The 72,089-nt window shown below is 42.3% G+C and overlaps 2 protein-coding genes and 1 long non-coding RNA gene across 5 annotated transcripts in view; 1 reads left to right on the forward strand and 2 right to left on the reverse strand.

Moving 5' to 3' along the window:
- LOC101164823 (collagen alpha-3(IX) chain-like) overlaps positions 1-6,041 on the reverse strand; it is a 32,868-nt gene extending 26,827 nt beyond the window's left edge. Inside the window, exons 1-2 of the mRNA XM_023960205.1 lie at positions 5,865-6,041; positions 1,167-1,252 (exon numbers count right to left, since the gene is read on the reverse strand). Of these exons, the coding sequence (XP_023815973.1) occupies positions 1,167-1,252; positions 5,865-5,893 (115 nt within the window). The 5' untranslated portion in view covers positions 5,894-6,041. The remainder of the gene's footprint in view (positions 1-1,166; positions 1,253-5,864) is intronic.
- Positions 6,042-10,658: 4,617 nt separating this feature from the next.
- Positions 10,659-12,217, reverse strand: LOC110015989. Its single transcript, XR_002291246.1, has 2 exons — positions 11,450-12,217; positions 10,659-11,215 (listed from the first exon to the last, which is right to left on the reverse strand). It is a non-coding gene; the product is annotated as an uncharacterized LOC110015989 (long non-coding RNA).
- A 158-nt stretch (positions 12,218-12,375) lies between these two features.
- Positions 12,376-56,843, forward strand: fam135b (family with sequence similarity 135 member B). 3 transcript variants are annotated; one of them, XM_011481302.2, is made up of 20 exons: positions 12,376-12,627; positions 18,490-18,586; positions 22,335-22,414; positions 27,985-28,124; positions 35,324-35,394; positions 36,900-37,073; positions 37,601-37,727; positions 44,699-44,858; positions 45,047-45,096; positions 45,316-45,471; positions 47,728-47,801; positions 47,872-48,026; positions 48,112-49,747; positions 52,643-52,809; positions 52,892-52,983; positions 53,069-53,166; positions 53,684-53,835; positions 53,917-54,027; positions 54,222-54,335; positions 54,854-56,843. In XM_011481302.2, the coding sequence occupies exons 1-20, from the start codon at positions 12,501-12,503 to the stop codon at positions 55,057-55,059; spliced, it is 3,987 nt and encodes a 1,328-aa protein (XP_011479604.1). In that variant the 5' UTR covers positions 12,376-12,500; the 3' UTR covers positions 55,060-56,843. The 3 variants fall into 3 exon arrangements, with proteins under 3 accessions (XP_011479604.1, XP_020563024.1, XP_020563023.1); XM_020707365.1 differs by having other exon boundaries at positions 47,881-48,026; XM_020707364.1 differs by having other exon boundaries at positions 45,322-45,471.
- The last annotated feature ends 15,246 nt before the right edge of the window (positions 56,844-72,089 follow it).

Here is a 72,089-nt window from a genome sequence, read left to right on the forward strand (position 1 = left end):
ACTTGCAAGCAAAAACACAAATGATTTTTTTCTCAGCTAGAAATAAATTCAGACATCAAGGTGTTGAATGAAATCAAACTGGAACTTCCAGTCCTTGTCCAGTTTAAAGTGTAGTATTCCTTCCTTCCTTCCTTCCTTCCTTCCTTCCTTCCTTCCTTCCTTCCTTCCTTCCTTCCTTCCTTCCTTCCTTCCTTCCTTCCTTCCTTCCTTCCTTCCTTCCTTCCTTCCTTCCTTCCTTCCTTCCTTCCTTCCTTCCTTCCTTCCTTCAACATTATACAGCAGTGTTTTCTTGTTTTCATGGGAGAAATGCAGACATGTTGCCAAGGTGGACTCTTTGGGGGCCCCCACATGGAGCGAAAGGCGGAGCCTTATAGATTAAGGCGTCTTAGGAAAATGAGCTGCGAAAACAACTAATATTTCATTAAAAAATCATTCTTTAGTGTTCCAAAGGTAATATATCATCATAAACTGTATATGGATACAGTTTTCTCTGAAAGGCTTAAGAAAAGCCTGATATAGCAATGAAACTTTGGAAGAAGAGGTCACTATACTTGTGCTATACTTTGGTCTGACAGAAGTTATAAAACCTTTCATGAAAACAGCGAGAAATGACGACGACCAGAGGGACTCCCCACTAAAACAACCAGAGTCAGCTCATTTGCAGTTGACAGTGTGAACAGAAGTCATCTGGAAGCTATTTCCATGTCCTTCACAAACTGCTAAATGAGATGTGGTGAGACGGTATTTCTAATAATTCATTTACCACCACGAAACAATTACATGAGTGCAAATGCAAGTCTGAGGTGGTAAAGTTGCTGACTGTTGTGGTGTTTTCCTCAGTCATTAGTGCAGGGGGGACGTCAAACACTCAGCTGCAGAGCTTGGCAGTAAAAAGGTGGACCAGCACACTATTTGCATAAACCTCTCTGTGTGCACTTGTGTTAGATTGATTGTCCCTTCAAGCAGGAGCAGAGGTGGATTTGTTGTGATTTTTATGGGGGGGGGGGATTAATCCAATTTAATCCTGTGACACAGGACAACACTTCTGTGCTATTTTTGGCTTTTGCGTTGCAAAAAGCGAATGACCTAGCAACTGTCTGTGTGGGTGTAAACATGGATTCTCCTCATGTTTGCATGACAAACACTTTCAGAGTGAAATGACTTACGACCGAGCGCTGGGCTGAGCAGAAGGCAGAGAAGAGCCACATGCATGGAGAGGGGTGCCAACAATGACTGCTGGTTCAACTGCTTTCTGTTGAGCAGGAGAAGAAGAAATCAGGATTCAGTCAAGCATCCCATTTTGTGTGACAGTTTCTCTTTTGACCAGATCAATAAGACGCAGAAGAGATGGAACAGTGAGACAGGCGACTTGATGTTCAACCAGGCCGAAAAGAAAAGCTAAAAAAGAATTCAAAATAAACTATCAAACTTTTTGCTTTTTATTCCATAAATAAATTTGAAAAAAGGTGCCGGTAACATGAAATAACATCACATATAAACTCTGTAAACAAACGTTGCATTGAAAGTACTGCTATAGGTTCAGAAGTACTCGCTGGTTCCAAAGAGCTGAAACCCCATAGACTTCTATAGAGAAATAAACATCTATTACTCAGACAAACTATTAGTCAGAAGAACCATTCCTGCTCCGATACCTTCTATTAACATGCTATTGATGATCCTCTTTTTATCAATTTTTTTGTTGTAGCTCACATTATTAAAGTTATAAAATGACCAATCAGATGCCTCAATAAAAGTAGGTGGACTAGCATCGAATGTTCAAAGCATTTGATTGATAGATTTTCCTCAGCCTCCTTTTAGTGAAAGGGGTGTGGCCTTCTAACATGTTCATTTCTGATTGGAGAGAGTGGTTGTCATAGAAATGCAGACTACGACTGACACAGACTGATCACAACTTAATGAGGACATCTTGCTCCAACATGGCGACAGACATAATCCCAAAAGTGGCAAATTAACTGACTTCAGTTGGTTGGAACCGGGAGTAGGTCATGTTCTATCGGTGACGTCACGTTCACTCAGTCCAGTTCTCCGTTTATAGTCAATGATTACTTCACACACCCATGCTAGCTTAATGCTAGTGGTAAAACACTGCACTGGAATTAAAGACTAAAATGTTATACAGACGAACTGAAAAAAAACCAAAAAAAAAACAAGATGGCCTGGAGGCTGAGAAATGAACAACCATTGGTAACAAACAGCAGGTTTGTTAAAGCTTGTGTTTGCTAACAGGGTGGCTAACAGGGAGGGAGGTAAATCACAAATTAGACTAAAAGTGGTTCTAAATACATTTAGTGTATTCTTAATAAAAACTAAAACACTAACTTACTTTTTTAAAATTTACTTTTGTATACAAAACGCATCAGATTCTTCAGTTTTTACAGTAAAAAAGCTACAATTAAGCAGTTTAGCATGCTAATTTGTATGGAAGCGATTCTGTAGCATAATTGAATGAAGCTGCATTTTGTGACTCAAAATTAAAATGAAGTAGCAATCCGCCAAAATGCTTTTTCATTGTCTTCTTCAACACGCCTTATTCTGTCACTTAATTCGAATGATAAAGAAAATGGTATTTGACATTTCATTTTCAACAAGGTCTCTAGTAAATGTGTAGCAAAATTCATTTAGAAATGTCTATTTGACAATTAAAATGGATTAATAGAAATGCTTTTTAATTTTCAAAATGTAACTGCATCAAATGACTAAAAATTCAAATGAAAAATCAGTACTTGAAAATGCTTTTGCATTTGTGAGAATTACATCATCCTTCATTTTGTTCCGGACACCACTGGAAACACAAATTCATATGATGGCTTCTCAGATCGTAGCCTTCGGCGATCGGGAGCTTCGGGTCGCGGGGCTTTGCGCTCCGCTATACGAAGGCAGCTGCCGGTCTGAAGAAAAAAAACTTGTCCGCGGTGCGACCGAAGGAGGACCGCAGAAGGCGGAAATGCTGCTACGTAGTCCTGAGAAGCTGTGTACAATCACCAGAAGTTCACAACCAACACAAAGCCGTCTTCTCTGCCGCTAACACAAAGCTCTACTGCTCCTAGCATGTCTGTGTCTCTTATTAGCCGGACATGTGAAGTTAGCACTGATGTCATCGCCCCGCCTCCCCTCTGGAAATGCTTATTCGAATTGAATAATGCGACAATGTTTGCAGGGTGGATGTGAAAATGAAAATGCAATCCCCTCTTTGCATTTTTGTTTTAATTATGACAAAGAATAAGCGGTTTTTAGGTAGAAATGAAAAAGCATTTCGAAGTATTGCTTTTTCATTTTAATTTTAAATCATTTAATGCAGTTACATTTTGAAAATGAAAAACATTTCTGTTAATCCATTTTAATTGTCAAATTAGACATTTCTAAATGGATCTTTATACACATTTACCAGAGAACTTTTTGAAAATGAAATGTCAAATATCATTTTCATTATCATTTTAATTAAGTGACACAATAAGCAGTGTTGAAGCAGAAAATGAAAAAGCATTTTGGCGGATTGCTTTTTGATTTTAATTTTGAGTCATTTGATGCAGCTCCATTTTGAAAATGAAAAAGCATTTCTGGTTTTGACTTTTATTCTTAATTATGCTGCATAATCGCTTCCATAAATTTGCTCATTGTCACACACGTAAATTGTCGACAAAATTGTCGACAAAAACAAGCAGAGAAAAGTTAAATGGGTTAAAGAGTTAGCATTGATATTTGAAACATTTTTAAACTTCCACAAGAAGTGAAAAGAAATGTGAAAGTAGCTCCTCACTTCCTCACACACTTAAGCTCCACTAGGATGACGTTTTAAAATAGTCAGACAAAACCAACAGTTGGGTTTGGGTTTGAGTTCTTTGAACTTCCCAGGAGTTTTGCTGAGGAGGCGATGGATTAGGACTTTTTCTTAAAAGTAATTTTTCTTGAAGATTTTTGTTTCCTTATTTTTTTCCCAGTACGTTCTGGTACATTCTGACCGGACACCCTCTGGTCCTTTGAGTTCCTTCATGTTGGTCTTGAGTTTTGGCTTTCACCCCCGCTTCACGATCAACACGAGTGATGGTGGTTTTAAGGAATCGCCCCGTCCGTTTGGAGAGCTGCTGTTAAAGAGTTGGTGGTACTGGAGACCCAGATCACCTCTCTAGTGGAACTTTCTGATTATCTATGAAAGCCCATGAGTGTGCGTGTGTGTGCGTGTGTGCACATGCGTCTGTGCACGAATGTGCTTTGGCAGTGATTGATGATGAGGTGTGTTCAGAGGAAGAGCTGGTCTCTCTCGTTGTAGCTTTCACATTAACCCTTGTGCTATCCTAGGCACTTTACCATTGGGAGTTGGGTCATCTAGACCCACTAGACAGTGCTCTGAACCTTTTTTCTTCAATGATTTGTGATCTTCACTGGTGTCCATGGATTACATGAAATCTTTCCACCTTTATCCACCTTTGTCATGGTAGGAAGAACACGTCAATGGAAGGGGGGGGTCATCTAAGATAGCACAAGGGTTAAAGCAGCATCTTCAAAGCTGCAGTGAGACCTCCGTCTGCCGCAGATGTCAGTTTATCTGAAGCGCAGTTCTTGGAGGTCAAAGTGCTGAAGGATTTCATGACAAATCAGAGTTATGTTGATTGATTTCATGGAGAATATCAAAGGGGAATTAAGTAGAAGCTGCACTTTAATCCTATTTAAGTGTAAACATGTTGTCTCTGAAGCTAGAAGTCTATATAAAACTAGACCATTAGGCTAAATCTGTTAGCTCTGTAGTATATTATGGCTGATTGCCAAAGGAAACACTGAATTAAGCTTAAGAAACCTGTTTTTAACTAGATCCAACATTCTTGGAAAACAGCAGAAAAACTGAACATCTAAACCTTCAAATACTACAAACAGAGAACGGGAGAAAAAGTCATTTTACATTTTCAAAGAAACAAATTTCACTTGAGCAATACATTTTTGCTATTCAGGACTTGAATGATTCTACTGTGACTTTTTTCTACTGTGACGCTCTTTTCTTTATATCTCTTACCCCTTGTGCTATCTTTGATGACCCCACCCTTCCATTGACGTGTTCTCCCTACCATGACAAAGGTGGATAAAGGTGGAAAGATTTCATGTAATCCATGGACACCAGTGAAGATCACAAATCATTGAAGAAAAAAGGTTCAGAGCACTGTCTAGTGGGTCTAGATGACCCAACTCCCAATGGTAAAGTGCCTAGGATGGCACAAGGGTTAAGGGTGTACCTCACCTCTTGGCCCCCCAGGATCAAGTGAAATGTATGGAGCATTGGTAATAACGCCACAAGAAGACAGTTTCTCTAGAGAAGAACATAAAGGACAGATGCTGGTTTTCCTGGAGGTTCTAAAAAGATCATCAGGCCCGTGTTTAAAGCAGAACAGAGTCAAAGGGGAAGAACCTTTTTCTCACAGAGGATGGACTCATAGATCTAAACTAGTCGAGACAGAGTCAAACACTGATCTTCTCGTAAATAAATTGTTGGGCTCACGGGGGCTTTCCACCATTTACTGCCCACATCCTGAGCCATCCTGGTGGTACTTCAGTAACCCCGTGATCACCCTGAAGTAAAGCGCTGCTGATTATGATGCGGACAGCTGTGCACTGCTGTCATTTTTAACGGGTTCTTTGCATAAAAGAAGAGGCATGAGGGATGTTCTGTTGGACTTGATGACTGATGGACAGATTTCTAAGCTTTACTTCAACCTAAATCCACACCTAAAGTCACAGGTTTAAAGGAAAATACGATACATTGATAATCTTTCTGCAATAAACCCTTATTAATAGTCAATTAGCAGCTTTGAGGTGGCTCTTGATGGTTTGCTGAAGTTCTAGGGGTCTTTATTTACCTCTTCCGTCCCGAGCCGAGGGAAGCCATGTCTCTCTTCACTCTGGGATGGAGACACGCAGGTCTTGGAAAGGAGGCTTTCAGCAGCCAGATGTAGGAGCAAAAGGATGTAAATTCCCTCCCTGAAGTCAGTCGCACCTGCGCATGTTGAGGACTGACTGAGAGACGAGGTGCAGGGGGGCTCAAGCATTTTCGGAGGACACATAAAAGTTTGTAGAGTGGATTCTCATTGGCTGAAAGCTCCTGAGAAGGTGGCGTCTACTTTTTTTATTACCAACACTTAAAATGATGCAGAAACCCACGAGCCTTTATGTGAACACCACCAACTGCTTCCTCCTTTACAGCCCTCATAATGACATGAGCCGCCTGTGTGTAATTCTCTTAATAATTATCGTCCCGATAGGAAAGAAGAATCCAATGAGTGATTAAATGTGGATTTCCACCTGAAGAATGCATGCTAGCTAGTCGTGTTGACATGAGGGAAACCCTGTGATTACCTGAAAGGCCCGAGGCAGAGCAGACGTGCTGTTTATGTATCCTCCAGGTTATGTAACTCATCTGCACTGTAGAAGATCTGAGGAGCAGAACCTGACAGCTTAAAGATTTCCTTCAGGAAAAGTTCGCTGACATTCACAGCAGCTTTGTTTATTCCTCAGCTTCTTTGATTCCCTGACACTTACCAAAGTTACACTTTCTTCGGGATGTGTTTGCAAAACCTCTGCTCCCAAAGTGTCTTGTTCTGCAATCCTGACAGTCAAACATTTCTGTTCATCACCTCCAAAACAGAGACTTGATTTTGTGTCAGGAACATACACACCGCAAAGATCTTTATATAAAAACAAAAAAAGCTGGTAGTCGCTGAAGCCTTGAAATAAAGATTTATTTGCCTTCTTGCACTTTTTTCTGCTCCACTTCAATTATTTAGATTGTAAAAAGTAATCATGCTGAACAAAAATCATCTGACAGATAAAACATTAAAAATAACATCTAACCATGAGGTATTTGCCAAACTAAGCTTTCAACAACTTTTTTTGGGAGATCCCATCCAGACCGGATCACCGTCAGACCTGTTGGCCCAAAATATCACTAATTACTTTTGAATTCAATTACATTTGAATCTTAATTTTCTTCATATTTGTCCACCATCATGAGAAAAATGATCCTACCATGGATGTAATCCCACTATCTGTCAGAGCAGACATCATCATCAACTAAGGGAGTAACAACAGCGATGCTCTCCGATGATGAAGCTACAGCTTCTCCTCGAACCGCGTGCAGAAAGACAGAACTTTGAGATCTTTGGTTTGTCTTCAGTCTGTTTCATGTCATGTTTATCAGAAGCCTCTGAAGTAACCACGCTCTCATTTATTCCCAGCACTTCAGCTGCTTTCTGCATCTCTTCTCAAAACAGTCACTTCTCAGATGAGGAGGAGGAGGAGGAAGAAGAAGGGAGGATTATGTAAACAATCAATATGAAAGTCTGTGTACTGCTAGCTCTGGAAGCTGCTCCTTCCAGTTGTCAGAGCTGGTTTCTCCTGAGCTGGTTTGAACGCCTCTTCTGGGTGTCTGACTCACCATCTGGCTGCTGCAGAACTTCTGCTCTGAGCTTCTCATGCTGCTTCTAAAACCAAAGTCAATTGCTGTTCGTCTCTGGTGGCATTCTGCCATAAGCTCCAAGCTCTCTTGATTAAGAGCAGAGCACTATCGATTTTTTTCTCCTGTCTTGCGGGCGGTTGCCAGATTCATACAGAGTCTAAGAAAAAGCTGGCAGCGTTTTCATGGATGCCGAGCAAGGACACTCACTTTCTCACAATGTCAGCAGGAACTGCTGCCTTTGAAGGCTCGGCTTTTGTTTGGAAGATGTCGGTGAAAGTAAATCTGCTCCATCTTCTCCCACTGCGGCAGCCTTAACTTTCCTCTTTTGTCCTACAACAAATGTTCCTGTGTTTGTCTCTTTTTGGTCCCCTCAGACTCCAAACTGTGACAGCGGTTGGTCACATTTATGGGTCAGCTGGAGGTTTTTGCAACTCGAAGGGAGTTTGTTTCTCTTTAGGGTCCCATTTTATTTGTTCGGTACAGAGATTAAACCAAAAACTCTTCTGTTTAATCTGTTTGTCACTAATATGTCATTGTTAAATCATAGTTCACAGTCAGACAGTTCTGATCATCGGTTTGACAGCTCTTGCTGTCGTCTCAAGAGCAGCTGGAGCAATAATATATGATTTAACAGAATGTGTGTCTGATATAGGATGAAGAGGACAAACATGAGACACTAAGCAGAGACAGAAAAAAGAATCAAACATTTAAAATTCCTAAAAATGTGGTCTGGTCAGAGGGGTTTGAATTTAACTCTCCATGACTCCAATAGTTAAGTCCCACTCACATCATCTTTTGATCTGAACGTAAAGGCGTTCCCAGAGGTCTTTTGATTATGGTTATGCTGTTTTTAGACAAAATCGGAAAAAAAACCCCGGAGTTCATCAGAAATTCACCTATGAGTTATAGGCAGGCCGCTCCCTGTTGCCGAGAGCTCTCTGTTTACATGCTTTCCCACTAGCTTACAGGCCCTCACACACTAACATTAGCAGTGCTCCCCTCTCCCTCTTATTTTCTATGTCATAAATACGATCCTGGTCAAAGGGCATTTTTTCGTCTGCTCCTGATACACAACAATTCAATTATAAAAAAAAATACTCAGAAATGCAATTTTAAGATGAATTTTCTTTGTATATGTCCTCCATCATGAAAAAATGCCACAAGAACATGCTAGAAACACCAAAAACACCATTGTCACTGGAGTAGGTGCTTAACATTTTAGAAAAACTAAAAGATCAGTGAGAGAAATGGGTGGATTTTTCGAAGCAAACCCAAAGAAATGATACAATTAGCAGACTGAGCATTTCAGCAGAGTTTTGTGTTTTCTAAAGCATTGTTGTATTGTTTGCTTTTTAATATTTTTATGACTAAAAGAAATAGGTCCTTAAATCCTTTTAGGTTCACTGTTGAAAATGTCTTTATTTAATTTTATTCATCTTTTGGTTTGCCTTAGAAGATTTAACTGTACAAAAATATAAAACTTTAAGAAACTAGCAACCACTTTTAGCAAGTAAACCCATGTCAGTTCAGGTCAAGTAACCCAACAGAAGTACACTTACTGACTGTCTGGTGTCAGGGTGCCTCCGGCTGCTACCCCTCCCCTCCCTGCTCCTTCATTGGAACCAGCTGACCTGCATCATCTCATCACCTGGCAGACCTTCATAAGGAGATCCATCCCAGCATACTACGCCAGTCCGTTATACTCACTCGAGTATAACCTCATATATACCTGTAGAGGGGGGCAGTGACCTCTGAGACCAAACTGTGGCTGACTGGAGACGGCACCCAAAAGCTGTGTCATGCCAACAGGAGTTTAGGAACAACACTGTTTTGGTTTCAGCAAAAGATGGTGACTAATTTGATCAACTTCCAATATACAGTCATGGCCAAAAGTTTTGAGACTGACATAAATTTTGGAAATTGGAAAAGTTGCTGCTTTAGTTTTTATAATAGAAATTTCCATTTACTCCAGCAGGTTATGAAGAGTGATCAGATGAATTGCATAATCCTTCTTTGCCATGAAAATGAGCTTAATCCCAAAAAAACCTTTCCACTGCATTTCATTATTGTCAGTAAAGGACCTGCTGAGATCATTTCAGTCATCGTCTTAGCTCGTGGAGAGAATGCTGACGAGCACAGGATCATTCTGTCAGGCTGATGGGGTTAGAATGGCAGACTTGAAAGGAGGGTGATGCTTGAAATCATTGTTCTTCCATTGGTAATTATGGTGACCTGCAAAGAAACGCGTGCAGCCATAATTGCGTTGCATAAAAATGGCTTCACAGGCGAGGATATTGTGGCAACTAAGATTGCATCTAAATCAGCATTTTGAAGGATCATCAAGAAGGACAGAGTCTGAATTCTTGTTAAGAAGGCTTCAGGACGTCCAAGAAAGTCCTGAAGCACCAGGATGGTCTCCTGAAGACGATGGGATGGGCGTGCCACCAGTGCAGAGCTGCTCAGGAACGGCAGCAGGCATTTGAGAATTTGTGGTCAATCCTTAAGAGGCGTGTGGACAAACAAAAACCCGCTAATTCTGACAAACTCCAAGAAGTGATTCTGAAAGAATGGGTTGCTATCAGTCAGGATTTGGCCCAGAAGTGGATTGAGAACATGTCCAGTCGGACTGCAGAGGTCCTGAAAAAGAAGGGCCAACACTGCAAATACTGACTTTGTATAAATGTCATTGTTCATAGAAGCCTTTGAAACAAATGAAGTACTTGTAATTATATTTTAGTACATCACAGAAACTGAAACAAAGATCTAAAAGCAGTTTAGCAGCAAACTTTGTGAAAACTAAGATTTGTGTCGTTCTCAAAACCTTTTGGGACTGTAGTGTCCCAAACTGATGAGGCAATAGGAGCTGCAGTCCAGTAAGATCACAGCTTTGAACTTCTCATTGTTCTCTCAGTCTTTCACAGTCTGGAGAAAAATCATGAAGCATCATGAAGTTAGTGTTTTTGTTTCTGTGCACACCCTTTAGTTCAGGGGTGCCCAAACTTTTTTCCTCAAAGGGCCAAAATCTAAATGTGACTGTGGACTGTAGGCCAAATACAATACGTCATTATATAAAAGCAGAAAATAAAGAATTTGGTTTAATGTGTTTATTGTGATTCTGTATTCATCAAGGTAACACACAAGAAGAAACATTCTTTCAAATCATTAAACATGACAGCAAGGCCTTACTGGCAATTTTCAACTAAAAAACAAAACAAACTTTTTTCCAATGAAAACAGCAAACTGCGATCCTTAATCAGAGACATGGAGCTGGTCTTTTGACTTCATCAGTGACTGAATGTTGGGCTGCAGCTTACTCACTGATAGTGTTAGTATGTCTTGCAAGTGTGAGTCTGTGAGGGTCCCCCTGAGTTTGATCTTGTTCAGGTTCATGAGACTAAATGTTTGCTCACAAATGGAGGTGCTGCCAAACAGAGATAGCATTACTTGTGCATTTTTTCTCATCTGTGGGTATCTTTGTACTGACACATGTGGATAAAAATCCCTCAGGGGTAGTGATACAATTTTTCTTTTTAGCTCTGTGTCACATTGAAACTCAATCAACTCCATCTGCTAATGCTCTGGAACTGAGTCGGGGCTCACGCTGAAGGGCTGAGAAAAATGTCCATGTCATCTTCTTAAAGTCCACAAAGCGCAAATCAAACTCCTTGTTTAAGTTGCTGAGAAGTTCTCCATATTCTGGCAACCTGTCCACCTCCACATTCACTTCTGTCAGGCTGGGGAAGTGTGCAAAGTTTCCTAAAGAGACAAAGTCAAATAAGAATGTCCATTAGTATCATTTGCACTACTATGAGGCACATAAGCTACAGGACACAAAAGACAACAAGAGAGCAATGAAAGCAGACACACAAAGACAATCAATGACGTTTTCTGTCAAACAGGCGTAAGCACCACGGACAGCGACACATCACATCGACGGACACACATGGAGCAGCACGTGTTACAATCACAAATACATTTTTATTGACTTACCTGCTGAAAGATGCCGGCAGAGTAGTTGCAGCTTCGTTTGGAAAGCCTTGATGTGGTCAAACAGCGCCGTTATGATCTGTTCTTTGCCTTGAAGTTTAACATTCAGATTGTTGAGCAGGTCGGTCACGTGATGTCCATCATAAAGGCCACGTCAAAAATCCATCTTTTATCGGAGAGGATTTGTGTGTCCCTGCTCGCACTCGAAAGAAACTCCGCGATAAGTTGATGATGGTAAAGAATTTCTTTTTATTGCGCATCAACTTCATCCAAAAAGGTTCTGAACTGGCGGTGTGAGAGTGCCTTTAAGCGGATGCCGTTAATTATTTTGACGAAATCGCGACAACGTCTGCCAGTCCGATTGTCTTTGCACACAGCTGTTCCAGGATACAGTGGTATTGCGCTACCTTTCCCCCACACTCCGAAACCTTTTGGGAAACGAGAGCAGTGAGGCCAGCTTTCTTCCCAATCATGGCAGGTGCACCATCGGTTGTTATTCCAACCATTTTGTCGCAACTCAAGTGATATTTGTCCATTCAATGCTTTGATAAGCATTAAAACGTGACAAAAAACGAAAACATTGTTTTTAAATAAAATGATTGACAGTAACAATATAAACGAAAGTGGGGGGAAATAAAAAATAAAAATATAAAGGGGGCAAATACTTTTTTGTTTCTTTTTTGTTTTCTTTTGTTCTTTTTCAGTGTTTAAGATTTAAACTCTGCTGCAATAATGTCACAATCTTTAGGACAAAAAGCACCTTTTCCGTTCCTCACGTCCTCTGCATGTCACGTGACCCCCGGTGGATTCTTTTGTTTTAATGGCTTTGTTTACATAATGGACAAGCTTTGTGTTCAGGGCTTGTGACGTCACCTCGACCAGCAGGACACAAAGCGCGCGCGGTGGTTGATCCCGAGACTGTGCACGACACGTGGACGAGCACGCGGGCTGATAATGCGACGAGACGCAGCCGCACTTTGTCATATTGAAATCCGGAGTGAGAGACCTTCAGGATGAACGAAGGGAGGGGAGAGAGAGAGACTGCAGGGTCTGGATGAGTAACCATGGCAACAGCAGCAGCAGGACCAGCGGCGGTGGAAACGCTCCTCCGTCAGACAGCGGTCCTCTGAGTCCGGACTGCCGCCGAGCCACGAGCGGATCCTCCCTGCATCTCTGCCAAGGTGAGACTGTTTTCTGTCGTCCGTCCGTGTCACGCGGCTCCCCCCGCGCGCGGGGATGGCGGTGTTGCGTGTGAAGGGAAAGGGAAGCGGCTCGCGAGGCTGTTGAGGATGGATCAGACCGGAAACACAGTCTGGTTTAGACTTCTGTCAACATCTGTGGGTTCTAAACACCTCGCTGGAGGACTTCTTAGTACCGGGAAAAAGGACCTTTCAAAGTAAAAGCAGCAGGAAAGTGTGGACGTGCTTGATGAACTACAGCAGAAGTGAGAGGAAAGAGCTGCAGCAGGAGTTTGTGTATGTGTTAGCCCAGCTAACAGTCAGCAGCAGGAAAACGGAGCAGCAGCAGCAGATTATCCAGGCTGCTGTGCTGCAGGTCAGACACGCGTGACCCGCCAATGGGAACATGTCCTCACATAGCAGCCAAACCACAATCCCGCCTTCTCAGAGCAGCAACTAATTCATTTTTAAATCTCCATATTCATGCCCTGCTGTTGCAAGGACGCTTGTGCACGCGCCCATGCCCTTTCTCAGGAGTAACTTAGCTGTGAGTCAGAGTTGTGAACACAAACAGTGAGTGTTTGTGATCCAAAGAGCACTGCAGGCCTCGGGGAATGATCCTGCTCTGGCCTTTTCCATAAAAACCCCTTTGATTATGGAATATTATGCTGCAGAGATTAGATAGATGCTACTGGCGTTCCTCACAGAATCCCTGCTCAGTGCTCTCATTTGTTCTGTGGGTTTGCACAGAGCTTCAGCCGTCTCTGCTGTGTTAGGCAGGTTTTTCTTTAAATCCATACCTGGACCCGGGTCTGCAGTCTCCTCTCCTTATGTTTTTTTTGGTCTTCTGCACATTACAGCGTTCGGCTCTGTTAGGAAGATGCTAACTAAAGTTGAATTGCTCCTGCTTTGTCTCTCAGTGTCACCCACACTTGAGCACATTCTATACTCTCCTTCTTCTAAAAATACGTTGCTCTCCATCCTCCAGATGGAGGCAGGAGATGTCACTCAGCGTTCCCCGCTGAGCTGACACAGCAGCTGGCCTGTGGGGGGTTGGCAGCTTCAGGGCAGCAGAGGGTTTTGGCCCTGAGGTGGCTGACTTAGCAAGGCTGCAACCTACGGACCTCCAAGAAGCTCCGCATGTGTGTCTGGCATGAAATAGTCATTATAGCGAGGACGCCCGTTTTGTACTGATTAGTGTTTGATGCGAGAGGAAAAATCTGAAAAGGAAGAATTAAAAATGCACCAGCAGCAGACAGGAAGCATTAGCAGGGCTACAGGTTATGCAGTCGCGGCTTTGAGGCAGACGCCAGAGTTCAAACGGGGAGGACAAAGCACCAAATGCCCAAAGACACTGGGGCAAAGGTGCTCCTCCCCTTTCCATACGGTGGGCGTCTTTGAGCTGACTTCAAAACATGGAAGAAAACCACATTTGCCAAGAATACCATATTCTCAAGCAAACACTGATGTCTCCAATCACTCAATGATGAAAAAAGTTTTCTTTTCAGAGAAACTGTAGCGATCGATTAAAGTAAAAGCTGCTCTCAGAGATGTTCTGATCTGTAATCCTTCAGCTCAGGGTAGCTCCAGGTGGCAGAACTTCCTGCTATTGCTTTTACTTCCTTCTGGCCTCACCTCCATTGAAAAGTCAACGCCTTGATCTGTTTACCTCAGACACCACAACCCTCATCATACAGAAATAAAACACTTTGGTGAGAGCATTACAGATGTAAACAGGCTCTGATTGGTCAGAATTCCTCTGCTTCCTTGCATACTAGGAGGGCGCGGGGGGGGCACTCAGGCTTTAGGATGACATTGTCAATAAAACCATGAAGTCAAAACAGAAAAACGCTGGTCAGAAATGTTAACACATCTGAAGAAAGACAGAAAACAAGAGAGATTAATGGAAACCGGTTCAGCCATCACGGGTGTCCGGGACACAGGTGACCCGCACAAAATGTCAAGATCATGGAGCAGTCAGTGAACCCGTAGAGAGAAAATCTTTATGCACAGTTTTTCCACAGGCATGCTGCAGGCGACAGGTCGTAGCAAACACTTAAAGAACACATCTAAGGGTGAAGGGGAGATGCAGGCATGTTGGACCGTTTTTCCTGCAGACTGTACATGGAGCTTGGTAGTGATGTTGACGTGATAAATGTGCCCTCCTTGCTGCAGCCAGCACAGTCAGTAAGGAGCCACCTTATGAACCACTAGAGCACAGGTGTCAAGCTCCAGGCCTCAAGAGCCGCTGTCCACACATTTTCTAACCGACCTGCCATTGAAGCTCCTTATTGGCTAAACACACCTGATCCAGGTAATCAACAGCTGATGAGGCAGGATTTCTGAAAAACTAGCAGGAGGTCGGCCCTCGAGGAGTTTGACACCCCTGGACCAGAGTGTGGCGTAAGGACACGGTGTGACAACATCATAAGTGCATGCAACGTCCAATATTCTTACAAATACTACATGATATTCTTAAAACACGCATGACAATGGTATGTGCCGTTTTTATGATGCCCCTCAAGTGACATCTCTTATTTTCAGCCGCTCCTCTCCACAACCGTCCACGACAACCCAAAACCCTGCAGCTCCCCTACCGGTCACCCCTGTATTTGTGAATGTGACTAAGGGTTTAATCAATTGAAAATAAGGAAGAGTCGTGGAGTTTTGGCTTGCAATTTGACTAAATCTTCTAGTAAAAGTTACGGGTACTTAACGATGCTACAGTACTTTTTCATTTCTCAGAAGTCTTTGTTTCCATTAATGTGATCTTTGGACCAGACAAACAAAAACAGGAGATGCTGGTGGACACTGCTGCTCCAATTCTCTTTCATTCATTTATCTTCTCATGATTCTGAGGAGACCTGCAAAAAACACTCATCATTAGACCCGCTGAAGCGTGTGAGCATGTTTCCCAGCATGCTTTGCAGCTGTCAGCAGCAGGTGCTGTCGCTCCCTAATTTGATCATCTCATCAATGAATTTTCAGCATCGCAGCTCTCACTATCCTCGTGTTCTCTGCTGTTAGTGTGGAGAAAAAAGCAGTGATGTGGATCGTAGTGCTGTGAGCTTCAACCTTCTGGAAGTACACGCTGTTCATTTTCCTCCTCACAGCCTCTCTAGGAGGTAGGGGGGTGGGGGCTTATCTCCTGAATCTCAGAAATTGCAGGTCACAGATAAGCAGCATCCATCAGGCTAACCTGGACTAAACCGAAAATATGAGTCAACACTGAAAGAAACGTGCATCTTCATTTCTGACCCATACTGGACTGAGTCACCAAAACCTGCTAGCTCTTTGTCTAGCGTCTGACTGCAGCACAACAATGCTGATCCCAACAGATGTGGATGTCATCTGTCAACCAAACATGTCAGAGTTAGTGAGAAGTTAGACAAACTAACAGGAAGTCAAAGGAAAGCACAGAAATGGAATTGGGTCCAGGTTTTAGCCTGAGACATTCCCGCGGTTTTCCTACTGCTGCTTTCCACGCTTCCATCTGTGGATCAGTGATGTGCAGAGTAACGAAGGAGTCCAGGAAGAAAAACATTTGGAGGCAAAGAGGGGCTGTTTAAACTGACCCCTTCGAGCTTTCATGTTTCATGCCAACATGTCAAAAGTCTGAAAGTTACCGGAGGATGTTTGAACATTGACTCTCCCCCTGAGATGCTACACAAGCTGTGTGGACAGGATCAAAGCAGAGCTCATGGATATGAAGATAGAAAAATGATCCTCTGCAGGTTTTGTTGGGTGATGAGTGCCCCTCCCCCCCACTGAGATTGCTAAGGGGCGGGATAACACATTCAAACCTCCAGTCAACGGGTGTTTTCCTCACAGAAGTGATGTGAGTGTTGATGTGAGACACTGTTGTGTTACAGTTTTTCTCCATTGGTTTGGCTCATTTCTTGAAACAGGAATTACATTCTGAAAACTCTAAGATTATTTGGTAAAACAGTCTTACAGTTTAGCACAACACAATAGCTCATTTGCAAAATCTAATATATCTCCCAAAACTGTTCTTCATGCTTCAAAACTAAATTCTTTTCCCATGTAAAGAGTCAGTGCCACCAAAATGGCAAAGATCCTTCTCAATAGCTTTGGTTCATTTCTTGATCAGACCGGACGTTGTCAACACTCTTGGTGCTTTTGTCAAAATAATGTGGATGATTCGGCATCATGGTTCACCTGAAAAGCTCATATCTCTCCCAAAACAATTCACTCCCGTGTCAAAAATAAATTTCCTTCTCATTTGAACAGTCAGTGCCTCCAAAATACTTTGTCCTTTTGGCATTGTGTAAGCACTGCAAGTCAGAATGATTAGATGTTTTTTCACTATAGCAGAGGACCATTGAAATATCCCTCATGTCCACCTTTCAGTCTTAGCTCAGTCCTTTATTGACAATGGTAACTGTACTGTTTTTGTATAGCTAACAGAATACAATTTTGTATAAAACTGAAAAAAAGAAAAAGGATTTTAGGGTGAGAGTAGCCTCTTAGGTTTACAGTAACAGCACACATTGCACTCATACTGCCAAGGAAATTCTAACCATTATTATTCACACACAGAAAGTAACTTTCATACATCAGAGTAAAAAGAAAATGTATACAGCATAATGTACTTTATAAAATAAACAAACAAAAACAATGAAAATGGTATGCAGCCTACAGTGCTGTAAATAATGCTTGAGTTACATAACTAACAGTTCTTCACTGGTCGCTGTCCTCACCCTCCCTCTCCTGGCCATCGTCCTCACCCTGCTGGTCATCCACACGCTGCTGTCTGTCTGGCCACTTGATTCTTGTCACACTTAATCAATTGCAAAGATGTACTAAGACATTTGCAATGTGATAAAATCAATAAGAAATTCCATTCTGTTTTGAAAAATTGCCAAGTGGTTTGGAGGTTTGTCCATGTTGTTTTGAGAATGTAATTTCTGTTTCAGGAAATGAGCCAAACCAATGGAGGAAAAACTGTAAGACAGGAAGGTTATTGTACCTTGAAGAGATCCTTCCTCATTTCTGGCCCTCAGGTTTCCTGCAGCATCCCAGGATGATTCATGCCAGATGAAGCAGGAAACGCCTTTGTGTTCTTCTTAGAATCTATTACAAAAACACAGTGAAGAAGCTAACCCACCTCGTTCTTCCGGCTGTGTCATGATCCTGACATTAGGATTCACTCAAACCAAGCAATCCTGCTGGGAAACAAAAAGCATCTACGCTCAGAAACAATGGTTCAAAGAATCAGCATGTCTGAATCTGTGGAAAAGGAAAGTGGGCGGGGCTGTGACTGGTCAACGCTGGTGTTGGACACTTGTCTTCAGATAGTTTTTACCTGTAAACACGTTGAAGCGTGGGAATCGTTCTCTTTCTGTTGATTTGATACAACATAAATAGGAGCAGTGTCCCACGCCGCACACACGCCGGGATTCAGTTTCAAAGCGTTCAGGAGTCATTTGAGATGCTTTCCTGTGGACAGGTCTCTGTTTCATCTCCTATCAGTGCACATCTCTGTAATAATTCTGCAGTCTGATAGTTTTGGATGTTAAACAGTTAAGAATATATAAGGTTAGATCTTGTAGTTAATGAACAAGCACTCATAGAATAACTGTTTAGTCTCTTTTCAAAGTGTGACGCTGTCATTGTCATGGTGATTTTCTCAGAGAAAAGAAAAAAACATTGAAATCGATAATGCAACTCCAGTATAAGCAGATCTAGAGCAGTAACCATAACCAGGAAGTGCAGATCAGGACTGCAGCATGCTCCTTTGCACGCCTCAATGGGTCATTCACACCGCCTGTCACATGATAGTGGCAGCTGGTTTCAAACAAGAATTTGTCCATTTCTGTAACAGAACATGCTCTGTTTCTGCAGGTGATGAGCGGGATCGGATCATGTCTGAAGTACAGGGAACGCTGGAGTTTTCTCTGGAGCTACACAAGTTTCACAATGTGGATCTCTTCCAGAGGGGGTGAGCAGCTCACGCTTCCACTCACAGGCATGCAGAACGTAGAACTGACTCCATGGAACATGATGAGGAGGAACAAGCCAAAAACTAGTTCATAAACGCTGTGATCTTTAAATCAGATAAAGATGTTAACCGTTGGATAAATGTGGATTAAAATGGTTATACTTTCAGCGGCAGTTACACTTTCAGTAGCTGTTACCCTTTTAGCAGCTGTTACACTTTCAGCAGTGGTTACACTTTCGGTAACAGTTACACTTTCAGCAGCGGTTATACTTTCTGTAACAGTTACACTTTCAGCAGTGGTTACACTCTCTGTAACAGTTACACTTTCAGCAGCGGTTATACTTTCTGTAACAGTTACACTTTCAGCAGTGGTTACACTTTCGGTAACAGTTACACTTTCAGCAGCGGTTACACTTTCGGTAACAGTTACACTTTCAGCAGCGGTTATACTTTCTGTAACAGTTACACTTTCAGCAGTGGTTACACTCTCTGTAACAGTTACACTTTCAGCAGCGGTTATACTTTCTGTAACAGTTACACTTTCAGCAGTGGTTACACTTTCGGTAACAGTTACACTTTCAGCAGCGGTTACACTTTCTGTAACAGCTACACTTTCAGCAGTGGTTACACTCTCTGTAACAGTTACACTTTCAGCAGTGGTTACACTTTCGGTAACAGTTACACTTTCAGCAGCGGTTATACTTTCTGTAACAGTTACACTTTCAGCAGTGGTTACACTCTATAACAGTCACACTTTCAGCAGTGGTTACACTTTCAGCGGCGGTTATACTTTCTGTAACAGTTACACTTTCAGCAGTGGTTACACTCTATAACAGTCACACTTTCAGCAGTGGTTACACTTTAGGTAACAGTTACACTTTCAGCAGCGGTTAAACTTTCAGCGGCGGTTATACTTTCAGCAGTGATTACACTTTTAGCAGTGGTTACACTTTCAGCAGTAGTTGCGCTTTCAGTGGTAGTTATATTTTCAGCAGTAGTTACGCTTTCAGTGGTAATTATATTTTCAGCAGTAGTTACACTTTCAGCAGCTGTTACCCTTTCAGCAGCTGTTACACTTTCAGCAGCTGTTACCCTTTCAGCAGCTGTTACACTTTCAGCAGCGGTTACACCAAAGCCTCAAAAGCTCTAAGGATCTCCATCCCTGCTCCTCCATAGCTACTGTGTCACCTGCTGTCCAGCTGATCCTGCCTCTTTTACTGCTTATCACCTGGATCAGGTGACTGACAGAACACCTGATCCAGGTAACTACTATGTCAGAGGGAAGTGGACAGAAGCAGGGCAGGAGTTCTGGAGTACCAAGAAAAGCAGCATATGCTCGCTGCTATCTCTGCTTCTCCGTCCAGATTGGAGCCGGCGCCTTACCTAACCAAGAATGAAAGTGGAATGGCTAGGATTTTAGGGCACCAGCTGTTACTACCGACTCAGCTGAGCCATGCACGCGTCTGCTGCTCACTAGGTTTAACGTCTGCCCTGGATCAGAGGAAAGCCGAAACCCCTCCCCCGCAGTCTGAGGACACATGAAGGTCATTTGCAGCATGCCACTCCATTTAAAAAGGAAACCAATTCCTGAATTCAAATCACTGTCTCAGCGTCTACCCTCAAAGTTGTTGTGGAATCCACACCTTGGCCACAAACAGAACCGACCTTCTCTGAGCATATTTTAGAGAGATGATAGAGACGGCATCAGAAAGCTCCTCAAATAAACTTACATTTTAGGTTAAGTAATAAACATCAGCAGCTTCCACCTGGAAGTCCACCTTGAACCACAGCCTGTGTGGGAACTGTAATCCCGCCTCAGTTTCCCCTGAGGTCTGCCCTGTTCATTCAGAACCTCTTCAGCTCAGATTCACGCCCATCGAAGCTCTGAGCGACTGAAACACTTCAAAGGTTCAGTTCTGTTCTGTTAAAATAGTGTTTCCTCTCATTTGTTCATCTTTGAAATATTACAAAGATTTCTACATTTTATTAGTCTGTATTTTTAAAATACATCATTTTACTTTGTTTGCAAATGTTTGATGCTGTTTTAAAGGTTTACTAGTAGTTGTTTTTAAGAGTAATGTCGCCCAAAGAGGTTTAGACCTAAAGTCTTGCAAGTCTCGTTAAATGAATGTAAAAAAATAACATTTGTAAACATATTCACTCTTCAGCTAAAGTGCAGTAAACTGTTAAACATTAAGACAAACTGATATTATTCAGATAAAACGACCAGATTTTTTTTTTTTTTTTTGTTGGTCTGAAAAATGTTCTGACAGAAAAGGGACCGAGCTAATCCTGCCGTGACGTGTCTGCAGGAAGATTAAAGCTCTCATCTGGATCCAGTCAAATGCCAGCTTTAGTAAGAGGGAAAAAAAAAAGCTTTTTCTCTCCCTACCTAAAACCAGATCACAAAATGTAATGAAGTCCTGGTAGGATGTGTTTGTCCGCTACAGTGGGGCTAAAAGTATTTAGTCAGCCACCAAGTGGGCAAGTTCTCCCACGTACAAAAGATGAGAGAGAATTGTAATTTTCATACCTCAACTATGAGAGACAACATGAGAAGATCTAGTAAATGACCTGCAGAGAGCTGGAACCAAAGTAACAAAGGCTACCATCAGTAACACACAACGCCACCAGGGACTCAAACCCTGCAGGGCCAGACATGTCCCCCTGCTAAAGCCAGTACATGTGCTGGACCGTCTAAAGTTTGCTAGAGAGCATTTGGAGGATCCAGAAGAGGATTGGGAGAATGTCCTGTGATCAGATGAAACCAAAATAGAAAGTTTTTGGTAAGAACTTTACTGGTCGTGTTTGGAGCAGAAAAATGCTGAGTTGCATCCAAAGAACACCAGACCTACTGTGAAGCATGGGGGTGGAAACATCATGATTTGGGGCTGTTTTTCAGGAAAGGGACCAGGACGACTGATCGGTGTAAAAAGAATGAATGGGGTCATGTATGGTCAGATTTTGAGTCAAAACCTCCTTCCATCAGCAAAGGGCATTGAAGGTGAAACGTAGCTGGGTCTTTCAGCATGACAACGAACCCAAACACACGTTGCCCGGGTAACGAAGGAGTGGCTTCATATGAAGCATTTCAAGGTCCTGGAATGACCTAGCCAGACTCCAGATCTCAAACCCGTAGAAAATCTTTGGGGGGAGTTTAGAGTCTGTGTTGCTCAGAGACGGCCCCAAAACATGACTGCTCTAGAGGAGATCTGCATGGAGGAATGGACCAAAATACCAGCAAAAGCAGAAAAGGGTAGATAACAAATTATTGAGTTGTACTTTTGCTATTTAACCAAATACTTCTTTTCCACTGTAATTTACAAATATATTCTTTTAAAATCAAACAATGTGACTTTCTGGATTTATTTTTCTCATTTTGTCTCTCATATTTGAGGTTTACCTATGATGACGATTAAACAGCTCTCTCATCTTTTTAACTTGGAGAACTTGCATAGTTGGTGGCTAACTAAATGCTTTTTTTGCCCTACTGTATGTACATTTTTATCCAAAACTTGTGTTTTAAAAGAAACATGATACCAGTATCTTTGAGTAAATACTCTGTTTTTTTTCTTAATAGAAAATTCTTCGAATAGATCATATTTGTGTGTTTGAGTGTCTTTCGTAAGTTAGAACCCCTCAATCTTTGAGCCAAAGATAGAAGTCTGGACGGTGAAAAATCTCATTTGGAAGATTTTCTCAACTTCTTCCTGTATTTTGTGTAAAGGCTTTTTTTCTGCTGAAACAGGTTCTACCAGATACGAGCGGGGATGAAGGTCTCGCCTCGGGTGCCACATCGGTTGACAGTAGCAACACAAAACAGCTCAGGTGAGTGGAAATGCCGTTCGCTGTGCAAAGGCACCATCAGACTTTCCCAGAATCCTCTATTTCCTCTGCAGGTCACGTCCTAATCTGAAACTCTTACAACCTGCTAAACTGCACAGTGGTTCAGTGAGATGAAGGACTTTGGTGGATTATTTTGCTCCTCACTGGTCTCTTCCGTTATGGTTTAATGCTGATAAAGTTCTTCTCATGTACAGCTAGACGTTAAAGCATGATCAGGTGTGGACCGTGGCGTGTTTAAACACGGTGAGCATTCCTGCTTCATGCAGGACTGAGTGTGAGGAATCATCACAGAGGACTTCAGCATTTTTCTCTGAATTACACACATTTGGTTCCTTTGCAGCTTGAAAACAGTAATCTGTGATCATGACTCTACCGTGAAGGAGGAAAACATTTGCTCACCTCTGTGCGTCTGTCTGCTTTTGCCTTTAGCAGACTTAACTAATATGTTTATATGGATTCGAAATCACTTTGACCTTTGCATCCATATGAAGACGTGGAAAAGATTTCTCTGACAGAGTCCAGATTCTGGTTTGATTCAAACCTGAAAACATTTCTGCATTTAAATGAAGATGAACATGTTGTTTCATCTTCTTAAAATCTTAAAGGTGAAACATTTTGCAGCACAAACAGCTGTAAACATCTGGCTAAATAAAAGCTACATTCTAATGTCATCGTTCACTTTCAGTTTGATAATTTTCTTTGTTTTTATGGAAAGCAAAGAAAAAATAAACCAGAAAAAGAAGTCATTATTTGATGAGATTATGATCTGTTTTATTTATTGTAATTTATGTATTTAGTTTTGCTGTTATTCAACTGCAAACAAAATCTAACTTACAGTCATAAGACAAATTTAGCTCATGAGAATAAAGTGTGTGTGTGTGTCGGGTGAATTGGAAAACAGAGTATAATTATTTTAGAGGAATTTCATCCGTTGGTCATCTGAAACACAGCACTTGTTACGTCTGGAGATAACTGAAGGTCGCAGAAGCAGCTTTGAATAAAAATTTCAAGAACAGCTATTGTGTCTCAGTTTAATCCTACAGCTAACAGGTGAAGCGGTAAATTCTGGTGAGTTTAAGGAAGAATCCAGCTCAGGTAAACTGAAGTTGTCTGTTAACTGAGGAGGCTTTAAATGTGTAGACTTTTTTTTATTCATTGTCATCTTTATATTGATTTAATGCAGGTTATTCTCAAAAGTACCAGCATATCTGTTGCTAGTGATCTGTAGGCTTCAAGAACTGTCAACATGCTGTCATAACTGCCCTTATAATATGTGCAAACCTGTATGGGGCACGCAGGTGTCTGCAAAAATATCAAGGTGGAACACCGCTCAGTGAGCCCAGGGAGAGAAAAAGCTAATCATGGACTGTTTGGACATGCTGCAGGTGTTTGGGTTGTCCCGGCCATAGAGGGTCATAGAGAGGAGTGGCTGCACCTTAAGGGGGGTGCAGGCGTGTCTTGCAGTTCCCTTGAGGGTCGTGCGGCTATCTCCAGGGACATCATTAAAAGGGATCATCCCGTTGTTGGAAGTGTATTGTGAAGTACTTTTAAGGTTGATATAAGTATCACACATTTTTTTAACCCTTGTGCTATCTTAGATGACCCCACCCTTACATTGACGTGTTCTCCCTACCATGACAAAGGTGGATAAAGGTGGAAAGATTTCATGTAATCCATGGACACCAGTGAAGATCACAAATCATTGAAGAAAAAAGGCTCAGAGCACTGTCTAGTGGGTCTAGATGACCCAACTCCCAATGTTAAAGTGCCTAGGATAGCACAAGGGTTAACGGGCGATGCTGTTGTACGGTGCCCTTTACGCAGCACTCCAGTCTCAGCATGCCCAAATGCTGAGACTGAAGTGCCCATAAAATGCCTGTAGGACCCCTGTAGAATGTTTACACAAACCACGTCCTTCTTGTCTAATTCCCTTGTTTCTAACGGACGCTCCCTGAAGAAAAAATGAAAGATCCATGCAGCCAGCCTGCATCTCATCCCCTTCACCCTTACTTAACCCAAAGCGAACTTGATTTTTCCTTGCAGGCCACCTGAATGTCCCCTAAACATTTGCCTATTTTCCACCTGCTGACATCCCGTGTCCACCTGTGAGGGCAGTTGTGGCAAATTAAGGCATTGGGGCACCGTATGACAGCATCACCCACATGTCAGAATTCCGTGCAACTTCCATCACAGCATTGAGAATACTTCACAATACAATGATACATTCCATTTTCATGATATCCCTTGAGTTGGCTGTATGAGCCTCAAGGAAACTGCAAGACACACCTGTGCTCCTCTTGAGATGCGGCCCAAAAACATGCAGCACCTGTTCAAGCAGACCCCCGCATGGGTGCATGTAACTGTAGATTTTCCCTCAACCTGCATGCAAGACTCTGGATCACATTTGATTCGCTGACATTAAGGAACTCTGCAGTAGTGAAATCGTTTCCTCGTCGTCTTTTTGTCTTTAGGAGGCTTCATCCCCCCACCCCACCCCACCCCTGCAGCTCATTTCACAAGGTCACCACGGCTGAAACCTCAAAATCAATGCAGCAACCAGCTCTCTGGTCAGGCAGAGAAATGTTTTTATCACTAACAAAACACACACTGACTCACACTTATGAAATAATCTCTGCATGTGCGGTGCTGCAGAGCGTTGTGCTGCAGAGCGTTGTCCTGACATTTCCCTCCTCTGTGCCCTTCACGGGTTTTTTATGGATCCTGTCAGCTCACACTGAAGAAATGAATTTCTGGTATTAAGATTTTATGCTGATCAGGGAGACATTTATACAGACTTTCTTTTTAGTAATACTTAAAACAAACACACAGACACATAAATACATATACAAGCATACTCACAACACAAACACACACATGGCGACAAGCTTATCATCACAAATTTTCTATGTGAATTATTAGATTCCAGTTTTATTGAGCTTTTTTCTTTCTGGATCGCTTTAAGTTAAAATAGATCATATTTGAGTATTTGATCTTTCTTCATACTATTATAATTTTGTCTTTAACTTACATCAATGAAGACTTTTTTCTTTTGGAAGGAAATTCCCTTCCTGATATTTTCACCTCTGGACTCATTACTGTCCACCTCGAGAGTTTCTTCTGAAAGCACTAAAAACAAAGTGCTGATAAAGTAATCAATCGACCTGATTGTTGCTTCAACTCCTAACAAAGTTAATTCCCAGAAAACATGCAGAGTAATTATGCTGAGCAGAAAGACAGCAGTGGATTTGCAGAAGAAGGAAGTGACTCTGTGACACGTCCTCCAAGTCGTGGCCATGTCCTGCTGTCTGGGGGGGGCTTTAAGCTACAAGCAGTGAGGATGTTTTTTGAAAAGGTGGCCTGCAGGGAGGAAAAAATCTGAATGATGCAGAAAAGAGCAGAGCAGCAGGGGATAGCATGGACCTCTGAGGGCGCCCAGCTGGACATCAGCTTTCCAGTCGCCATGGTAATTGCACCGTAGCACAGAGTGCACATGCAGCGACCGTGTCACCTGCCAAGGCAGTGGAAACTCCACAGGCCACGTTTCTACAACATGTATCCAGAAACAGTTCATCAGCTTCCTGATGCTAAAACATGTTTAGTTTCAGCGACATGTTTGTGTTCTCTTTTATGAGAGACTTTTATGGGAACTCTGATTCTCTTAAGAATGCAGCCGGTTTGAATCTAACAGAAGATGTCTCCTGGAGCAGACAGTGGTTACCTTAAAGCAGCTTTCTGAGATCAGAAACAGGGAACATTTGAATCATTTTAAAGCATTGATCTGCTTTTAGATGACAGCACGAAGCCATCTCCTATTCCTGTCCCATCGGTTTGAGGCCAAACATACAGACTAGAAAATATACATTACTGACTCCTTGCACAGACTGTGCAAGGAGTCAGTTAGTCCTGTTCACTCGATAACTACATGCTCCTTGCTGTAGTCTGACTGCTAGAAATGAGGATATTAGACAATCAGATTGCAGTTTGCGTGGACATCCTACAGGCACTCAAATATGGCATGCACATCCCGTGTGTGCAGCATTTGCAAGCGGTAAGTCAGGAACCAGTACCTTACTAACGACAGCATGTCATAAGTGTGTGCAACTTATATTTTCCTTTAATACTTCATTAGACACCTACCGCATACACAACAATGCTATGTTCCATTTTCGATGAGGGGGCTGCACGAGCTTCAAGGGAACTGAAAGACACACCTGTGCTCCCCTGAAGATGTAGCTTCTTCCTATTTCTGACCCTCCACGGGCCAGAACGACCCAAAGCGGCGCAGCGCCCTCACGGGTCAACCCCTGTATGGGTGGATGTGTATCAGGGATCCTGGACTGCACGGTGGTGCAGTAGTTAGCGCTTCCACCTCTCAGCGAGAAGGCCCTGGTTTAAATCCCAGCTAGATCCTCTCTGTGTGGAATTTTTTATGTTCTCTCCATGCGTGTGTGGGTTCCTCTCACAGTCGTAAAACATGCTTGTTCCCTCTAAATCACCCCTAGGAGACTGTGTGTGTGTGTGATTGTGGGTCCCTGTGACGGGCTGGGGACCTGTGGGTGTACCCTGCCTGTGCCCAAAAGTAGCCGGGTTAGACTCTGGAAATTGACTCTGAAAGGGATAAAGCACGTAAAGAAAATAGACGGATGGATGGATAAGACATCTTGTGGATAGTACTACTACTAATAATATTACTCCTCTTTCTAGTTATCCTAAAACCACCTCTTGGGTATCTTTAGCTGCTGGTGTGCAGACGAAGAACCTGCAGCTCCCGCCTCTTGGTTGGCTCCCTGAGCTGCAGGGTCCATTCCTTCTGGTGGTTTTGAAAATGTTTTCTAGTTTCTGCTTCTTATTTATCAGGTTTGTTTTAACAGGAGATCTCTGGGGGGTCTTAAGGACCTTTAGCTGTTCCTAAGGTTAAATCACTCCTGATGCAGATTGTGCTCTTGTTCTTCAGGTTTTGGGGGGTAAAGGGGCTGAGGATTGGACTATGCTTTTTATTTAAGTTTATCCTGTTTGAACAGATACAAAATATTCAGAAAATACAGACTCAATCGTTTATCCATGTGGCCAAACCCCTAAAGGGTCTAATCTGCCCTTAACCGCACACACAGCTGAGCTTCAGATGGGCATCGTGGTGGTTCTGTCTGAAAGCAAACTGAAGCTCTCTTCTTCAATGTGCTGTCAGGTGTTTGATGCAAACACTGACTGTTGGTTTCCACGGAAATGTCTGTTCATTTCCTGCTGGTTACTGGCTCCACATTTGCCCTTTTTTGATGTCAACCCCCACCCCACCCCCCAGTACCTGTTAGAATTTGAAAAGTAGAGCAGGTGAAACCCCACAGAGGCCAACTCAAAGTTAAAGACGAGCATGAAACAAACCTGACCTGCTAGCTTGAGATAAAGGCAGATTTCATCTGAAAGCATGGGTGAACTCTTTATCCATGGCTTCAAACTGGATTGTGCGTCATGTTTTGGTACCACATATGTTCCTGCAGTGTTTGACAGCACAGAGCAGCACCGCTCACTGAACCTTTGTGTGGTTTCCTCATCAGGAGAGTGCAGCTTCAGCTCAGCAGGGGTTTACGATGGCACGGTTTTCAGCCGGATATTCCAGATCCTCTACAGAAATGAGGAGATTGCTGTGAACGACTGCATGATCTTCAAAGTCCACCTCCTGCTGGATGGAGAGAGGGTGAGTCGTCCCACAGACACACTTTCAAATGGACACAAAAAGCAGGGAAAAAAGGCCGCCGCCGCCGCCGCCGCCGCCATGCCCTTTGGCAGCTGGATCAAAAGCTGAATCGAGATTCTCTCAGATTTCTGATGAATGACATTTGAATATTTGTGTTTCTATGCATTAGAGCATATTAAATAGATATTTATGGATTTATTTTATGCGACTCTTTTCAACTTAGTCCTAGAACTGTGACATCACAGAAAAACTGAAGCCCAGTACTTCCATTTCAAATATTTTGGATTGCAATAAAGTAGTCACATTAAATAGGCATAGAATGCAGCGAAAATAGTGTAAATCCATTTTCATACAAAATGTGTTTTTATTTGTTTATTTTGTAATAAAAAAAATACAAAAAAAGTTTAATTTTTTTAAACAGCAAACTACTTAAAAATCCATTTTGATATTCTGTTAACCCTTTAACACTGCTCTTGGACCCGTCTTTTGAGGTGGTCTTGGTTCATTTTCAATCGGACTGAGTTCCAGTTCGCTCTGGGTTTTCCTCAGTCTGAGTCGGTTTTGTGTTCAGAGTGCAACAACTTGACCAAAACGGCCACCGGAGCCGGGCATTATGGGTAGCAGAGCAACAACCAGACTAAACAACTCATTGAAATGTGGTGGGATGAATGCAGGCTCATTAAAACAACTTTTAACGTGATACACATCACTTCTCACACGGTTTTCCTTACAAAATATGTCAGAAACACTTATCAGCGTACCTTCATAGCCGCCATCTCCTCGGCAACCGTCTTGCAGCATGTCTTCACCCGACCAAAGTAAAAATAGTTGAGCCTGACGTTAATACAGACGTTGAAAATTGGTCAGCGAAATATAAAGTTTAAACAAGTAAACTATACTGACAAGGAACCAAAGTGCAGAACCTCCATAATTTGGGCCTCTCATTGCTTTTAGTTGTGTTTGCGTTTTGTTAACAAGCTTCGGTTCAAAACAGGTTGGTTGTTGACGCAAGTCTGAATCGGACCAAACGCAAGGTGAACTTGCTCTGGACCAACAGATTTTTCTAGTCTTGATACACCCTTGAACTATTTACACCATCAACATAATTCCAGCAGGATGCATTAAAGTCACCTATGTGTTGCTCACAGAGCCGTTCTCTGGAGACTGAAATGAAGCAGCAGCTTGCTCACAGACCTGCAGGGGGCACATCATGCTAGAACCATTGTTGGGGCTGAAAAAGTTGGATTTCATGTAAATAAGGCTCCTGAACTGAATATCCGTCGATGTAATGGAGTTCTTTTGAAATGATAAGATCTATGCGTCTCCATGTAAACCTGCTGCAGAACTGTCGCTGAGCTCCTGACTTCCCTTCAGCTCAAACGAGCAGATGTTCGAATCTTCAATTGTGCTTGATCCTTGGCAGTCCACGGCGGTGGACTGAGGCCGGGAGATGTCAGAGATTTCCTTTTGATTAGGCTGAATGTGGAGGATGAGGTGTCGAAACAGACCTGAAGCCCCTGAAGGCTTTTCTCATTAACCTCCTGGATTTTATCTTGAAGCAGCAGACTAAAATAGTGCTTATCTCCCTGTGGGCCTGGATGTGTGCTTCATCTGAACACCAGCCCTGTGAAGACTCCCACATTCACTGTGTCCTCACATTTATTATTAGAAAATCTCAAAGAAAAGAGTTGAAAAGAGTTGCGACTTGACCACAGCGGCTCTTCTTTGACAGCTTCATTCCAGCTTTGGTTTCCTAATTTATTCTGTTTTTATTCATGTGACACTTTGAACATGAAAGTTTCATTTGCGAAAAAGAAGCCCCTGCAGAAAAAGCATGCTTACTCCACAGATTTGCTCCTTTGACTCACCTCAATAACAGGAGAAGATGAGTCACATCATGTTGAGACTCCTGCTTCTGCTCATGCAGTGTTTCCTGTTTGACCTGAGGCCAAACCCCAAAGGAGAAGCACAGCAATGGCTGGACATGAACTAGTCTGCAGCCAAACGAAAAGGTTTTTGATGAAAGAAAAGTATCTCATCCTCTGTGAGAGCTGAAGACCATATTTTCTAAGATTAAGACTTAAGTATACACATCAGCAGAAGATAGTGTTCATGATGGTTCAAAGCGCGTGGTCCCATCCAGATGTGAAGCAGTTTCCCAGCCAACAGTTACTTCCTTCTGATCAGAATTCATGTTTGTCTGAAGAAACTTTGGGTTAAACTTTATTCCAGAACTCACTAAAAAGCTAAAAAAGCCGTTTTTCCTGATGAAGACCTTTGGGGCCTCATGCACAAAGCGTATGGCTCCTAGTCAACTTCAGCTGGTCCCTCCCACATCCATGGGCATAGAGTCCAGGGGGTATTCCAGAAAGCAGGTTATGCTAGCTCCCACGGTAAGTTTGAGGCTTATTTCAGTTCCAGAAATGGAGGTATGTTTCAGGGTATGTCAAGTTACCATAGCAACTCATGCTCTGAACATAACCTGGTCTGGAGCAGGTTTAGTTGAAGGTTAGTTTGTTTTCATAGAGGTGAAGCAGCATGGCGTGTCCATTTAAAGATGATTTAGTGGATGAAGAAGCTCAGATAATACTTTTTCCACCGTGAGAGGGTGATAAGACCACATATGGATGTTGGAAAAATAAACTTTTTTACATTGTTGATCTAACTTAAATATTTGCTTCAGTTAAGATAATTAAAAATCATTTTTTTGTTAAGTCAGTTTAAAAATAACACGTAGTTTTCAGACAGTTATTTTACTTTCATTCAAATTAATTCAATTTAGTAGGTGTAACTTTGGTGCTGCTGTTAGATCGGCACTGCAGGGGATTGTGGGATACCATTCCCTTTGCCTGTCTGGACGGATCTGGGTTTAAGTGTGGGTTTTTGACCAAATGTGTTTAGTTGTTTAGCTGTTTTACTGTGTTTCACCATGTTTTGCCGAGTTATTTTGTCCTACTATGCTTACGTCTCTGCACCATGAGTGAGAGGGAAGGAGAGGATGATGAGTTTATGTAGCACCCCTGCTTCCATAAATGACAATGTTGGAAAATTCCTAACTGAATGTATGCTCTATGTGTTAATATAATGGTCTTTGTATTGTTATAAAAATGAGTATATCTGCCAGCTCAAACTTAGACATATGAGAGTTCAAGAATTATAATTAATTAAGATGGGAAAAATATTGATTGAATTGGAGTAATGTGACATTTAGTTGGATAAATACATAAATTTGATTTGTATAAACAGTTACTGAATTTTATAGACGTAAGAAATTAGGTTGAATAAATTTAACTCAATTACTTGTTACCAATAGAAGTAATTCATTTATGTTGGCAAAATTGGATGTTATAAATATATATATATATATATATATATGCCTCACAAGGAAAATGGAAAAAAATATCAGAAACTCGTGCGTTTACTTTGTCAGTTTTTCTACTACAAGCAGAAACTCTTTTTGCGGATGCAGCCGTGTTACTTTTTTGATGAGCGTATAATCTTCATACGCCGTCATTAAAATCTCAGACTCCGTCTCACTGAAGTGTAGCGCTTTCTTTTTTCTCCACCCGTTTCCAGGGTGACTCCGGAAATCGGTGATCCATTGAGAATGTCTTTATGTACCACCTGTGCACGTGCATTAACCCAGGGTTACCAAGTCGAACATAATTACGCCAACTCATATCCGGTCGTTTGGAACCGACATACCCAGAGTAAGCAAGTTCAGGCAGATTTCAGCCAGAGTTCAGGCTTAAAGTCAGGCTAGTTTAAACATGCTTCCTGGAATACCCCCTCGCTCCAGATCTTGAGGGCACACTATGTTTGTTTTTTTTTGTTTTTTTCCCAAAGATCCATCCCCGGCCTCTTATTGGTGGCGGAATCCAAGTCCAGGTAATTAATTACAAACTGGACAAAAATATCAAAGGAACCATCAGAAGCTTCTGGAAACTTTAAAGAGGCTGCTCCTCCTGCAGCAGCTGATTATCTGCCCCTAAACCAGCTTTAGCTCCTTTTCTGTCCAAAGTATTTGCTCTGTTACACATTACATCAAATGTAATGAGTCAATTTACAAATAAAAACAAAACAAAGAACGAAAACGGTTTGTCCTCTAGTAAAGCTCTACATTTGCAGTATGATGTTTCACAGATGTGACAACCATAAAACACATCTTAAACATTTGTTTTCTATTTCAGGTGTTTTATATTATTCATAAAAGGTTAAAGCACATGTTGTCTAATGCTGTTTGGTTGCTGTTCAGTGGGGAAGTGCTTGAAGTGTACAAATTGTACACAAATTCTTGCTACTGAACAGTGAAGTTTTCCAGATTCTTGGATTTCTTCCAGATCATCAAGTGGAAATGAAATCTGTGTCCAAACCAACAAGTAAACTAGAATGAATGTCAAATCCATTCACATGTTAGTTTCCTAAAGTTTAGTCCACTGTTGTTTTTCCACAAACAATCCAAAGGGAAGATTCTTAGAACATTCTAGACACTGGATGGTCACATGACTTTATTCAAAGTCTGTCCACACATTGGACTGGAATGATGGACTGATCAGTTTTAATGACATCACGTGTGTGTGTGTCTGCTGTGAGGCACTTGCCATTTTTATGTTATAGTAAAATAAATCTACCATGTCTCAATCTAAATTATATTTTCCAAGATCGATATAATCGATTTATCTAACTTTGAAATGTTTTAATGCTATAGGTTAATTTGATTAACAACTCGTTTCACGCAGATCAATAGCTTTGACGCATAAATATATATTCGTCAATTAAGTCGATCAACTGTTATATTCCTAGAAATGATATATGAAAATAGTACCATTAACATGAACCCAAGGCAGTGTTGCATTTTCCTGAATGGCTTCAGATTCTCTGCAGACACATTTCCACTCCAGTCGTCTTGTCATGTATTTTCAAAGCAACCCCAGTGGTATTTTAACTTCGATTACTGTATGCCATTTTTAGCCCAAACCAAAAACCTGTTTCGTTTTCTAGGACATAGTTTATGCAGAGGACCAGGAGTTCATTTGAAATTCCCCTTCGACTTGTGGGCGGGACTAGTGGCACAGAGTAAGCCTGCCCCTGGTTACATACATCCTTCTGTTTATGTTCTCCCCTGCTAGCTTCCAGCCCCTCACAACCCCAAGTAAACATTAGCGGTGCAACAAAAATGTTGATCAATATTGGGTCTATCCAGTCATACAGTTTAGATCCAGATTCCAGCTCAGACCAGAAACACAAAGACGTTCATGGATCCATTTGTCTGACAGTGGATGATCAGAATGGAGCAGAGCAGGGGGGTATTCCAGAAAGCATGTTTAAACTAGCCTGACTTTAATCCTGAACTACTTACTACTACTACTGAACTACTTACTCTGGGTATGTCGGTTCCAAAAGACCGGATATGAGTTGGCGTAATTACGCTCGACTTGGTAACCCTGGGTTAATGCTCGTGCACGGCAAGTACATAAAGACATTCTCAATGGATTGCCGATTTCCCGAGTCACCATGGAAACGTGTGGAGAAAAATAGAGAGCGCGACACTTGAGACGGAAGTGAGACGGAGTCTGAGCTTTTAATGACGGCGTATAAAGATTATACGTCCATCAAAAAAGTAATACGGCTGCATCATCAAAAGAAAGAGTTTCTGCTTGTAGTAGAAGAACAGACGAAGTAAACGCACGAGTTTCTGATCTTATTTCCATTTTCCTTGCGACGCATATATATAACGTATCCAATTTTGCCAACTTACCATAAATGAATAACTTTTATTGGTAACAAGTAATTGAGTTAAATTTATTCAACCTAATTTCTTACGTCTATAAAACTCAATAATTGTTTATACAACTCCAAGTTACATATTTATCTAACTAAATATCATATTACTCCAATTCAATTAATATTTTTCCATCTTAATTAATTATATTTCTTGAACTCTCATATGTCTAAGTTTGAGCCGGCAGATATACTCATTTTTATAAAAATAAGAAATGTAACGCTAAACACAAAATGCATAGAACCAGTTTAGGATTTTCCGTCATTATGATTTTGACATATGACCGTAGGGGTGCTATATAAACTCATCATCCTCTCCTTCCCTCTCACTTATGGTGCAGAGACATAAGCTTAGTAGGACAAAATAACTCAACAAAACAGGGTAAAACACAGTAAAACAGCTACAACTAAACACATTTGGACAAAAACCTACACTTAAACCCAAATCCGTCCAGACAGGCAAAGGTAATGGTATCCCACAATCCCTTGCGGTGCCGATCTAACAGCAGCACCAAAGTTAAACCTACTTAATTGAATTAATTTGAATGAAAGTAAAATAACTGTCTGAAAACTACGTGTTATTTTTAAGCTGACTTAACTAAAAAAATGATTTATCTTAACTGAAGCAAATAATTAATTTAGATCAAAGCAAAAAAGTTCATCTTTCCAACATCCTTATGTGGTCTTATCACCCTCTCATGGTGGAATAAGTATTATCTGAGCTTCTTCATCCACTAAATCATCTTCAAATGGACACGCCATGCTGCTTCACCTCTCTGAAAACAAACTAACCTTCAACTAAACCTGCTCCAGACCAGGTTACATATATGAAACATACCTCCATTTCTGGAACAGAAAGCTGAGGTTATCAACTTCCTTAGCCTCAAACTTACCGTGGGAGCTAGCATAACCTGCTTTCTGGAATACCCCCCAGGTAAGCAGTATAACCTACTGTGTTAGTAAAACCCAACATAAGATGTCCGTGCACGGATGATGATGCCAGGTCTGAAGAGCTTAAAATAATGAATTCCATAATCTCTACAAAACAACCAAAACTAAGAAATGGTTCCATTGACATGAGCCCTTCATGATTATGAAGGCCTGTGAATCTAAAGGTATTTTGGACACAAAGCATAACTTCTTCATTGCTCAAACACATTAGGTCAAACTCCAACAGTGTAGAATCCCAGATTTAATCAGCAGTGAGAATGATAGTAAAAATGTATACATTCCTTCAACAGGACATCTATTAAAAACACCATTTTCATTGAAGTGGGTCTTTAATGGTTCGGCTGAAGAACTCCACTGCAGTTAGAATCCAAATGAATTTGGTTATGTTTTTAATTCAAGGCTGTGGAGATAACCATTTGGATGTTTGTCTCTGTAACCTATCATGAAAATGTTCTGCTCTTTGGTAGGTGGAGGAAGCCTTCAGTGAGGTGGACTTTCAGCTAAAGCTGGATCTCCATTTCACCGACAGTGAACAGCAGTAAGTTCAAACTAAAAGTGCAAATGTGTGTCTTTGTACGCATACAGAAAGTCCAACATGTCCACAGCTGCGCTGTAGTCCTGTTTGTTTTCAGTGTGTCTGTATGGAACCTTTGGATTTGGGATCATGCAGCGTTGAATGTGGTCCATCTGTGCTCCTCACAGCTCTGCAGCTGCTGCTGGTGCACAAACAGCTGCCTCACAGACTCTGTTGGCTCTTTGAGGACTGTTGCACTCACTGCCTGTGAGGACACTTGGTTAGAGAGGAAATAAGCTAATCGGATCAGCAGCCTCAGCAAAATGATTAAGTCTCCTTCATTGTTGGCTGAATACCTTAATTGAGTTTGAATGATTCTAATTCCAGCCTGGAATCTGTGAGGAACAGCGTAAACAAGCTTTGTCGTGTTAAAGTAAAACAATCTGCTCACATTTTCAAATGCAGAAATAAGCAAAAAACATCACCAAGAGAAATCCTCAGCGGAATTTTTCTTTTTACTGCCTCTTCATTTAAACCAGGGCTGCCCACACCTCTTTGGCATTCAAGCTACTTTTGAGATGACAAACTCCAAAAGATCTACCCATATATGTCTCAAAATACTATTAATATATGTAGTATTTTGAGTCTTAAATATTATGTTTATGCACTAATAATTTGAAAACTAAACCATAAGAGTACACACATCTTTGTGAGGAGATAACTTTGTTTTGTGTGTTAATATTATTTCTGTAGTAATTCATAATTAGAACAGATAAGACATTTTTTTCCTAAAATAGAAAGCAGCTACAATCGCGTTTCATGCTCTGCTGTAAACCGTGTTATGGGGGGGGGGTCGCATGACAACTCTAAAGCACGGCTGGCTTAACCACTGTGGAGCAAACGGCGGCCTCTGCTCCATGGGCACAGCTCGAAAAAGCACGTGCTTCAGGGCAGCACTGCTGCTTGAGTGGGGTCAGATCTCCATGGCGGAAACCGTGGAGCTGGCCGCAGGCGCCGTGGGCCTCTCGCTCCCGATTGAGGAGGCTCGTGGGGCGACCTGGGCGTCCTCTCAGCTGGAAACCCGACACGCAGCAGGGCTGATAAGGACCTTCCGATTTGCAGAAAGCGCTGTGCAATTAAACATGCATGTGCAGGATGTTTGATTGGCCACTTCTCTGTGTGGATGAGGATTCGCTGACGGATTTCATTTGTAATATATTTTAATTTTATTTTATTTATTTTTTGGTGGCCTGTGATCTATCGTCACATCATTCCATGTAATGAGCATCCCTGATTTAAATAGAATGACTCCATAGATAAGACAAACTGTCGTTCATGAAAAAAAGAAGGCTTTCTAGTGCACTCTATAGTGTAGAAAATATTGTACCTTCTTCAGAGTTGTTATGATAACATGTGGTGCTGTTGCAGTGAAAACATGCAAAATAAAAAAAAGCTGATTAACAACAATAAAGAAAACTCCTAAATCTTGGTTCTGGTGCATCTGAAACCATGTTCTTCTTCTCTGACAGGCTGGCAGACATCACCACGGTTCCCTTGATCAGCACTCGGACCCTCGGCCTCCACTTCCACCCTCGAAAAGGCCTCCACCATCACATTCCAGTCATGTTCGACTATTTCCACCTGTCGGTCATTTCTGTCTCCATCCACGCCTCACTGGTTGCCTTACATCAGCCGCTAATCAGGTAGAGTATGAAGCAGCTTCAGCCCAACAACTGATTGACCAAAACACCAAAGAAGATTTTCCTCTTTTTAGTCTCATTCACACACAAGCATCAAATCAAATTCACAAAATAATATTCAAAAGCTATCAGAAAGAATCAAAACATCTAAAATGTTACGTTAGATCTTCCCATAAATGAATCTTTTTATTTTTATTTGGAATTTGAACTGGGCTTCACTGCAGCAGATCCTTTGTTCACAAACACACAGGTCTCAGCGCTGAAGCTAGAAATGATGCAAGTGATAAGAAATGAACTGGAAGAAGTTTTTAGATGATTTTCTAAGTTAGATACAAATTCAGTTTGACTAGATGCTTTTTTTCTCAAACTGATGAAGAATTCAGATCATTCCACTCCATAAAAGCAGTTTGCTCTTGATATTCAGGACTGATTAGAACATTAGCAACGGCCTCTAAGCTTATCCATCTTTCTTCAGACACACCGACACACACTGGATTTGACCCTGACTGTGTCCTTCCTCCTTCTCCCAGCTTTGCTCGGACAGGGAAAGGCTCTTGGCTGGGAAAAGGCTCTCCGGAGAGCGCCAGCGACCCATCTGCTGTGTCTGTGGAGAATCTCATGTTTGGAGCGGGTTACTGCAAGCCTGCCATTTCTGAGGTTTGTCTGAATAGCACAGCCGTCCTGCTCTCAGAGGAAACCCCTTTGTTTCCCGCTAAATGCCGTGGAATGACATAAAATGTCATTTTTAACACGGATTCTGGTTCTTTCTGTCCGTCAGTAGGAGTCAGCTCGGCGGTTAGACCTTTTTAATTGATGAGAGCTCACAGATGATCATGTCCTCATCTTGGCACGTTGGCTGCAGGCATCTGTGGACATTAGAAATGACGTCTGTTGGTGTCAAATCTTTGGCAATGTGGCTGACATGGACAGGTGCACAATGCAGAGAAAATTACCTAAATAATTCCATCACAGGCATCATTGAGATTTATGTACATGGTTTAAATCTAAGCCTCATCTTTTTTACATAAACCTACCGCTGCTCTGAGCCTTAGCTGTGCAGTTTGTTATTAATAGAGCTCAAATGAGGCATCATGAGGTTAGCTGTGTAGTCACTGCTCTCATTGTGTCTCAAAACACTACAAGTTAGAAGCTCTGGCTCAGAATAACCGATGCGCACTCAAAATATTAATTATGTGGATGATTTACCATCCGAAAAGACACCAGCCTAAAGTCAGACAGCAAAACAATAAATATACCAATAATGAGCAAAAGAGAAGCAAACATAAATGCAAAAGGTGTGAATGTTTTCCTTGCAAGTAAAAGCAGTTCTAAGTCCTGGTGTTAGCGGTTAGCCTAGCTCTTTTTCTAGCATTAGCTGTCTGGCTGTAAAGGTGAATGTCTGTGTCTCTGCTGCATGGCTTCAGTCTGTAACCTTTAAATGCCGTTTAGACAACTGTGACAAAGCAACAGAAGTTTCTCTAAAGTGGTATCCTTCATTACTGTTTACAGATACGGACAACATTAGCTCATGTAAATCAAATCCTAACAGAGATGCGGCTGTTCAGATGGAGGATATTGATGCCTGAGAATCTAAAGTAACAGCTATAAACTTTTCTTTGAGCGTTCAGATTCCTCTTCAGGTGTAACAACAAGGAAAGAGGAAACAGACTTCCAGTGAAGTTCAGTTCACCCTCCATGCTCTTATTTTGAAGGGTAACCCTACAGTAAACAGGAGTTAGTCACAGCCAGCAGTGGACCACATTATTAGTTGTATTTAAAGAGTCAGCTGTCAGACGAGGGTACTTCTGTGCTGCTGCAGGTTTAGTTGGCTGAAAAGGATGACATTCCCACCCTAACTGCTGACTACTGAAAACTATATAGAGCCCGGAATTTTCAAAGCAATTTGGACATCATGCTCACTACTTTTTTTTAACGGCGAACATGATGTTGTAGGTACCATAACCGTTCCCAGGACCCCTACATCGTCACCAATTTCACAAAGTTAAAATGTAATTGATATGAGCGTTTTGCAATGATGATTTCTGAGTCCATTGTTTGCTGAAGATAAAACATTGGTGCTTTATTGAAAAAATACATTTAAATACATCTTTTGGGCAAAAATTCTTCCGACGCAATGCATTGTGGTCTACATTTGCCGATCTAGTGAGCATCGATGCACACTGGTTTTCACAGAGACTTCGGGGAAATTTCTAAGGCACTCGATTTTGGAATTGTGGATTCGGACAGCACTACAAAATGGTGAATGCATCTAGGTCACTATGTAGTGAGTAGAAAGGGAATTTGGACAAAACCCCAGTCATCCTTTCATTAGCTTTCAGGCTTTTAGCTTGTAAGCCAGCTCCACGTTGTTCTAAAAAACAGGCTCGTATGAGGTTTATCTTAAGGTAAAAATAAAGGAAAAGAAAGACGTGAGGTCTTAACGTAAAACAGGAGCTGACACTGGTTTGTTGTTTTTGACAAACCAGGAGAAAAAATGGATTTTGCTGCAGTTACAGTCTAATAATGTGCTCAGTCTGCCTGTCCTCTGAAACGTGCTGTTAATTCTCCCATAAATCATTCATCTGAATGTGTTGCAGGTTCCCCCCCCCCCCCCCCCCATCTCTTTTATGACAGACATCTGTCAGGTTACAGCGGACGTCACAGTCAGCACTGTAAATTCTAATGAGCCCCCCGACCTCCCCACCGCCGCCGTCCTCGCTCCACCTCTGGGTTTTTACTACGACCCCCGGCTGGGCACTTTAATAAGCTCTGCATTAAGCGAAGCAGGAGGGTTGCGTTTGATCCCAGTAATGAGTTCTGCTCACAAACGCCACGTAGCACAAAGCTGCAGGTGAAACAGCTTTACTTACCTGCAGCTGCCTTTCAGCCTCAGCACTTTGCCACTTAACGCTGACCCATTTCCCTAAGTGTTTGCGAGGAAAAAGAACAGCGTGTTTCACCTTTTGTTTATTTGCTTGGTAGGGAAGAAAGCTGAAACGAGAGAAAATGTCTTTGCAGCGGTCGTGTCTGGATTTACCTGAACAGCCCAGACATTAAGAAGCCAAGAAAGCAGCCTGGCCTTGAGGATAATGACTAGTTCATTCAGAAAAATAGCTATTTCTCTCACAGACTGATGCTCCAGCCCTCCATAAACCTGAAGAGAATTATGAAAGTAAAAATACAGATGTTCCTTCCTGGTCTGGGTACAGTGTCCTGCTGCGATTACAGAGCAAGCATACATATGATGACAGGGCGGCAACGCCACACGCTTGAGGCAAATGACTGTACATCATCAGTTACTCCTGCACTGCATGCCTCTCTGGTCCCTGATCCACAGCAGCTCTTGACAAAACACCAAAGCCATTAGATGTGGACAGATGTTTAAGGGATGAGAAACCACACAGGGAAATTTGACCTGAGTGGACTCAAATAAACAGTAGCACCAAAACTGAGGTCTGTTTCTACCCTGAGATCACACTGTTGAGGGTGTTTACACTGTTAGAGCGCCATCCGCTGGAGTCACAGCTCTATTACAGCTTCTGTAGAATTTAAAACACTTAATTGTTCTACTTTCGCTGCTTTTCTGTCTTTGTTTTGCACATTTTTCACAACTTAATGGTGAAAATAACCAATTAAGTGTCGAAATAAGACAACGATAACCTGAGAAAAGACTAATCTAAAAATCTGTTTTTAAATTTTCTTGTAATTCTTTTGAAAATTACAAACTACAATAAAAATAAACAAAAAGGTCCAATGTGAGAAATGACTACCCCCACTTCCTGAATTATATAAATGATTGAAACTACCTTTTCTTTTGCCTTAGTAAGACCTGATCACTGTCAGAAATGCTGGTCCCATTATGCTGCCATGTGCAGAAATTCAGGAACAGAAGCGGAAAATAGTCTCACAGGCATGTTTCGGTTTGAAAAGTTTCTTATCCTTCAGGTAATTCAAATTCAAATTCAAATTAATTTTTATTTATATAGCACCTTTCATGACAGCAACGGCAGCTCAAGGTGCTGTACATAAAAACAAAATCAAATGCAATAAAATACAATAAGATACATTAAATTAGCCCCACACAATACAATACACAGAGACAAACACCAGTGGAAAATAAATAAATAAACAAAGATAAACCAGAGAAACCAGAGGGCGCCGTCTGCCCTGTCCTCCTATTGGCAGGGGTGTCAGTATAAAACCCAAACACCCCAGCCAAGGGTGAGAAAACACTCGTAAACAGTCTAATAAAATAATTATGTGTTAAAATATCATAAAAAGTATACAAGTAAAATTCTAGATTAAACAGATATGTATATGATAAAATGTCATAAAATACAAAAAATTTTAGATTAAGCAAATAAAATGATAAAATGATGTGATAAAACATCATAAAACATAAAAAGATTGAAGAATAAATATATATGATAAAATGTCATAAAATAGAAAAGTTAAAATATATATATATATATATATATATATATATACATATATAGATTAAACAAGTAAAATGTTAAAATTATGTAGTAAAACATCATAAAACATAAAAAGACATAAAATCTAATTAAAAGCTAATTTAAAAAGGTGTGTCTTTAATTTCTTTTTAAAAACTTCCACATTGGATGAGGCCCTCACATCCTCAGGCAGACTATTCCACAGACGAGGCCCGTAGTATCTAAATGAGGCCTCGCTGTGGTTTTATGTCCTGACCCTGAGGACCTTCAGCAAGCCTGCACCTGAGGACCTAAGGACTCTAGGTGGTTCATACGGTAAAAGCAAGTCTGATATAAAAGAAGGACTAAGACCATGGACACTCTTAAAAACTATTAAAAGAATTTTAAAATCAACCCTGAAGCTGACGACGAGCCAGTGCAAAGATTTTAAGATTGGTGTAATGTGCTGCCTCTTCCTAGTTCTTGTTAAAAGGCGTGCAGCAGAGTTCTGGACTAGCTGCACGCGGTTGATAGTGGTTTTCTTTACACCAGAAAGGAGGGCATTACAATAATCTATCCTTGATGTAATAAAAAAGCATAGATAGTAATAATAAAGCATGGATTAAGATTTCAGCACTGGCTCCAGAGAGAAAGGGTCTCACTCGGGCGATATTCCTTAGATGGTAAAATGCAATCTTGGTTACTTGATTGACGTGTTTTTCAAAGCTAAGATCTGCATCTAAAATCACACCGAGGTTCCTTACTGTATCACATATTTTCATAAAGTGGGTTGACAGATAAAATTGGACCCTATCACTCTCAGCTTCAGAACCGATAACGAAGACTTCAGTCTTGTCCTGATTGAGCCGCAAAAAGTTCTCTCCCATCCACATTTTAATATCTAGAATACAGTTTAAAAGGCTATCCAGGGGTCCAGTGTCATCAGGAGACACAGCTACATACAGTTGAGTGTCATCAGCATAGCTATGAAAGTTAATGCCGTGTCTCCTGATGACATCACCAAGTGGAAGCACGTAAAGATTAAAAAGTGTGGGACCCAGGATGGAGCCTTGAGGCACCCCACAAGTCAGTTTGTGCCTTTCAGATGAGAAATCCTTTAAATTAACAATAAAATCTCTATCTGTGAGGTAGGATTTAAACCAACTAAAAGCTGTCCCAGTAATTCCAACCATGTCATGAGGTCTGTTTAAAAGGATAGAGTGGTCAACTGTGTCAAAGGCTGCACTCAGGTCCAGCAAGACTAAAACAGATAACCGCAGAACCAAGGTGGGATCCATCATCCACACATGCCGTAAACAAACCAAAAAAAAAAACTGAGGAGATCCTTTGCACACCAAACACACCGCGTTCACACCGCGTTCACACCGCGTTCACACCGCGTTCACACCGCGTTTACACCGCGTTCACACCGCGTTCACACCGCGTTCACACCGCGTTCACACCGCGTTCACACCGCGTTCACACCGATCCCCGGAGCAGAGGTGGCCACTTTCAGTGTTAAGTCAACGATACAGACACGATCCGTGCTCCTGCAGACGCAAAGGTCTGAAAGCAGCGTGATTTGAGCGGTGCTGCACGATTTGGGTGACGTGCTGCAGCGAGCCAAAGTTTAAAAATCTAAACTCTGGTGAGGTTGTCGCGTCAACCAATTAGGGGACTCAACTTTGGACTCATGACGTTTTCAGTGACAGCGAGTAGAAATCACATCCAACATAAATAGTGAATCGATCCATAGTTCTCCCTCCATTTCCTTCCAGAAACCCCGCTGTATCTTTCGGAGCCCATCCCAGCTGCTGTTGGGTGAAGGCAGATACAACCTAGACAGTCTGTCACACGGCCAGCTGGAGCGATCTGATCACTATACCGGCTCGTAGGAGGCGAGCTGGCGGCCAAAGAAAGACCCGCTGCAGCATTGAAGAAACTCCTGGCCTTCTAAACCTTATATTTTTCTTATTTTCATCAAGACAATAATTAAAAAAAACGTCCCCTGATTTTATTCTTGTTGTTATTTTTCCCCTCTCGGACTAATGAGGGAAAGCAAGCCTTCAAACTCAGTCAGAGAGAGACGGAAAGACCGTGGAAGCGGCCGTCTTACAGAGACAGCAGCGGGAGTGAAGCTCACTCTACCGGGAGAATCTCTGAATGATGTCATGAACCCAGACATGTGATTACTGATGTTTTTGTAGAACATCATCTGTGTCTTCCATGCATTGTAAATAAAATAAACGCAGACACCGCTCCATGTAACGATCAGGCTAAAACCATTAGCTGGTAGCTCCTCCCACACACATGCCAGGGCGTCAAGCTTAAGGACAGGCGGTGAGCAGAGAATTCCCCGCGTGGCGAGAGAGGCGGCCGGCGTGAATTTGTCGCACAAATTGGGTTTGGTGTGAATACAGCTTGACAGGACCGAGCAAACATAGTGAGTGCAAGAACACAGGCAGGACGAATCAAGAAGGTCAGACGGTGAAAGAAGCAGAAGAAGATGAAAAACATCTAAATTATCAGGACAAACATTCTGGAAACTGTACGTCCCGTTACACCTGGACTCAAAATACCAGCACTTCAAAACAAAATCATCATAACAGTCAAACACGGTGGTGGTAGTGTGATAGTGCAGGTGGCCTTGATGTTGGAAAGTCCTTCAGTGAGTCTGAATATAAACGAGAGTTAGTGAAAATTCTTCCAGAGAAAGAAGGTTAGGGTCCAGATGGAGCCAGGCTGCTTAAACAGCTTCCTTCCCTTAACAATGTAATTAAAACATCAGTGTGTTTAATCATCTGGACACTTTGAGGCCCGAAAAAGGTAATAATTCATTCAGCAAACAGCACTCACTTTGAGTGTCGGCTTAATATGATCCATCATCTTTACAAAGTTCTGGACTTCTGGCTAAAGGCCAACCTGAGGGCTTTGATCCTCTTTGAACTTCACCAACTTTCAGCCTTTTGAAAGTCATAAAGAGGATTCTCAGCGGTAAAAGTAGTGATCCGCTTTAACTGCACACAGCATGCTGTGTTTAGGGCCAAACTGGATCCTCTGAGTTTTCTTTAGGTCTGAAATAAACCGCTCTGCTCTGCTGCAAACAGGCTGCATGACTGCTGCAGCAGCCTGGAACATGTCGGGGCTTTTCTTCAGGGTGCACGGCTGATGTTTCCCATGTGCCTTTGTCTGCAGGGGAGTTTTTACGTGCCCAGTGAGAACTGCCTGGAGAGGGCTCACGCATGGCACCGCCGGCTGTGTCGCCTCCTGCTGGTGGCTCACGGCGGCCTGCACTCCTACTGCACGGCGCTGACGAAGGAAGTCCCACAGCTCCAGCAGATTCCAGCAGAAACAGGTTTCCATTCAAACCCATTCCCTCGTTTGTCATCCCATTTGTGTTTCATAACTTTACTTTTATGAAAACAGATGCGATGATGGAAGAACCAACAAAACATGCTCTGAGAGAAAAAAGGGAAATGAAAAGCTAAGAAAAAGGAGATGGGATCGCTATGAGAATAAATGAAGTTCTGTGTGTTTCTGCAGAGTTGGTGCCCGTAGAGGAAACTCTGAGTCAGCTGTCCATACAGTTACAGGTGAGTTACAGGAAAGTGCTGAAAAGACGGTGATCAACCTGGCATCTGCTCCTGTTTCCTGTCTTTTTACGTCTTTCCGCACTTTTGTTCTGAAAGTTCACTTTCTTTTGTAAAGAGCAAAGGCCATCCTGAGTTCAGAAGACAAGTGTGTCTGTTGAGTTAGAGTGGAAAGCTCTGTTCTTCATGAACCCTGACTGCAACGTGCTGCATGTCTCGCAGCTGCAGGGGGGCCACGAGGCGGCAGCAGAGCAGATCAGTCGGGACGTGAGCCAGCTCTGCTCCCAGCTGGCCGCTCTGTGGAGGCGCTTCCTGGAGGCCGCTGTGTTCAACCCGCACATCCTGTCCTATCTGGCTCAGGAGCATCACACGCTCCGGGTGAGTCCTGCCTTCAAATATAGCAGTTTGCGTTCTCGGCGCCCACGCCCAAGCGCAGGAATACTTGACGTTTTAGGGCTGCAAGCTGCTCTTCAAGACCTGCGCCAGTCTTTTCACAAGACAGGGAGCAGCTTCTATTCCTTTGGAACTGAGAGCAGAAAAAAGTCAAACGTATGAGAAAGACACAAATTCTTTCAAAGAAAGTCTTGGTGATTGCAGCCTGGACGTTTTCCAAAGTGTTAAGAGAAGTTCTCCTTTGAACTGCAGAAAAAGAAACCAAATTGCGTGTTAGTAGAATCACAGACATCATGATTTTACTCCAAACCTCTAGGAGGTCTGAAGCAGCAAACAGGATGTGAATGAAAGACCATCACATCATGCTCTGACCTCAGGGCAGCATTCAGCAGCACCGAGCCTTACAGGACTTCTTCCATTAGAGATTTGGCTCAGTACCAGAGCAGCAGCACACATTGTTACCTTCAGGGTAAAAGCTAAGATGAACTGTTAAAAAAAAAAGCATGTAAAGGTCTGACGACAGCAAAGAGCTTCCTGTAATTAAGACAGTTACTTTTTGTGCTGATGGGCTTTTTTTGGCTAAAAGCTCTGACAAAGTCCAGAAATGGCGCTCAGTGGGGTAAAGGAGAACACATTTAATAATGAAGTTGTAAAGGAAATAAACGTATGTTCTCTTCAGATTTACAACCCTTTCTCACCTCTGTGGCAAAAACATTAAAACAGACATTAAGCACACCTTCACCTTTCTACTTCTTAAAAAACTTTAAGTCTATATAAACACTTTTACAATTTTGAATTCTTGTTCATTTTTTTAACTGAATTCAGGATTTGTTCATCTCGATTTTCCTTTTTAAATAAAGCAGAACGGCTTTAACCCTCTTAATCCCCCTCATGCTACATCAGAGAATTGACAAAAATTCAAATGTTTTGGAAATAAGATGTTTTTTAAAACTCTTTGATGAATTCTGCAAAAAATATTTGCAACTTCCTTTCTTTATGGGATACAGACAGTATGAATTATGATCCGTTGTGAGACTCAAGATTCCAGATTTGCTTTATTGTCATGATTGGGCTGATTCCCTCCACTTCAGCAGGTGTGAAGGGCTGATCGGAGGCGCTCTGCTCCTCGATGGCTTCAGGCGTCTGCAGTCCTGACAATCTTGCTGAGCCGTTGTTTGTCCTGAACCGTGCAGCTGCCAAACCAGGATGTGAAGCTTTGTGTCAGGATGTTCTCAAAGGACCCCTTGTAGAAGGTGATGAGGTGAGGTGTTGGAAACTCAGCCTTCCTGAGTCTCTGGAGGGGATGGAGGCGCTTCTGTGCTTTCTTGATGACCATTGTGGAGTTGGTGGAGGAGGACAGGTCGTTAGTGAGGTGCACCTCCAGGAACGTGACGCTGTCGACCTTCTCCACAGCAGCACCGTTTATGCTCAGATGAGTGTGGTGATTGCCAGACCCTGAAGTCGATCATCATCTCTTTTGTTTTGTCCACGTTGATCTGGAGGTTATGGGATGTGCACCACACTGCCAGCTGCTCCCCCTCCATTCTGTAAGCAGACTCGTCATTGTCGCTTATGAGACCGATCCCTGTTGTGTCGTCTGCGAATTTGACAATGTGGTTGGTGTTGTATCGAGCTGCGCAGTCATGCGTGAGCAGACTGAGCAGCAGTGGGCTCACGACACCCCCCTGTGGTGTGCCCGTGCTCACTGAGATGAGCCTTGATGTGTGTCTGCCGATCTTGACTGTCTGCAGCCCGTCTGTCAGGAAGCTGAGTGTCCAGTGCAGGTTGCCATTTTCACGCCTAGTAGCCTCAGCCTCTCCAGCAGCTGCTGTGGAATGACGCTGTTAAAAACAAATCTGGAATCGATGAAGAGGACTCTAGCATAGGTGTTTTTCCTCTCTAGATGTGACAGTGTGAGGTGGAGAGTGGAGGAGATGACATCTTCCGTGGATTGATTTGCTTTGTATGCAAACTGTAGAGGGTCGGTAGTTATTGGAAGACTGTTCTGTGCTTTAGGACCAGGCGCTCGAAATATTTGGTCACAATTGGTGTGAGGGCCACGGGGCCAAAGCCGTTTGGGCAGGCTGGATTTGACTTCTTTGGGACCAGAGTCAGCAGCGTCATCTTACATGACCAAAGTTCTGCATGTGAAGCTGACAAAGACAGATTTAAGGAAATTGTTAAGGAGGTTAATTTTGTTTCTCAAATGACAACAGTTGTGTCTCCATTTGAAACCATCAGGTCAGAAGGTTCTCAGAGGCGTACTTCTTCACCGAACACCCTAAAGAGATGTCCCTGACGTTTCAGGAGGAAATGTAAGCACCACCCTTTGAATCATCCTCTGACCTGAAGGAAGTGAGATCAACTGCATTCTTTTCCTCAAAGCATCAACAGACACGCTCAGATAGCTGCAGAAGTGCGGAGCTCAGACTACTTGATCAAAATGCCTCCTTTACCCGTTGAGTGCCTGGACATCGATGGAGATTGGAACAGCCTGCCCATCATCTTTGAGGACCGATATGTAGAGTCTCCACAGAGAGGTAAGTCTCTCCTGTTCGATTCTTCTCACAGGTTTAGATTTTCTGCTGAGTGAACTTGCTGTCCATGTTTGGAACACTTTCCCAGAGCCTGCATCACGGCTGCAGACGCCTGAAGCCATCGAGGAGCAGAGCATCTCTGATCAGCACTTCACACCAGCTGAAGAGGAGGGAACCAGCCCAAATCCAGGATTAGCATCAGCAGCAATGCAGGAATGTAAGGAACATGAGGCTTCATCCACGCACGTCCCAGTTATGAGTGGAACATTCATCAGTACCCAGAGCCTTATCCACCAAGGCCAGAGTGCTGAGGTTTCTTCAGAGGAAGCAGAAATCGTGAAGGAACCAGAGGAAGATGAGGGACGAAGGACAGTGGAGTGTGCAGGAGAGAGCAGCAGCATTAAAGAGGAGGAGCCTTCAAATCCCTCCATGGAGGCTGAGGGGGAAGACAACTGCCTTCTTACAGCCTATCTGCATCCAGGTACACCATTCTTCTCCGGTGACTTCAGAAAAGAAATGGCTCACCGAGGCTCTGCGGGTGCAAAGGTCATGAAGCGCTCGTCTTCCGTCATCTCAGACTCTGGGATCGAAAGCGAGCCCAGTTCAGTGGTTTGGCCTGCAGAGGCTGTGCTTCCAAGACAAACCTCTCAGGAGGAGATGCCGAAGCAAACAGTTTGTAACCAGCGTGTCCATCAGAGCTGCCTGGAAGGCCTGCATTTAGAGAGTAACAGCAGTCTTCCCAGTGGAGGCATTCAGGCATCTCTGACCTCCATCAGCTCCTTACCCTACGAGGAGGACAGGCAGCAGAGGCACCTCAGTAAACTGACAAAGTCAGCATCTGCTCCGCAGATAAGCAGTCCAGAAGACGAGGAGGAAAGCTCTGCGCTTCCTAAACAGGAAACGGACAGGAGAAGCTCAGTGCGGCAGCAGGATCTATGCAGGAGAAACTGCTCCCTGAACTGTAACCTGGATTCACAGCAGTATGAATCATCTCAGTTAGTCGTAAACGTCTGCCACAATCACAAGCAGAGGACTTCTGAAAACCCCTCTGAGGACCGGCCGGAGACGTGCAAGACAGCATCCAGCGGTGCTTCTGAAGAGCAGCTTTACTCTGCAGAAAGTCCTCATTTGAAGGGCAGCGCTGCTGTGAGGAACCACCAGACACTCCTGAGTGACGACTGCGCCTCAGTGGAGGATGTGCATCTCGTTGAACCTGACAGGACGCTCTATGAAGCTACGAGCCCCGCAGAGGAGCCTCAATGTTCCCAAGAGGACAAGCTGGGGGGTGTCTCCCACCAGCCGAGTCTGGAAACACCCTCAAAAAAGTCTGCTGACGCTCTCAATGCTGCTGGTGTCACTCCGAGGCCGAGCGTCCTCTCAGGGCTGACACCCAGAGATTCCCCGTTACCCGCCAACCCCACCGCAACGCCAGCGGGGGACAAGGAGCCTTTGGAGAACCACACAAAGCCCTCCAAGATCCCCAACTCAGGGCTGGCCTTCATGAATAAGAAGATGGTGGAGGTGGTGAACATGTCAGTGTCCTGTGCCCCCACCTGCCTGCCATTTTCCTCTGTCCTCAGAGACTCTCCCTCCATCAGCGGAATATCTACTCGCCAGGCCACCTCACCAATCACCCATCAGCCCCTGGGCTCCTTTGGCATCATCTCTTCATCTTCCCTGAGTCCCCTGAACATGGACGACGAGTCCAACGAGCGGATGCTGAAGTGAGTTCTAGCTTGAGCCCCATGACACTGAGCTGCCGCTGTAGTAGCTAAAACAGTTCAGTTTCTGAATCCTCGTACATCTGCAGCTCAGATGTTCATGGTTAACTGTTTTTTATAAAAAATGTAGTAATTAACCTTAGGCTAGACTTTTCATGGGACTTTTTTCCACAATGACTGCTGAACTAATGAACGTTTCGGAGTAAACTGTGTGCAGTGATACTGTCATACATTCAAAATCCTAAAAGCTCATTAAGACTGTTTTTGTTTGACAGCATATTTTTTCCTTATTCCAAGTTATTCAAGTTACAAACTGACCAATCAGACTTCAAAAAAAGTAGGTCACATCAAATGTTCAAAACATTTGATTGACAGATTTCAAGTGATAGGGGTGTGGACTTCCAACAAGCTCACTCCTGATTGGTGAAACAATTTGTCATAGAAATGATGACCAATGATGACTCGCACCAATCGTCTGGAGAGATATTTCTGCCGTATGCTGCACACAAAAATTTTTAAGTTGAAAATGAAAATATTAAATATTTGCTTTTCAATAATTTTTTTTGTTTTCAATAATTTTTGTTTGCTTTAAGTTTTTTTTTGCTTTCAAAAATATTTTTGCGTTTGCAAAACACGTTTTCACATGCGTTGTGTGTCATCTCACTTTTTCCCGATCTTTGATTTTGCTGAGTTAAGTGTCAGTTTAGCGTGACAAAGCTGCCATCAAGCAGCTGCTGATTGGTCCATTTTCTAACCAATCGGGTGTCTCTGTCTCATGTTGACGGTGCTTGGAGGCAGACATGGACTTTGGACTTTGTGTCGGTTTTGTTCAAACGGGATTCTGCCGTTTTCAACCATTCTGGCCCGTTTCTCTCAGAGTAAAACCCAGAAGGAGCAGCAAAGCAGCTAAAATCAAACAGAGTTTTTTACTTATTTATGTCAGTGTTGTGACCAACGTGTTTAAAATGTCTGCAGCAGAAAAAAAATTGTCCGAGCTCATAGTCTGTCCAGCAGGAAGTAACACTTTATAATTTGTATCTGAACTATGGTTTTATTTTGATCAATAAATGTTGAAATATTAAGAGAAAATAGCATTTTTTTCATGAATACATTTTTTTTAACTTAATTTTTTTTTATAAATATGTGCTTAAGATCTGTTATTGTGTTGTTTTAACAAACAGATCTTAAAGAAAATCACACTTTTTACCAATAATTTGCTCCGCAGGATTGAAAAAAAATACACACAGGCCTGTTGATTTAATGTCAGCAGGTAAACTTTACAGTTTATTTTACAGTTTCAGGAGATCCTCAGCCATAAATTCACAAATCTGACTTAATAAAAATGAATCAATGCTAGACAGAAAGAAAGTATGAATTATTGTTAAAATGATAATAATGAAAATGTCTTCTTCCAAAGGGACAAAGTTGATAGTAAAAGGAGCTGGTTTGGTTTCTCTGCCTGGGTAGCAGACACCATGTTAGATAAATGAGGCGATTTAATTGGTTACAATCTGGACCAACCAGCAGCTGTTTGATGGCAGCTTTGTCACGCTAAACTGAAACCAATGTCAGCAAAATCAAAGATAGGAAATAAGTGAGATGTGACACAACGCATGCGAAAACGTGTATTTTGCAACCGTAAAAAAGTTTTTGAAAGCAAAAAAAAAAAAAAAGAAAAAGAAAAAATTTTAAAGCAAAAAACAAATAATTGAAAGCTAATATATAGTATTTTTGTTTGCAACTTAAAAAGTTTTGTTTGCAACATAGTGGCAGAAATTTCCCCCCATACAATTGCAGCTTACTGACGGTTTCTGGTTCCAACATGGCGCCGTCTGCAACGAGAAGAAACGGCGACTGAATTGACTTCATTTGGTTGGAGCTGGAAATAAACCGTTTTCTGTGGAAGACGTCACACTGACTCAGTCCAGTTGTCAGATGCAGTTAGTGGTCCCATCAGCAGCCTGGTACTTTGCTCAGTGTATGCGGGCTGAGGGTGAAACCAAACGCTTGCTGACTGAAAAAGCTGACTGGATGGAAGTGTGTCGATCAGAGCAGCTGCCAGTCTCGTTCCCGCCTCACAGAGATTTTTTCATATTGTTAAATTTGAATGAAAACTTTTATGATTCAGTTAAATTTGAAGTCACTGCGTCCTGCTCCCGATCACATTCTAGACCCTCTTTGTTTGTTCAGATGTTTTTTTAAGAGGAAAAAACAGATTGATGGTCACTTCAAACAGGCGGTAAGTGATATGGTGTCAGTGCAGAGCCCATCAGCATTTGTTCATGTGTTATAGGAAACTTTACAGGAGTGCTTTAACCATTGTGTTATCTTAGATGACCCCACCCTTACATTGACCTGTTCTCTCTACCATGACAAAGGTGAAAAGATTTCATGTAATCCATGGACACCAGTGAAGATCACAAATCATTGAAGAAAAAAGGTTCAGAGCACTGTCTAGTGGGTCTAGATGACCCAACTCCCAACGTTGGAGTGCCTAGGATAGCACAAGGGTTACACAGGACCAGAACAGGAGCTTTTCTGAGTCCAGGAGCTGGCAGTGCCTCCTGCCTGGATGAAGAAGCACAACTTCATGAAATGAGGGGAAGTGCTTGAAGAGCAAAAGTCAAGATGAGATTACATGCATTCTGGTTGATTGAAATCCCATTAAAGAGCAGGTGGAGACGGATCCATGATGATTAGCTGTGAAAACAGAGACAACAGTCGGGTTTGTTTTTGACTCCTGGTAAAGTCTGGAAGTTGGCAAGACAGGAGTTTAGAGGAAATGAGTGAAACATGTTTGCACAAATCTGCAGTTTTGGGAATGTGCCACCAAACTTGGTTTCCACCAAGTGGAAAAACTGCAGAAGTTCAGTTTGCATCTTTATAAACTTTCCTCAGTTTCTACAAAGCCAAAGAGGAGCTGCTGAAGGAGCTGAGCTTCCAGGCCACCTTGTACAGCAACCTTCCTCTCCTGGCTTCAGACCTTCCGTACTTCCCACCTGAGGAAGATGATGAGGAGTTTGAAGACGGCATTCACCTCGTGGTGTGCGTCCATGGGCTTGATGGTGAGGCTGTCCTTCATAGCAAAGATCGCCGCCTCCTTCTCAAATCCAGAACTCGGTGTGACTTTACCCCCTCCGCCTGCAGGAAACAGTGCAGACCTCCGCTTGGTGAAGACCTTCATCGAGCTGGGACTGCCGCAGTCCAGGCTTGACTTCCTCATGTCTGAGAGGAACCAGGTGGTTAAAAAAAACATGAAAGCCACTCAACGACAAAGCGACACAGAGCCTTATAGCTGCGTTTTTCCCGCTCTTCCCTCCACAGGCTGACACGTTTGCAGATTTTGACACCATGACCGACCGGCTGCTGGACGAGATCATTCAGCACATCCAGCTGTATAACCTCACCATCGGCAGGATAAGGTCAGTGACGGGCGTTTGTCATCTTACCTGACCCTCAAGGGTTGCAGTGTTCAGCGGGGACAGCAGATGGCAGCAAAGGCTCTGTTTTGTGCTAGACAGGAATGTGTGCTGAAAGAGAGAATTCCCCTTTCCTGACTGACTAAAACATGGATCACACGCTACAGCAACGCTCCGCCTGGCTCCAGTCAAATTAAGCTGTTCATTTTTCAGCTTAATTGCCCTCATTGTGCCAATTTGTGTCTTTGTAAGCAATTTCCCCAAAGTTTGGTGACTCTTCTTGTTGTGTGGTATTCTCTGGAGAGCATTGTCAGACAGGAGCGATGGAGTGCCTCAGCAGCATCTGCTTCTTTCAAAGTTGTCACCATATTTGGTTTGCAGGCGGAGTAATTAAAGCGCCTGACAGATGAGCAGGATCTTTCCATCTGTGTTGTGTCCTTTAGCTTGTCAAGTCAGGATGTGTCTTAAGGGGGCGGGGTCAGCTGTGTTGTTTGTGACAGTTGCGTGTCTCTGACTGTAGCTTCATCGGTCACTCCCTCGGGAACATCATCATCCGCTCTGTGCTGACCAGGCCTCGCTTCCGCTGCTACCTGCCCAAGCTGCACACCCTCCTGTCGCTGTCGGGCCCCCACCTGGGCACGCTGTACAACAACAGCGCCTTAGTCAGCACAGGTGAGGCGGTACTGCTGCTGCTGCTGCTGCTGCGAGGACCTCCCCTGCCGTCTGAGCTGACTGTGCGGCTGTGCTCCTCAGGTCTGTGGCTGATGCAGAAGCTGAAGAAGTCGGGATCTCTGCTGCAGCTCACCTTCAGGGATCACGTGGATCCACGGAAAACGTTCCTCTACCTCCTGAGCCAGAAACCAGGTCTGTCCCTGCACATATTCACAGTCACACCACCTCATTGTTCTCTGACACAAATTCTGCGAGCGTCGACAAGAAGCGGGCTGTTAAAGGGGTCCAAAGAGCCATGTAGAGCCACTGCTTCATCCTGTCCAGATTGTGATGAGACACACATGCTCCTCCCTTCTGTCTCATTTGGTTCCTCTGTGTCCTTTCAGGCCTGCAGTTCTTCAAGAATGTGGTTCTGGTTGCATCTCCACAGGACAGATACGTTCCCTTCCACTCAGCCCGGATTGAGATGTGCAGAACCGCTCTGAAAGACAGAACCACAGGTCAGAACTGCTCTCTCAGAACTACTGTAACCCTCCTGCCTGTTGATGTCTTTTATTTTAGTTTCCCGTCATCCTTAATGACAGACTTTCAAATGAATCTTCAGTTTTTCTCATGTCTCCTTTCGGGATCACTCTGTTCACCAGAACCTTTTCCTGTTGTTTGTTCAGCTGTGAAATACTGATCTATGGTTACATGAAACAAAGGAAATATTTGCAAACGACGGCTTAGAAATCCTCTGAAGAGGATCAGAAAGATCTGAACTGAAGCAGCTTCCGGAGCTTCCTGCCTCATTCCTCCCAGCTCTGCAGGTCTCTGCAGAAGTTTCCATGTTTGTTCCACCCTCATCACACTTCATCTGCTGGTTTCTATCAAACTGGTTTCTGTGCATTTTGAACACTTTCTGAATCTGGAGTGGAGTGAGTCTTCATCAGTGTTTTAAAAACCCACAAACCTGTGGATCATTTGAAGAAATGTCTTATCAGGTCATATATTTAGAACCCCCTCTTCTGCCTTGCAGGGCCCGTCTACACCGAGATGATCAACAACCTCCTGCAGCCGCTCGTGGAGGCCAAGGACTGCCGGCTGATCCGCCAGAACGTGTTCCACGCCCTGCCCAACACAGCCAACACGCTGATCGGCCGCGCCGCTCACATCGCCGTCCTGGACTCTGAACTCTTCTTGGAGAAGTTCTTCTTGGTGGCAGGACTCAGCTACTTTAAGTAGATGATCCAGAGGATCCAGTCTGTACAGGTCATGGAGGAAAAGGCCGGAAGGTGGTGGTCAAGCCACAAACTCAGGCCTGAGTTTGACTTGTAGCGATGCAGGGAAAACCGAGAGACTGCTGGGAAACCCAGGGCTGTTTAGTCTCCTCTGTGAGTGATATCTCAGCAGGACAGAAAGTGTGATGGTCCAAAGCATTCCTGTCTCTGCTGAGCTGGTTTTAAGCTCCCTGATTGAACAAAACGTGGTTAATTATAAAAAAATGCACCTTAACATAAAAATGAAAATATGGTTCAAGCTTTTATTTTTTTGTACCTGGAGTATTAGCAGCCAACGTGTGGCAGAGGAGCCATCTGATGAGTCCTGTTCAGATTTAAATTCTGAGAAAGAAGCAAACCGAACCACAGTGTTTGGGTTTGCCTCGGGGACTTGGTCTGCCCTGTGATCGGCAAACTTTGATTCAGGAAATGAAAAGTTAAAACAGGACAGATCAAATTTGGAGGCGTGTGCATTAAAAATTTCCCATAAATCAATGTGCCACTGTTTGCTAAATTCGGTTTGTTTGTTGAACTTAACTCTGTGGGAACTTGGTTCTCCAATATTTTCCCTATTGCCTGTGAAAGTGCAGAGAAGCCCGCGGCCAAACAGCAGAGCGACCTTTGAAACATCCAGAGTCTGTTCATCTCTGCTGTTTAAGGGCTTCTGTTGGGCCAACCAGCCTGAGTTATGCCCGTCCTAAAACGCAGGAAGTGATTACTTTCACCAGTCTCCATGAGTTATGTGGCAGGCAGGTCCCATGATAGTTTCCACATCGTGATGCCCGGTTTTGCTGATTCTTAAGGACCAGGTCCAGTTCTCATCCGTTTCCCCCTTTGACAGATGAAACCTCTTTAAGATCCTGGTTCCTGCTGAGACTCGGCTGTCAGCGCTCCATTTCACAGAAGAGGGACGGATTCTGTCTTACACTGTGCACTTTATGGACCTCAAGTCAAACTTTAGGATTCTTCTGGAGTCCAGACAAAAGAAATGTGTAAAATCTTTTGGCTTGACACCCCCCTCCCCCCTCTGCGGAGTGCTCTGGTGTAGTTTTGCAGAGAAGAACCAATGACACGCTGTAATTCTGCAGACTGTCACTGGGATTGACCTTAATCAAACAAGCTCCTGAAAGAGGCCCCCCCTCACCCCCCAACAGAATGCATGTGGATCCAGCATCCCCCCTTACAGCCCTTATAGCCGTCTGTTTGCCCATCGGGAATCGATGAAAGGAGAAAGAGTTTCGGGGCTTTTTCAGATCCGGGCGTCAAGGGCAGAGAGTTTCCACGGACTGCAGGAACTTTGCTCATGCAAACCAAAAGCTCTTTGACTTTTGGAGCCTGAAGAGGCCTCGGACGGCTGAGCGTACATTTATGCAGCTCTCGTATGTGAGAGTGAACCTGACCCAACAGATCCTTAAGTGCTGTCAGCTCTGGGAGGAGCTGACCTGAACCTGCCCTTTAGCAGAGGGAGCGTGACTGAAGTCTTGTTATTGCTGCTGGATCACCTTTCATTCCTTCAAACTGAATGTCAGCCATGTTTGAATCCACTGTGAAGAACATGTTTTCATTCCTTTTTCTGCTGCAGACCGTAAATATAACTCACCTGTGCCAACTCTGTCACATTACATGTTGTGGATCAGACTCTGTTCATTCTGTGGTAGCTTCAATGTACAAATATAAATAAAGGTATATATATTGCATAGTATTACTGCAAAATATATGACACTAGAATAAAAATGTTCCTTTTGCTTTTGTGGTTGTCATTCATTCACTAATCCGGTTATCTGGGATTTTCTTATGTTCCTACGTCATGTTTCTCCTGCAGAACTTCAGTCACATGTAGTCATTTCCAGTCCCGATTAAATGATTATCACACTTAACTGATGCCTGCACCTCCTTCCATCTTCCTGTGCTTCTTCCATGACCTCCTGGATGAGTCATTCTTCTGTCCTTTGACTCTTTTTGGTCGCTCATTCCTGGAAAAGCTAACTGTACAGTTACCTCCATGTATGGATGATGGATCTCACCTAGCAGTTTAAATATCTGATCTGAATATGACGGTAAAATTCAGCTCTAATTCCAAAGAAAGCTGCTCCTTTGTTCTGGAGCTAATGATCTCAAAAGTTGGTTTTTATTTTGAGCTTTTTTGCTTTGGCTTCTTCCTGCTGCAGTATCAGAAGGAAATTTGATTTAGTGAAGAACTTGCAGCTTCTTCAAGGAAACACAACTGTCTGTAGAAGAAATAAAAAGAGGGAGAGGAGACCCACATCCAGTCAAACATGTGGAAGAGGTGCTGACAGATTTCCACACCTACCCAGACAGACGGCAGGATGGGTCTGTGGACGCGTCCACTTGATGCTTTATTTTGAGCTCATATATCTGTAGATGTCCCCTCAGGTCCAGAACCGCTGTCTGCCAGGATCATTTGTGCTGCTTCGTTTTCAGAAAGGGCTTCATTTCCGATCACTTATAGTAAAATAAGAACTGGACTGAACAACCCCACCCAGCTCGCATTCCAAATACCTGCTTGTTTCAGAAAGCCAAAATCTCATAGACTTCTAAAGAGAAATAAACAGCTGTAACTCAGTCATTCTATTGGTCAGAATCATCATTTTCACTCTGATACCTTTTATTGACGTGTTCTTGATAATCCCCTTTTCTGATATGGTGCCGCTGTCAGACTCCTCCCCCTCTCCTCTCCACTTGGCTGTTTCTCCATCCCAGCTGCTCCCACTTACTTCATCACCTCTTCTGCCTTCATAAGGAGCCTCTGGATCACCAGTCTTCGCCAGTCCGTTGCCCCTGATGGTGCATAGTTGGTCCTCTCGTCTCGTTCATGGTGTTCTGTCTCGTTAAGCCCTTGGCTAATTTCTGTCTCTGCTCATCTCCAGGGATCCATTGTCACAAGTGGTCGCCTGCATCAACCTCTGTCTGGAACCTTCCCTCCGTTCGCTCCTGCTGGTCCCACCTCGAGCCTCTGCCGTCTTCCTGCAAGAAAGGAAAATCCGTAAAACACACCTGCGCCTAACCTACCCCTCACTTACTCTTACATGTTGTAGAAGTGTTCACTACGATCCGCCGCTCACAGCATGCTTGTAGAAAAAATGTGCACAAACATTTTCACTGCATGGGTTCAACATGTGGTCTACGATCATAATATTTTGTGCGAGTCACCAGCATCCTGAACAAGTTTGACGTTTCCCAGAAAACCAGTATGTACCTGCAAGGACAGTTGTGACTATGGCTTTACCTGTGAGTCTACGTGTTGTTTTTTTTACCTGCCCTTGACAACGCTGCGTGGACCACTTTTTGTCTTTTCAACTAAACCCATCCATTGTCTTTTCATTGATTTTTAAAAAAATCTGTCAGCAACAGAATAAAACTGAGGCATTGAAGTCCACAGACCACACAAAGGCTGAGGAGTTCTAGGTTCCAAACAAGCTGTTGAGGTGGAACAATGACCATCCTTTTGGTCATTCACGCACAGCAAAAGAATCGCGGCGGCAGTCCTCTGTGGCGGTCCATTTCAGCTGCATCAATTTCCCACTTCCAGGTTTGGGACAGCAGAGCTATAAATCCAAGCCCACAACAATCCATACTCAATTTGATTCCAGGGTGTTCCTTCTCATTCCGCCAACCATTTGTCACTGCATGTTGGACTCATGATCCAACCGAGGCTCGTCTGAGTCTCTCTGCTGGTGTTTTTTCTCCTCTTTTTTCCATTTCCTTGGATCGATACAGCTCATTTTTCCGCCCAGCCCCTGAGACAACAGTCTGTCACCGCAAACTGATGAGGGAACTTTGCTCACAAAAAGGAGCGCGCTTCATTTGCCGCCAGTTAGCAGCAATTGATCGGTCACATCCACTTATCATCCAATGCAATGAAATCATGTAATAAATGGCGCATTCTTGTTTACAGCTCGGCTCCAACATCACCTCAGAGACTCATCTTGTTGTGCGTCGCTCCTTTTCAGCAATAATGGAGAGGGAAAATCATTTTGTCATTAAATCCATCTGGCAGACTTGACTGAAGCGATGCTCTTCTCATTGTTTGCCTTGTGAAGGATGGAACCCATTAGTCCCAGAGTGACACTTTGGGCAGGCATTGTCAATAAGCTGGCTGCCTGTGGGAGTAATTATTGCCACATGAAACTTGTGTGCTGGAAGATAATAAGATCTCACATGGTCTCATTATCTCCCTTGACACTGATGAGCAGGCTTACACACCTAACTATGAGGAAAAGAGCTCCAGCATGGCACAGGTGGACCTCCAGGACCGTCTGACAGGCCGCCAATCCCACATGAGGCCAGCTTGTTGGAGACATTTTCGGCGTCTGCCAGTTTGACATGAATAAAGTTTGGAAAAATGTAAACAACAAGAGGCCACACTAGAAAGGGAGTGATGATGACGTAGTGACCAGTGCTGCATCACGATGGTCCACCTGGTCTCCAGGTCAAGTCTCACAGTGTCCATAACAACGGAGACCCCCCCCCCCATTCAGTCGGTGGAAGTATTTTCAACTTATTATCCACACATGATTAACCCTTGTGCTATCCTAGGCACTTTACCATTGGGAGTTGGGTCATCTAGACCCACTAGACAGTGCTCTGAACCTTTTTCCTTCAATGATTTGTGATCTTCACTGGTGTCCATGGATTACATGAAATCTTTCCACCTTTATCCACCTTTGTCATGGTAGGGAGAACACGTCAATGGAAGGGTGGGGTCATCTAAGATAGCACAAGGGTTAAGAACACATTCTATGTGCTTTACTTTCAAGAGAATAAGTGGAAAAATGTGCACCACTTTGGAACAAATCTGTCAAGCCTGGCGGAACGCGTCACATTCACTTCCGCTGCCTCTTTTGACCTGCGTCAAATTCGATACCTAATGCTTGTCCCAAAATGTGATCATAAACGAGACGCTCGTCGCATGTGGGAGGAGCTACCCTCAAGTTTTTCACTACATGGAAGCATTGACTGTTTATCTCATTCACAATCAGTGGAAGACATTGATGAAGAAGAGAGATCAAGCTCGTTTTATTTGAAGGAGTTCTATAAACAAAATATCTAAATAGTAGTAGTTACTATTTAATTGAGCAAATGTGATTTAAGTGACATTTTTCTTTTGTTTTCTGTCTTTTTAATCTATGCATTTCATCATTTCTGTAATGAGTTTGATAAATATGTGTAAATTCTTTATTGCTCTGACTAGAATGCTTGAAATAAATCAAATGTCTGACTTCAGGAGATTCTTCTTTTCTATTATTATTTCTTTTACGGCCATCGTTACCTTCTATGCTGCAGGAGCTGCATCTGAATGACGGACGCTTTCAGCGCTACTTCCGTGTCTCTGTACCCTCCATGTTCGTTTTACAAAGATACTGTTCCTTTAACTGTAAGAAATAGAATGCAATTGGCGAGAAATAAAAAACGTTACAAAGTTTTAGAAATTTCAGAACAGCCCAAAAGAAAGAGGAGGTGTGTCCAAACTTTTTGTCTGTACTGTATATGACTTTTTTTTCACATTTGGTTAAAATTCCTGTGAATTACTTTGACAGAAGCTTTGAAGCTTTGACTGGGATCTTCACTAGGCCTTGTTCATGTAACAATTATTATTTTTCAGAAAATTTATTACAAAAACTCAAACGCATTATTCTTGAATAATTGGGTTCTCTAAAAGTAATTTTAAAAGTATTTTTGCAACTCAAAATTCACTATCAAAAAACGATTTCACTGAACTATAGCGTGAATTTAATTTCCTAAAACGTAACTTTAAATGAAATCAAACTAAAATGTCATGTAACCAACCTGGACTAGTTGGGACTTGTTCTGCACGTGCTCACAAAGAACTGCTTTCATGGACATCTTCAGACGTATAGCTTTTTTTGTGACTCATCATTATGTTGTAGTCCTTCTACAAAAGCATGTTTTATTTAGTTTACATTCAGTTTATGTTTTAAGTTTTAGCTTCTCTAAACTCATCAGTTAGCTTAAGCATTACAGTGAGACTGTACTGAAGCAAAGAAAAATTTTTGTGATACTTTTAGTATTTATCATGACTAAGTTAAGCACTGGGTTAAAATAGCATCTGCTTTAAAAATGTCAATGTTTTTACTGCAGACAGTTTGTGTTTAACTAACCCAGACACACGACAGTGAAAGAAGTGCAGAAGAAGAAGATTTAGGTCAAGATTTAACTGAAAACCTCAAAACACAAGCGGTGAACAATTGTTGATTTGATCATGTGATGTCTGGTCTTTCAGTGTTTGATCCTGCAGTTTGTTCAGTACTGAAGCAAAGTAAGCATTTTTTGACTAATGGCTTTTATTACAAATAGCTCATCTGAGTGATACTTTTGGAACTTTGCGATTCTGCACTCTGTAGGTGTGAAAGTGGAGGTTGTGTGTCTCCGTGGGATGGAGGACGATGTCCAGCTCTCTTGAAACAACGTTCTGATCCATTTTTATATTTGTAAATTCCAGGATGGTTGATATCATCATGTTAAAATGTTAATTTTCATCCTAATACATAAACACTTTGATGTCTTCTAGATGAGGCAAGAGTTTCAAAGATGTACTGCTGTTCACCGGAACCACAGAGTTGGGTCGACACAGCCCAAAACTTCTAAAGGGGTTCAGTGACAAAGGGGGGAGCAGTAGACCAGCCCTTCAAAAAACCTGATACAGGTAAGACGCAGGTGGATGCTGTTGTTGAGGCTAGCTCCACCATCCACCTGGAGTTGGTTCAGTGACTTTTGTGACATGAAGAACACTTTCCTGCTTTTCTCAGCCTGACAGCAATCATTTTGATACTTCTGCTTAGTTTTTCTCAAACTCATTTTCTTCTTTGATGATGGGTTTTCACAGGTTTTGTTGCTCTAATTCTTAATTTTTTCCCTTTTTTTATCATCGCTTCAAAACATTTCAGAAACTCTCATAAGTTCTCCTCAAAATTCAGAGCAATCAGCTGCAGTTCAGCAAGAATCTGAGGGAAACCTGAAAATGTCTGGGATAAAATCAAATCAATATCAATCAACTTTGAATTCAATTCAGAAATGTACCTGTAAAGATAGTAACAGATTTTCTCTGAAGAGAAATCAAATCTTTGCACTTTTCCTTTATTGAAAGAGCATTCCAGGTACCTACATTTGTGAAGAAGTTTATCTAACAGTCCGTGTCTGTGAAAGTGGTGCCGATAAAGCTTTTCTCTTCAGATCGGTCACTTCAGGCTTCATGATCAGACGTCAACCAGCTGTCAGAACATTGGTGCCTGAGCTGACAGCAAGGGTCCTGCTCTGCTCAAACTAGAGCTCCAACCTTTCACAGAGTTGGGAATGTCTTTTTAAAGCTATGATTTCATCCATCACTGACAAGTGTGCGTGGGAAATCTGTCAAAGCTGTTTTTATCAAACAAGTCAAACTTGGGGAGGTTCTGAACTTTCTGAAGTTTCCCTGAATTGAAGCCAATGTTTTTTTTTCCTACCGCTGTTTTTCTTCTCTGCTGGAGAAGGATGGAAGCTTCTGGAAACCCAGAGGTGAACTGTAACAAAGAATTGAAGGATGTGTTCAGACTGTTCCGTTCTGTTTTCTGCCATGACCATCTCTTCCAGCAGGTGGTACTGTTTCTCCATTTTTCTGCACTGTGACTCAAGCTCCAGTTGCTAAAAAAGCAGACAATCACGGCTTTTAGCAGAAATGAAAGAAAACATGATCAATGCTGTTTGAAACAGAGAAATATTCTCATTCTCATGACAGTTTTTGGAGCCCAAGTTTTTATTCTTTCATCGGTTCTACCAAAGCTCCACACATCCGGATGGGTAACAGGAGACCCCAACAGCATGGAGGAAGAGACCATCTTCATGTAGCTCAGCTTCAGTTCATCCTGGAAGCAGCAGCAGAGGACGGAGAGCACGACTGACAGGGAAACAAGTCAAAACAAACAAAGAAACAAAAAAAAAATGAAACCATCACTGCTGCTCCATCAAAGGTTTTGCAGGTTTCTATTTGGAGTGATGCTGCGGCTAGCTTTGGAGTTTCTCTTGGACTCAGCAGACACACCAGGAAATGTCAGACTCAGCACCGAGATTTAAACTCCTCCGTCTTCACATTGTCTACTCTCAACAACATCAGAAACTGGTCCAAACCAGGAGATGGAAAAATGAGCTGGAGCTCTGATGGACTCATATCAGCCGTCCAAGGAGAAGCTCGGTCCTTCCAGGAGTCACCAGGACTTCAGAGCCCAAAACCGCAGCAAAGTGGCTGAAGGTGAAGACTTTCACACTGGGTCTCCAGACAGAAGTCAAATACAAATATTACTTTGAATTTCATCTGGGTTATATGTAGAAAAAAATTATATCTCAGTTTACAAATTCCTTTGCATACAAACACACATTTTCATGGACGGTTTTCTTTTTAGTTTTATCTGGAGAACATCAGGAAAATGCAAACACAGAAGAAAAGAAACATGAACATGAGGAACTAACATATATAAAAAAAACGGAGCAACAGAAAGTGATTAAAGAAGATCGGAAACTTTAACAAAGTGAAGAGGAATAACTAAGAACAGCTTTGATCTGCACAGAAGATGAGACACAACTGAACTCTACCTTCAGCATGAAGACACATTTGTCATCCGTGAGAAAACTGTCTGAATGAAATAAACTAAAAGGAAAATCAAGCTGTAAGAAAAATATCATGTTTTTATACCATGTGCAGAAATATTACCTTCAAACATGAAAATCTATTGAAACAAAAATCTATTAATAAACACAAAAAAAGAGAGAGAGGATGATATAAGATAAGATCAAAACAAGTCATTTATGACAGAGCTAAATGTATTGCAGATACTTTAGCCCAATAATAAAGAAGGAAAGAGTTTTTGCAGATTCTCTGAAGAATCATTTGAATTACAAGCAGAAAAAAACTGACTGTTTGGTCCTCCCCTTCATCCACCCAGTAGATCATTAGAGGTGGCTTTGGGAAACAAACTACAAAAAAATGCTTCTTCACCGTAAAAGATCCATTCCAACCTCAGGTTTTTACTTTCTTTTGCCTTTTGTTTGTTAAAGACTTGAATAAAAGTCTGATTGTGCAAAAACATGGAACCTGAAGGGTTCCCGACCCGTTTGCTGTCGGAAACGCCACCCGAGCAAAGACAGCAGACCTGCCAGAGTGGAGAAGAAACCTCTGAGAGGGGTTCAGGATGATGGAGATTCAGCAACTTTGCAAAAAGCTGCTGGATGGAGAAGATAAAGGCAGATCTGGCAGAAGGCTTTTAAAAAATATGAAGTAATCTCTCGGTAATCCCGGCAGATCCCTGCACGGAAAGAAATGGTAATCCCATGTAATGATAGATGATCCTAACAAAGGTCTGTTTCTGTCATGCAAAGAGAAGCTGAGAGGAAAGTTTGGAGACGGAGAGGTCCAGGCCTGTGGTGGCGTCTCGTTCTCCTCATCTGAATCTGCTGCAGCAGCACATCCACAGATCTGCTGAGCAGACACGCCGCTCCCTGGTATGTTCTGAATCCATTTCATTTTTAACTACAGATTAACCTTGATCCTCCATTTCTCAGGATTATCTGCTCAGTGACAAGTGCATATGGTGTGCTTTTCTAAAATGCATCCAACTGCCCCCCCCAATTCACTGCACTCTGGAGCAGAAGTAGATTGAAACAATCACCATCACCATCCTGAGGCTGCAGTTCTAGATGTCTGCACATTTCTAAGGCAAACACAGACGCGCTTTAGTCTGACTGAGTGATAACAGAGACGTTTGATGACATTTAAAGCACTCTCAGAGCCTCAACATTCAGTCAGTCTCCATGTGTAGTTTAGTCCAGACGAGGAAACCAACAGCTTTCCTGTTCAGAAGGAAGTTGGCCTTTGATTGACAGTTATTCTGTTATCTTTTTATTGGTTTTGGTCTGAGTCTTTGTTTTAGGTTTTTCATTTTACAAATAAGTTTCTTCATTTAACTTCGGCTCAAAACCTGATAGAGCAGAGCATTGGCTTTCATCGCAACTTCTACCCACAAAACATGAAAGTCATGAAAATGTTAGAACAAAACATAATTGAACGGATAAAAGTGTCAACAAAGCAGGTGAATGAAGGTAATACATGATAGAGTTAACTGATAAACCAATTCCAAATGCAGTTAACCACGCTGGTTTTAACATTTTAGTAAAAACGACTTTCTTTCTAATACCCACTCCAACCATCTTTTGATCCATCTTAAAAGTAAGAGACCTGGGACGAAAGGCCCCATCTCAAGAGAAACATACAATTAAAACAATAAATTGGAAATAAAATATGATTAAAACGAATAGTACAACAATAGGGTTCAATCATGGATTATTCATCCAGGTCAAGAGTGACATGTTCATATTTCTTTTAAAAGCTCAAAAAGCTTTGCATTAAAGCAACTGAAGGGAATTAGGTTTAAATCCAGATCCAGCTCAGACGAGAAAAACAAAGACGTTCATGTTTGTCTGCAGGTGAAAGCATCAGAATGGAGCGGAGCAGGGAGCTTTTAGCTCGCCCGCCGTGTTTTCTACGTAACAAAATAAGCTCTTCTTCAAATGGCATTTTTTCATCTGGTCCTGATTTACAACAGTTTAAATAAAGAAATAATAAGAAATGGAATTTTAAGATTAATTTTCTTTAAAAACGTCCATCATCATAAAATTGCTACAAAAACAAGTTAAAGGGTTTAAGGGCCTTTTCTTGAGCCTTTTAGAGTAAACGATATTCATTTATGTGATAACTTATTACCTTTGGCACGCTAAAGAATCAGTTTTTAAATGAAATAGGAGCTATTTCATTTTACTTCAATCTCTGAGGCACTGGCTAAGAGCCGTCAGATGACCTGAAAACAAAGATTATTCATCATCATAGTTTAGGTGAAGGATACAAAAACCTTTCGAAGAGACTTCAGCTGTCAATTTCCACTGTGAGGAATATGGTGAGAAAATGGAAGACCAGGGCACAGTTCAAGCAAAGGCCCGGAGTGGCCGGCCCAGAAAAACCTCAGATAAGCAGAGGATGGTGAGAACAATCCAACTCAACCCACAGAGCAGCTCCAAAGACCTACCAGGTGATCTGGCTGCAGATGGTGTCTCTGTGCATCGTTCAACCATTCAGCGCACTTTGCACAAGGAGATGCTGTATGTTAGAGTAATGCGGACCCTTTTCTGCGCACATGCCACAAACAGAGTAGCTTGGGGTATGCTAAAGCACATTTGGATAAGCCAGCTTCCTTTTGGAATAAGGTGCTGTGGACTGATGAAACTAAAATGGAGTTATTTGGACATAAGGGGCGGTATGCTTGGCGAACAAAGAACACAGCATTCCAAGACAAACACTTACTACCCACAGTCACATTTGGTGGCGGTCCCATCATGCTTTGGGGCTGTGTGGCCAGTGCAGGTACTGGAAATCTTGTCAAAGTTGAAGGTCGCATGGATTCCAGTCAGTGTCAGCAGATTCTTACAAACAATGTTCAAGAATCAGTGACAAAGTTGAAGATACTTCAACAAGACAATGGCCCTAAACACTGCTCTAATTCTACAAAGGCATTCATGCAGAGGAACAAGTCCAATGTTCTGGAACGGCCATCTCAGTCCCCAGACCTGAATATTATTGAAAATCTGTGGTGTGATTTAAAGCGGGCTTTCCGTGCTCGCAAGCCATCAAATCTGACTGAACTGGAGATGTTTTGCAAAGAGGAATGGTCCAAAATACCTTCAACCAGAATCCAGGCCCTTATTGGAAGCTATAGGAAGCGATTGGAGGCTGTCATTTCTGCAAAAGGAGGATCTACTAAATATTGATAACATGTTTCTGTTGGGGTGCCCAAATTTACACACCTGCCCATTTTTGTTTAAGTAACTTTTGCACAGTTTCTTTAAATACAATAAACTTCATTTCACTTCTCAAATATCACTGTGTTCATCTACTATATGATATATTTAACTGAGACTGATGATCCAAACAACCAATGATTTATGAAGAAAAATCTTGAAAAGTATCAGGGGGGCCCAATCTTTCTCATACCACTGTAGTTGACTCTGTCTCAGAAAATGATGTTAATATGCTGACATTTGGGAGTCTGAACTTGTCTTTGTTTTTCTGCAATAGCATTAGCACAGTTAGCATGCTGCGTTAGACAAACAGCACCTGAACACAGAGAAAAACCATCCATCCCAGACCAGCTTCTGCGATGCCCTCAAAGCCTCACACATGCTCCATCACCGCATCTCTCCAGCTATTACCTGCAGTTAGGATGTTTCCTCACTCTGCAATGCAGATGGAGTTTTAGGCAGAGGCATGCTCGCTGTTTAAATAACCCATACGAAAAGGATCTAGTAGAATCTTCTAAGACTTTTGTCTCTTGTATCTGAAACTTGTAAGTTAGGCATAAGACAGTCAAACCACTTATAAGATCCTTAGTAAAATTGGACAATATGAAACTTGTATTGTTTAGTATTATATAAGAAAATGATATGATAGTAGTTCCACATACATTATTTTTAGAAGACATGTGTAATATAAGACTTTTATGAGATGAGCAACTTTTAGTGAAAAAGTAATCCTACAAGTATTATAGAAAACATTTGCAAGTCTCATTTGAAAAAAAAGTTAAATGACACAAAACATTGGAAAGTTAAAATTTAGCAGTTGGTAGGTTTTCTAAAAGCAAGGTTGTTGATTATCTCTCATCTAATGGATGTTTCTCAAAAGTATTGCTTATGAAATTGGGAACTAATTTCATAACTAATTTCATAATAGACTAATAATATAAGATAATAACATGGAGTACAAAATGTTTTACAAAGGAATAAATGTGCAATTTATCTTTGACCTAATAGGTGATAATTCATTTTAGTTACATTGGTAATAGTTGAGACAGAAATGTCTCCTTTTGGAACCTCAAAATGAAGCAATGAAAACATTCTCATGTAGTTATTATCTACAGTATTTTGTTTTCAGTAGCTTGCAAACAATTGAGCTGGACTGTGAGCACTGAATATACACACATAGTTTAATTACAACACTTATGGCTTTGTTAAGGCCGGTGGGAAACTGAACAGTTGACATGTAGCTCAGTTCAGTTCTGACGTGAGAACCTCTGACTGACCTCTGCAGTGAGCATTTACCATAGTTTCCTATCGCATATAAAGACTGGTCAGCCATGCCAATAAAGTGTGAGACTAAAAATACAAGCTGCAGGTTTGAGTTGCTTGTTGTAGATCGAGATGCCGGTCTTCCTGTTTATCCAAATCTCTAGCAGAATCAAATCAAAATTAGTCCTACATTTGTGTTATCAGTATATTTATCCGAATTATTCACTCATTTGTGTAATAATTCATTAAACTCTGATATTTGAAATGCTCTTACACGTTTCTCAGAATAAATATATTTTTAATGAATAAATGTCAGACGAATGTCGGGATGAGATCCTAACAGATCTTTCAAACAATTCAGTTGAATGGATTTATTTGTATAACTTGGAAAGAAGAGTGTGAGGAAGGAGACGGCAGAACAGGTGTGGTAGGTAAAGGTGGGGGCTTCTGGGTCTCCTCGGTTGGTTAAATCTACAACATCCCATAATAATACGAGGCATGTCAGTTTGCTCATCTTTGTTAATGCTTTGCACTGTGGTCTGTAAATATTTCGTAGTGCTTGTGCAGGTAAATATCTAATCATCAAAGCCTAATTGAAAGCGAATTAACAGATTAGCAGCTGAAGGTCATTTGAGGAAGAGTCACGTTCATTGGAGCGAGGAGGAGGAGCAACTGGAATCCATCAATTCCAAACATGCAGGCTCCCCGGATACTAAAATTAATTGGCAGTGTGATTAAATTTCAGATTTGAATGAAAATGTTGTTTTTTTCTACTTCCTTGTTTAACAGAGATGTATTTTCTCTCAGAAGATGAAGAGCAAGAAGTCTATTAATAAAAAAATAATGTGATTCTCAGCTCATTTTTTAAACTGCTGAGCCGTTGGATCACTGGCAGATGTGTATTCTGGATATGACAGGAAAGATCTCACCATGAATTTTTTAAGTTGTCTTCTCTGTACGTTGCTGTTATTAAGCTGAGAGATCCACAGGAGAATGCTGAGTCAAAGGTAACCTATCTGGTTTTTTGGTTAAATGCTTTTCCTTTTTTCTTTCTTTCTGTCTTCAAGGCTTAAGACCATCCAAGCTGTGACCATTGACTATATGAAAACTGGACTGAGAGAGTGTGACATCACCCATAAACATGGTTTCCTTCCTTCCAGTTTCAACAAAATAGTCAATTCAGTCGTCATTTCTTTTTTGCAATACAGACGCCGCCAAGTTGGAGCCAGACGTTGTCACTACACAGTGATTGGTCCAAATCAGTCAAAGTCATTCTTTCTTTGTAAGCCACCCTCTACCAAGAAATCTGTCAATCAAATATTCTGAGTGTATGACGTGAGAAAACACTAAAGAACACTCAGTCCAGTCCAGTTCTCATATACAGTCAAATGTTGTGACCTGGTGCTTCAGGTTATTAAACTTGTAATTTAAATTTAAAGTAATTTAAAGCTGAAACATCTGAACTTCCCTGATTGGCAGACATGTGACAGGGGGAAATCTTTGGAAATTGCCAGCTGTGGAACTTCTGCACCTCATGCAGAAAAGTCTGATTTCCTTCAGCCTCAACAGGAGGTGATGTGGAGTCTGTCAACAGAAGAGCATAAAGAGCTGGAGGTTCAGTGATGAAAGGCTCCCAGGAGCTGGTTTGAATAAAAGGAGGCTTCATCTCGGTGGAAACGGTTTTTGAAGCTTTGATGTCTGACCGTCAGATCTCATTTTAATAGGGACCACAGAAACAACAGTAGAGAGTCTGTGCTGTGGAAGACCTGGTCTTTCTGAAAAACAGAATTCTGAGTGCAGAACAGAGTGGAGACCAGATAAAGAAGCACTGCTATTAGGGCTGGGCGATAAATCGATTTCGATTCATTAGAATTTGTTGTCTTAGAAGATTTACTATGGGGATTTTATTTTCACAGCTCTCTGCCCCTTTCTGGAATCCCCCCCTGTGTAGTGCTTGGCTGATGAAGCAGTGGAACATGTGACGATTTTTAACAGGATCCGGTCCAAACTAGAAGATAAACCTGCTAGATTGACATTGTGTTGTTGGACTGATGCCATGATGCTATGTAGCTACAATGCTAATGAGCTGTTCCGTGTGTCTCCAGTATGTGACCACAAACTGTGCTGTCCTAGGTACTTTAACATTAGGAGTTGGGTCATCTAGACCCACTAGACAGTGCTCAGAACCTTTTTTCTTCAATGATTTGTGATCTTCACTGGTGTCCATGGATTACATGAAATCTTTCCACCTTTATCCACCTTTGTCATGGTAGGGAGAACACGTCAATGTAAGGGCGGGGTCATCTAAGACAGCAAAAGTGTTAACAACAGTGGGCTAAACAGAATTGACAGACTGAATCAGAGCAATTTAAAAATGTGTTCTTAGAGATCTGATAATCAGTGGACAGGTGGTAGAGAGTCCATCCGGAGGCTGGGACATCGTAGGATTGATTCCATGCCCTTGACTGACAGCATCAAAGGTGTGGGTGGTGCGTTCAGCTAAGCGCATCATCCACACCGAGCTCCCTGACCTGCACTCAATCCTGCACTCAATCTACAGCAGGCGGTGCTGGACCAGGGCCAGGAAGATAACAAAGGACCTCAGCCACCCCGACAACGGACTGTTCTCGCTGTTGCGGTCAGGAAAGCGCTTCCGCTCTCTGAAGGCCAACACAGAGAGACTGAGGAGGAGCTTCTTCCCGCAGGCGATACGGACTCTTAACCAGTAATCATGGACATTATACACACAAGCCACTTTCACATATGTCACTTTAGAGCATATTTGCACACATTCGGACATTCTATTTTTATGTTTTTATGTTTTTATATTGTATATTCCTATATTTTATATCTATCTTCCTATTCCTATTGATATTCTTTCTTGTTTGAGGTCGCGGGCGGTCGCCTAAGCATTTCACTGCACATTGTACGCTGTATGATTGTGTGTGTGACAAATAAAATTTGAATTTGAATTTGAATTTGAATTAGATTTTGGCTGCATTTGACGCTCCTTTAACGCACAAAACTGAGCCCCTCCCCTCTTAAACATTAAATGTGAATTGAAGAAGAAAGCCTGAGTGAAAAGAGCTGGTCCTTTCCTCCTCACTCTTCCATCAGTGGATGGACCTCCTCAGAGATCTGCCTAATCTATGCTGAACCTTACGCACATCAATGTGTGGCAACGCATCATTCTGTCAGGATTCTGATGGGACTGGAAATAAAATCTGAATGTCTTAAACCTGCTTTCTAATTCACAATCAACCACCTTCACCCCTCTACGGAACACAAATGTGACTTTGCTTGATTTTCTCAGTTTTTTTCTCCTCCACCATCAGGGAAACGAGGGGATTTGGACAAGATCCCAAATGAACACATTCCCTGTTCAAACAGCACCTGTTCAGTAATGATGGATCAACAGTGAGGAGAATGTGAGAGCATATTTAATGAGATGTTTACATGGAGGAGAACGTGAACGCATATGGATGGGATCATTAGAGGGATGTGCACCCCACCGCTTCATCTGTATGACTCAGTAGGAAGGAGCTACCAAAAAAATAATGGATCTATAAATAAAAAAAATCAATAACATTAAACTACATGAAGTAAAAGAAACATGTTTCTGATTGAAATATGACAAAAAGTTAGTGCTAGAACAATTTTCATTTTAGAAACTAGTATAGATTCAGTAGAACAAAAAAACAAACACATTAGGGTCCAACTGTTGACTGACATGAACTCTGAACTCTGGCTAATGCACATTTCCTCTTTCGGTTAAGTTCTTCTTATATTTTGATTTTCTTTGAACAAACTAAAGATTTTTTTCTTGAACAGACAAAATGTTGAATTTTGGAAGTTCCATTAACTACTCATCTATGA

Source organism: Oryzias latipes, chromosome 11 (assembly GCF_002234675.1).
Source record: "Oryzias latipes chromosome 11, ASM223467v1".
Classification (NCBI taxonomy): Eukaryota; Metazoa; Chordata; class Actinopteri; order Beloniformes; family Adrianichthyidae; genus Oryzias; species Oryzias latipes.

Coding starts and splice junctions, on each gene's coding strand:
- fam135b (XM_011481302.2), top strand. CDS start 12,501: ATGAGTAACCATGGCAACAGCAGCAGCAGGACCAGCGGCGGTGGAAAC. Junction 37,728..44,698: donor GCAAGCCTGCCATTTCTGAG/GTTTGTCTGAAT, acceptor CTTTGTCTGCAG/GGGAGTTTTTACGTGCCCAG. Junction 53,836..53,916: donor CAGCGCCTTAGTCAGCACAG/GTGAGGCGGTAC, acceptor TGTGCTCCTCAG/GTCTGTGGCTGATGCAGAAG.